The sequence below is a fragment of the Oreochromis aureus genome, linkage group 6 (assembly GCF_013358895.1).
Source record: "Oreochromis aureus strain Israel breed Guangdong linkage group 6, ZZ_aureus, whole genome shotgun sequence".
NCBI classification, from domain to species: Eukaryota; Metazoa; Chordata; class Actinopteri; order Cichliformes; family Cichlidae; genus Oreochromis; species Oreochromis aureus.
The window spans coordinates 26,258,232-26,330,169 of record NC_052947.1 but is presented as its reverse complement, the minus strand read 5'-3'; the positions used below and the strand labels follow the sequence as shown (position 1 = coordinate 26,330,169).

Below are 71,938 nucleotides of genomic sequence, written 5' to 3'. Positions count from 1 at the left end.
TCTTATGGACTCAAACAAGTTTTGCTGAAAAACTGAATATGGAACAAGCAAAGCTTAATACTAAACGATATATATATTAGCTGTATAATACCAGTAGGCCAGCTCTAATAGTAATTTGGCATGGCTTCGCGGGCCAAATGTAATTAGGCTTCTGGCATAATTTTGGCTGGATATTTGACCGCTCGTTTTGGCTCATAGAGCTTTTACATTGGTGTGTTTCCTGGCACAGACTCGGCTTTTAGGCATAATTCACAAATCGTCAATAGAGTTAAAAAGGGTTGGTCGGGGCTTTGGGTAGGCCATTCTAAATGGATTAGAGAAAGTCCAAAACAAATGAAAACTTGTGCACCCAATTCTTGTATTTTTTTTAATCATTAAAGATGTATGCTGTACAATCATTCCATCCTGAAAAACAGAAGTTCAAAGAATTGATAGAAAAACCAAACTTACCATGACATTCATGCACATGACAATGGTATGTAGACTTTTGCCCTTAAGTGTACTTTCCTAAATGTGGATTGATGCACAACAACAACAAAAAAAAAAAACAGGAAAAAGGAAATGAAACTAGACATGAGGTAAATATGATGCTAGGTATTGCAATTTTTATTTACTTCTCTTGTTCCAGAGCATTTTCCCCAAGTGTGCACCAGACACACCTAAAAAGAAAATAAATTATTTAAACATCAACATAATTTTAAAAGTACATCTTAGAAAAGAGGTCTATTACGCATAGAGCTAGCACAAGCATTTCTCATGCTTTCTGACCTTTGGAAAAAATCAAAATAAAACTGTAAGTCCAAGTTTATTGTGACAGAACATTCTTGACTGGCCTCTGAATGTTTCCAGGTTATATTTTAAACATTATTGTCTTTGCTACAAAAATGGCTCTTCAATACTGAATGTCTACTGTAAATTTGAAGATCTCAGGGTCTCTAGTGAAACAGTTTTTAATGTATGATATTAGAAATATATTATAAATTGTCATTAGTAAATTTATCCTTGTATTGTTTGGGGAAATGGGCTCTGGATACCTTTTTGCAACAGAAGCTAGACACTGTTTTGATAGGCCTGTAAAAGGAGTGGTAGGAAGTATTACATACAATGGTGTGTCGGTGGAAAGTCCAGAGACGTGAATAACCATGTGATGACATCAGTGTAAAATACACTTCACCAAGAAAGTTGCTGACCATCAGGAAGCCTACATCAGGAAATGTTCAAGGTTCTATTAATATATGGGGGAATTTAATTAACCATAAAGAGTAGTTTAGTATTAACAGTCTTTTCATCTTCTGAGCCACACAATAAAGATTTGAGTAATACTATAGTACCTACAGGATCTTTTAAAGTCCGGTATAATTTCATACCAAATGCAAGAAAAGCTTCCACACAGTTCCTTCCTCCTTTTTTACTTCTCATATTGAGTGGTTAAAAGTAATAGTCCTCTCTTTGTTCTGAAAGTTTAAGCTGGATATAATTCACTCAAGCCCCATCTTTCATTTCCTCCTTTTACTTCTCTGTGTTTTGGTGTTTTGAGAAGTGAGACACTTGTCCTGAGATGTTTTGAACTTTGATTAAGCAGAGTAAGGTCTTCTTCGAATTAGCAGGCTCAAGTATATTTCCTTCTCCTTTCAAGAAGTGATTTACTCAGTCACTGAGCAGGTTTCTTTTTTCTGCTTACTTACCTGACCTGACCTGCAACTACCACAGCATGTTTGTCAAAGAGAAGAGAGAGAGTAAGAGATTTATGTGTTTACAGAGACATGTGGAGTGGTATGGTATCACATTACATCTTTGTTTAACACAGTAATGTAACGTTATTTTACTGAATTCAGTAATCAAATTATATTTACAAATCAAAAAAGTAACAAATGAATGCCAAGCATGGTTTCTTCAATTATTTCCACAATGAGTAATTTATAAAGGGGGGGAAAAAAAAGTCAGACATGGAATTTTTTTTTCACATACTTCCGCACAGTCAGCTGATTCCAGTTGGTGTGCTTGGAAAAGGAAAATGGAAGAGTAGTTTACAGCTTTTTAGAAGTGGAGATATCCGCATTACTTATATTTCTCCTTAGCCTTAGTTCGTAACTTTGGCTGTTTCTACAGTCGAGTGGCTGCCGCTGCAAAGTACTCTCTGGGCTGGTGTTTAACTTTGCTGTTGTCTTTGTGTTAAATCTTAAAGAAACAGCTTGTGTATCTCTTCATTAGAGTAGTAATTTGTGCCCTTGTTTGGGCTTGTAGCCTAAGGTTTAGATTACGTACAGGCAATTGTGTGAAAGTGCAACTCAGAAAATATTGTGGAGTAACACAAAAGTGATACAGTGAGTAGTGTAACAAATTACCTAACAAATTTTTATTTTAGGTAACAAGTAATGTTACTACTATGATAAAACAACTCCGTGAAATACCAAGACTGAGGTAATAGAATGATTAGAAATAAAATTATCTGTTTATTTTTCATTGACCAAATGTCAAATTTTTTTGTTTCACTTCACGGTTCTCCACTGTATGCTTTTATAAGCTCAAAGTACACATTCACATAAACTAATTATCATAAAAGCTTCCTTGTTCTTTCTCAGAAGTGGATTTATTGTAATCCTGTGATGTCATCAATGCTGTAAAGTCTAGACTATCGGGAAATAAAGCAACTGGCATTCTATCTGAAAAAAACACATTTTTGTGCTCACTATGTTCAGAACTCATGGTCACTTTATTAGGTACACCTGTTGGACTGTGCATTAGGATAAATACTAAATAAATACTGACTTGTATCAGTGGTTTAACCTGGTGGTGGAATGTACACTTTGGGTGTCTTAGTACCAGTTGAGTAGGGCAGTAAACTACTCTGCCAATGATTTTTTTTTTGATTAGTCAATTAATTCAATGCAATTCAATTTTATTTATACAGCGACAAATCACAAAAACAGTTGCCTCATATATTGTAAGGTAGAACCTACAATAATACATACAGAGAAAAACCCAACAATCATATGAACAAGCACTTTGGCGACAGTGGGAAGGAAAAACTCCCATTTTACAGATAGAATCTCCAGTTGAACCAGGCTCAGGGAGGGGCAGCCATCTGCCGTGACCAGTTGGGGTGAGAGATGAAAGACAGGATAATAGACATGAGCCAGAGATTAATAATAAGTGTGATTTGGTGCAGAGAGGTCTATTAACACATACAGTGGCTTGCAAAAGTATTTGGCCCCCTTGAACTTTTCCACATTTTGTCACATTACAGCCACAAACATGAATCAATTTTATTGGAATTCCACGTGAAAGACCAATACAAAGTGGTGTACACGTGAGAAGTGGAACGAAAATCATACATGATTCCAAACATTTTTTACAAATAAATAACTGCAAAGTGGGGTGTGCGTAATTATTCAGCCCCCTGAGTCAATACTTTGTAGAACCACCTTTTGCTGCAATTACAGCTGCCAGTCTTTTAGGGTATGTCTCTACCAGCTTTGCACATCTAGAGACTGAAATCCTTGCCCATTCTTCTTTGCAAAACAGCTCCAGCTCAGTCAGATTAGATGGACAGCGTTTGTGAACAGCAGTTTTCAGATCTTGCCACAGATTCTGGATTGGATTTAGACACCAGACAGATCAGGGATAAAGTTGTTGAGAAATTTAAAGCAGGCTTAGGCTACAAAAAGATTTCCCAAGCCTTGAACATCCCACGGAGCACTGTTCAAGCGATCATTCAGAAATGGAAGGAGTATGGCACAACTGTAAACCTACCAAGACAAGGCCGTCCACCTAAACTCACAGGCCGAACAAGGAGAGCGCTGATCAGAAATGCAGCCAAGAGGCCCATGGTGACTCTGGACGAGCTGCAGAGATCTACAGCTCAGGTGGGGGAATCTGTCCATAGGACAACTATTAGTCGTGCACTGCACAAAGTTGGCCTTTATGGAAGAGTGGCAAGAAGAAAGCCATTGTTAACAGAAAACCATAAGAAGTCCCGTTTGCAGTTTGCCACAAGCCATGTGGGGGACACAGCAAACATGTGGAAGAAGGTGCTCTGGTCAGATGAGACCTAAATGGAACTTTTTGGCCAAAATGCAAAACGCTATGTGTGGTGGAAAACTAACACTGCACATCACTCTGAACACACCATCCCCACTGTCAAATATGGTGGTGGCAGCATCATGCTCTGGGGGTGCTTCTCTTCAGCAGGGACAGGGAAGCTGGTCAGAGTTGATGGGAAGATGGATGGAGCCAAATACAGGGCAATCTTGGAAGAAAACCTCTTGGAGTCTGCAAAAGACTTGAGACTGGGGCGGAGGTTCACCTTCCAGCAGGACAACGACCCTAAACATAAAGCCAGGGCAACAATGGAATGGTTTCAAACAAAACATATCCATGTGTTAGAATGGCCCAGTCAAAGTCCGGATCTAAATCCAATCGAGAATCTGTGGCAAGATCTGAAAACTGCTGTTCACAAACACTGTCCATCTAATCTGACTGAGCTGGAGCTGTTTTGCAAAGCAGAATGGGCAAGAATTTCAGTCTCTAGATGTGCAAAGCTGGTAGAGACATACCCTAAAAGACTGGCAGCTGTAATTGCAGCAAAAGGTGGTTCTACATAGTATTGACTCAGGGGGCTGAATAATTACGCACACCCCACTTTTTCAGTTATTTATTTGTAAAAGATATTTGGAATCATGTATGATTTTCGTTTCACTTCTCACATGTACACCACTTTGTATTGGTCTTTCACGTGGAATTCCAATAAAATTGATTCATGTTTGTGGCTGTAATGTGACAAAATGTGGAAAAGTTCAAGGGGGCCAAATACTTTTGCAAGCCACTGTAGTGAGTGAGAAAAGTGACTGAAGAAGAAATAGTCAATGCATCATGGGAATCCTCCAGCAGCTTACGCCTGTTGCAGCATAACTAAGGGAGGATTCAGGGTCACCTGATCCAGCCCTAACTTTATGCTTTAGCCAAAAGAAAAGTTTTAAGCCTAATCTTAAAAGTAGAGATAGCATGTGCCTCCCAAATCCAAACTGGAAGCTGGTTCCACAGAAGAGGGGCCTGAAAACTGAAGGCTCTGCCTCCCATTTTACTTTTAAATACTCTAGGAAAAACAAGTAAGCCTGCAGTGTTGTGCTCTAGTGGGGTGATATGGTACTTTAAGGTCATTAAGATAAGATGTGGCCTGATTATTTAAGACCTTGTATGTTAGGAGCAGGATTTTGAATTCAATTCTGGATTTAACAAGGAGCCAACGAAGGGAAGCCAATATAGGAGAAATATGCTCTCTCTGTCCCTGTCAGTACTCTTGCTGCAGCATTTTGGATTAACTGAAGGCTTTTCACGAAGCTTTTAGGACATCCTGATAATAAAGAATTACAGTAGTCCAGCCTAGAAGTAATAAATACATGAACTAGTTTTTCAGAGTCCCTCTGAGACAAGATATTTCTAATTTTAGAGATATTGTGCAAATGGAAGAAAGCAGTCTTACGTATTTGTTTAATATTTGCTTTGAATGACATATCCTGGGGAAAAATGACTGACATTGTGAAAATGACAGTGTTACTGGAGGCCAAGGTAATGCCATCCAGACTAAGTATCTGGTTAGATACCATATTTCTAGGAATTTTAGGGCCGAGTACAATAACATAAGTTTTATCTGAAGTTAGAAGCAGAAGGTTAGCGGCCATCCAGGTCTTTATGTCTTTAAGACATTCTTGCAATTTAATTGGTGTCTAATTTGTGTGTGTTATCTGGCTTCATGGATAGATAAAGTTGGGTGTCATCTGTATAGCAGTGAAAATGTATACTATGTCTTCTGATGATACTGCCTAAGCGAAGCATGTATAATATAAACAGAATTGGTCCTAGCACTGAACCCTGTGGATCTCCATAATTAACCTAAGTTTGTGAAGACTACTCTCCATTTACATGAACAAATTTGAGTCTTTTAGATAGATATGATACAAACCACTGCAGCGCAGTACCTGTAATACCTACAGCGTGCTCTAATCGCTCTAATGGAATATTATGATCAACAGTATCGAACGCTGCACTGAGGTCTAGCGGGACAAGAGATGATACCACCGTCAGAGGCCACACAAAGATCATTTGTAACCTTCACTAAAGCTGTTTCTGTGCTGTGATGAGCTCTGAAACCTGACTGAAACTCTTCAAATGAGCCATTCCTCTGCAGATGATCTGTTAGCTGTTTGACAACCACTCATTCAAGGACTTTTGATATGAAAGGAAGGTGTTGGAGACTGGCCTATAATTAGCTAAGACTGCTGGGTCTAGAGACGGTTTAACTACTGCCAGCTTGAAGGCCTGTGGTAGCCCATTATTAGAGATACATTGATCATATTTAGGATTGAAGCATTAATTGATGACAGGACGTCTTTGAGCTGTCCTGTAGGAATGGGGTCTAAAAGACACGTTGATGGTTTGGAGGAAGTAATTACTGAAGTTAACTCAGAAAGATCAATTGGAGAAAAAGACTCTAAATAAATATCAGTGGCACTGAAAGTAGCTGTAGATAATATTACATATGTGAGTTGATTATGAGTCATTTTTTCTATAATGGTTAAAAAATTTTTGTGAAGAAGTTCATGAAGTCATTACTAGTTAACGTTAAAGGGATGGTTGGCTCAACAGAGCTCTGACTTTTTGTCAGCCTGACTACGGTGCAGGGGAGAAACCTAGGGTTGTTCTTATTTTCTTCAATCAGTGAAGATGTTCTAGCTTTACAGAGGGCTTTTTCATGAAGCAGCAAATTATTCTTCCAAGCTAAATGATGATCTTCTAAATTTGTATAACGCCATTTCCTCTCCAGCTTACGAGTTATCTGCATTAAGGTGCGCGTTTTAGAGTTACACCAGGGAGTCAAGTACTTCTGATTTGAGGCCTTAGTATTTACAGTATCTAGAGTTATATGTAGTGAGTAGGCAAAGTTATTAACAAGATAATCAACCTTTGTTGGAGTAGCGTTCAGGTAGCTGCTGTGCTCTTCAGGGCATTGAAGATGACAACAGTGGGTGGATTATATTCTTAAACTTAGTTACAGCACTTTCAGAAATACATCTACTGTGAAATCTTCTCCCCACTACGGTGTAATCCATTATTGTAAATTTAAATGTTATTAGGAAATGATCAGACAGGCGAGGGTTTTTTAGAAGGCACTATTAAATGTCAGTTTATATGCCACATGTTAAAACAAGATCTAGAGTGTGATTAAAGTGGTGGGTGGGTGCTTTTACATTTTGAGAGACGTCAGTTGAGTCTAATAACAGATTAAATGCCGTGTTGTGACTCCAGGGTGCAAACATTTTAAATGGCCATGCATTGCAGTGGTGCTACTGTGGAAGGAAAGTTGTTTTCTGTAAAATTTCTCCCACACTTTTGGAAGTCTCTGTCTCGATCTTCTTCCATTATCCCCACTTGTCTCTCATTGAAAACTCTCTCATTAGATCCAGGTAAACAGAATCAACTATTTGGGATTTCCTCTCTTTGGTTCACCATTGTTTGTGCTGCATTTTTCTTTGTTAGTATTAAGTCCACTCTTCGCAGCCAATGAGAGAGAGAGAGAGTACACCCATATCTCCCTGTAGAGTATTGCAGATATAAAAACATATTTATGTGGTTTTAGAATATGATGCATCAACATCAAAATTGCATGCTGACAATTTTTCAAGTCAGCATCATCAACTGTGTCGATGAATCACTACAGCCCTACAGTTGAGCATTGTCTGAATGCAACGGCCTACCTGAATAGTTTTGCAGACAATGCTCCATGTCTTCACGACCACAATGTACTAATCTTCTTATAGCTGCTTCCTGTAGGATAGTATGCCATGCCACAAAGCTCAAACCATCTCATATTTGTTTCTTGAACAATGTGCTCACTGTACTCAAATTGCCTGATCATTCACCTGAGCATCTTTGCAATGTGCTGAACCGGAAGATTTCCATTATGGATGTCTGTCAAATCTGCAGCAATTGCATATCATCAGTATGGATCAACGTCTCTGAGTTTCCAGCACCTTGTTGACTCTCTGACAGAAAGAATTAAGAAAGTTCTGAAAGCAAAATATGGGACCTAAACAATACCAGCAAAGTGTAGCTAAAAATAAAAAGTGAGCAGTAAATGTAATTTTGACACAGAAGTTACTCTTCAAACTATGGAAATTACAGGTGGAAGAGTAATTTGAAATAAAATGTGTAGTATTACCCTGTGGGTTATGCGTAGGATACAGTACAAATACTTAAAAATGAAAATGCTTAAAATTATTTTTTTAATAGCAGTGCTTGCGTAAGTGTAATGTGTGTACAAGCCAGATGTTCTTATTGGCACAGACCTAAACCCCCAAACTCTAGAGTACTCACTCATGACTTCATGATTTACAAAGACAAACAGTTCCTGCGTTTCAAATATTTTATCCATTATATCCATACATATTTGGGGAAAGTAAAAACAAATGGCAGTAAAATGTTTAAGTGCAGATGACTCTGCTAGACAAATGTAGCATGTTAGAAAGAGTTATTTAATGAGGTACAAGAACATTTTTGTATCTGTCCTTGTGGCAACGGAGCTCAGTCAGTCTGTTAGAGAAAGTGCTCTGCTGACTATCCAGTTAAGTGGTGCACAGGGTGATTTAGTTTACAGGGTTCGTACGGGTGCTTGAAATCCTTGAAAATGCTTGAATTTTAATGTTGTCTTTTCAAGGTTGGGAAAGTGCTTGAATTTCAGATGTGGTGCTTGAAAGTGCTTGAAAATGTAACTGTATTTCATTCACCACAAATAGCTATCTGATTAAATAGTTTTCTTATCAGATAGAAAAATAAAATGAGTCGCAAAATGTAAAAGCAAAATTTCCCTGCCTGGGATGCCTTGCGTCTGTTTCAACGTAGTCCCCGCCCCTCCCTCGGACAGTCGGGGATGAGTGCGCTAACATACCTGTGTAGGTTGCTGTTTAAATGAGTGTATGATGGAAAACGACAGTGGCGGAGTTTGCGCCTCCAGTCGCATGATAGGTGAGTGCTAGTAAATAATTTTCCAGTACCTGTACGTTACGCATGCAATTTTTAAAATTATGATTATTATTTTGCTAGCTATCAAACTCGCTGGAGAAATGATTGAAATGCACTGAGAGTGATGCAGTATGGCAGCGCTATTATGGAATATGCTGTGAACTTAGCTAACATTACTTAGCAGTGATATGAGTTAATTTACTCAAGTGAAAGCTTTAAACATTAGCCCGATACATAACTAGCTAACTTAAGGCTTTCTGATTAACCCTCTGTCGACCCAGAGTCTCCATTTCAACTTGGGTCGAACGTGCAGACTTCAAGCTATATACCAGTGTTTAAACTGTGTTGATAGGCCACGTAAAACTGGTGTTTTTGTTTTTAATAAAACAGTGGCGCGACTCCGGGAAGAAACGGTAAAAAAAAAGCGCTTTCGATGGAGAGCGCTAGCAAACACGCTTTGCTTGTGAGTGAAAAAGAAAAGAAAAACACTCCTTCCCTATTGGTGGAAAATGTACCATGTCGACCAATCAAAAATGATATGGCAACATGTGCAATTTGGTCGTTTGGGAAGAGGGGAAGTTTTAGGAGTGACCGCGAAAAGAGAGAGAGCGAGTGAGCGAAAGACAGAGAGAGAGTTTTGATACGTGAGAGATTTGTGACGTTTGCTGTGTTTGGAGTCTCAAGTTAGTGTGTTGTCTTGTGTAGTTAGTGTGTAGTTTTTTTTGTTTTGTGTGTCAGTTCTACTAGTGAACGTCACAGTTGCTGCAAAAAAAGCCACCAAAGGCAGATTGCAGTGTAAACGCTGAGTGACACACCTGCCGTCAAACCTGCAGAGTTTATCCCTGTGCTGTTCTCATCTGTCTTATAGTGGACACAAACTATTTTTGGAGTTGCATAAATAATTTGTGTGCCTTCTTATTTGATGAGCAGCACCTGATTGTTCTGTAAATAGTTTTAAATGGTTATATAAAAACGTCTGAGCCTTGGCTGCATTTGTTTTAAGGTAAATAGTACCATATAACTTTGTTGTTTGCAAAACTTGTGCATATTTTTTAAAAAATGTACAATTTGCATTTCAAGTTATGAAAATGATTCCTTAAACATGCTTGTGGTTTTACAGTCAAAAATATCACTTTTACTTGTATTTTAAATTATGTCTGAATTTAGATAAATTGTGCTGAAATAAAGGTGAAAGGTAAAGGTGAAATATAGAGGCCAAATCAAAAGTAGTCAAAAACGACCAATTATACCCTGGACCCCAGAGGGTTAAAGGCTAAAAGCAAAGTTGTCACCAAGTACTGTTTATATTTGTGTGTATTGCTGCAGCTTTTTAAGTATTAACTTGGTGCCTTTGGGTGAAACAATGGTAATATGAGGGACCGATCCATATGGTCACAAAGAATAACCACTTGTTTCTGTGCTACCAAAGTTCCCCGGCTTTCATTCAAAATGTGTTTATCGTCAGCACCTACACATTAAACTCCTTAAACATTATAAATGTCTTCAAGTTCACACTGAGGCCTGTGGGACACTATCAGCCACTCAGACAGTACACACATTTATGTGTATTTGTATATGAATATTTCATACTTTAAGGCTGCCTGTTTATTTAAGGGAGATGAACAAAATACATTGAATTGTACATAATAATATCACGGATGATAAATTAGATTTTAAGTAGATGCTTGTGCATTCTTAAAGTCTTATATGTTGAATTGAACTATGTGATCTGTTCAAAGCCTCTCAGTCAGTGCTGTTCTCCATGCCTGTCTGACATGATGTTATTAGCACAAACACTTTAAAGGTGATCATTTAGGACTTCAGCAATAATACAGACAGCAATGTAGTTAGCAATAAAACAGTTTTATTGGGAATTAACTTAAAAACAAACAAACAAACATCTATTTTTTGTCACACAGGAAAGAAGCATCAATATCTGATGAGAAGACTTATTTCTGTTTTGTTTTGTTGTTGTTGTTTTTTCAACAGGAGAAGAATATCTAACAAGTTGATTTGTTCACATTTTCACATCTTAATTTTTAAGTGAAATGTGCATTTTGAGTTTATACACTATGTATATAAGGCGACGCTTCCTTTTGCAGTATTTTTATGTGGGTATTTTTCTATGTCTTAACAAAAGGGGAGCAAAGGTGTCTTTTCACATGGTCTTACTGAGGTGATGCAATTGAAACATGCATTCTTTTCTTTTCTTTTGGGGGCGGGCGGGGGTGCTGGAAAAGCTTGAAAAGGGACCTTGAAAGTGCTTAAAAGTGCTTGAATTTGACCCTGAAAAAGGCGGCGCACGAACCCTGAGTTTATCATCACCTCATAACGTCACGTTTTCTGAAAATCCTGTGAATGCAATAACTTGGGAACAAGGAGAATTTATACCATAGGTGTATCTACTAGGTGGCTGCAGAGTAGCACTGATGGCCATCTCACCAGCATCGGTGCCGGTGACACCAAGAGATGTGACGTTAGCAGGATTTGCAAGCATTCATTCAGCCAAAAATTCAGTTGGTCCTTTAGAATGTGTTATAAAATGTGATGACGGTAAGCTGGTACCTTTTATCTGATATAATAAATGTGCAAAAAATAATAATACTGAAAAGTTTAAGAAGTTCATATTACGTAGTTGAAATGTCACATTCGATATTAAGCTGTTGTCGATTTGGAGAATAGGACCTCTTTTGTTCCGTGAGAACAAATGATAAAAATGTAAATTTGCTCTGTCTTTTTGGCCTTTTTCTCTACCCCCAATCATGTGCTGATAGACAGTATTTCTGAATAGCCGTTATTTATTCCGAAACTGACAGACACATGTGTTGCTGTTAGGCTTGTGAATAAGGGTACTGAGAATGAATCAGAAACCCCCTGGAGGCGAAAAGGAAATGGCCTACACAGTAAAAGTGGCCTACGCAGGAGAACATGACTGCGCATCTAAATTAACCTCAGTGTGAAAATGGTTGTTATAAGATGGACATTTCGTGCGAAAGTGTAACTAAAAAAAAAAAGGTCAAATTTCCCCAGAGCACAATAGAAAAGTGGAAAGTCATATGTAGGAGTCCAGTCAGTGCGCAGCTGTTTGAGTAGCTTCTATCATGAGATTGTTATTTCCTGTCCTCACAAATGTCATTTGTTACTTGAAAAATATTTCAGGGGAAACTGAAAATGTATAATTTATCTGCTTGTATTTAGGCCATTTATTACATATTTGCATTTGGCTGCATTTGGATGTGTCGATCAATGCTCTCTAATTTGGGTGTCGTTGTTTTTTTGTTTTGTTTTTTTCAATTAGATTTTGTAGAAAATCTGTGAATAATGAAGTGTGGAGGATTGTGTCAGTCAGGCGTGTCTGACAGTTGGCTCGGTTTGGGTTTTTTTTTAATCTCCTGGGTCTCATTGCCTCAGAGAAGTTTTAATGCCTCAATTCTCAGATGTTGTTATTCAGTGATGTTTTTTGAGATGCCTTTTTATTTGCCTCTGGTCGATCATTAAAACACAATGCTTGAGACAGTGATAAGGGATAGTCCCATTTGTCTGTCTGCCTCTCTGTCCAGCTCTGCAGTCCAGACTGAAACAGCTCAACACACACGCACACATAATGCGTGTTTATTTAAACTGGGATTGTCTTTCTCATTATTCCCAATATTTCATTCCTCTTTTAGGCGGGAAACCAACAGGTGTGCTGTGTGGAGAACCATCGGCCCCCCTGAGGAGAGGAGGAAATCATACCACCAGTCACTTGGGGGACACCCCCACCACAGTAAGACAAAGGCTCAGATCATGAGTTGCGCATAGAAAGGAAGTGAAACTTGAGGCCAAACAAACAGCAAGAAACAGCTAAAGTCCAAACTATTTAAAGTATCAATGTTTTCCTCTTCTTCTTCCTTTTGAGAAATTACCAAATGACACTTGGATTGTAACTAGTGCTAGTGAACTGCGCTGTGAATGTGCGTTTGTCCATCAAAACAGATTCAAGTTGTACAAAATTCCTTTATGAAGGTGTCAAACATTTATCCTTTCTTTTCTGCTTATCTTGATTAGGATGGAGATATCTCTGTACGTGAAAATGGTAAGAGCCTGTTTCTTGATCACATCGTCGTTATTTTAGTTCAAAACCTCCCTGCACCCCAACTGTTGGCACATTTATCCAAGTCAGTTTTAATATAATGCATACAACACATACACAGAAAGGAGAGGGAAAGAAACACTGACATGGTAATATTATTATTCCCCCAGACTCCCCCAGTCCTCCCCTGAATTCACTATACATAAAGTTTAATGGTCTGCTTGAACTTTGAGTTGTAGAACCAGTTTACCATGGGAAACTAAATGAGGCTAAAAGTATGTGCAAAGCAAAAAAAAAAACCTTAAAGCTTAGTGTTCATTTGAAAACAGGGCAGGAGAAGCAAATTATTGTTATCTGCAGTTGATTTGAATTGGAGAGTAAACTGAAAACAACAGGAAACACCCACATCGAATGGCATTCATAGTTTGTTTAGAGAGTGAACACGATAAACTTGACACACAGACTGCTTTCAAGAAGAAGTCATAAGGGAGCATTTCCTCATTTATTTTATAAACTGTCTTTTGATGCTCAGAAAACAGTGCTGCTGAGCCTGAAGCAGTTCCAGAGCAGCAAGATGAGGCCCCCCAGGCTGAGGAACCCACTGCAGGACTACCATCTGGCCGCCGAAACCCCCCGGGGGGCAAGTCCAGCCTGATCCTTGGTTGAAAGCCACTCGACTACCCCTCCTTACCTCCATTCATCTTCGAACATCTTTTTTATTTAAAGCAAGAATCCCCAGCTCATTTGTCTGTCCTGCAGGAATCCTCTGATGTCCAGCAGTAACCAGTCTCCTCCACACCCCCAAGTGCATTGTTTTGATACCTCTTTTTTGAAAACCGTTTTGTACTGTTTTTATTGTTTGTTTATTTTGACAGAAGCACTTTATGTATTTCTATGTATACGGTTCAAAGTCTGCCTTTACCTCTGAAATGCATTTGACCTGTTAGGTAGGGTACAAGGCTCACATTTCTCACATCAGCCAAATGGTAAATCTCCCCTAACTTTAATGCAACAGCACAAGCTGTGAATGAATAGAGAAGCATTTTGTCGAACACAAGCAAAGGAAAAAAGCTTTTGCTCCGTGTTGATCTTTGACCCCATCTTGCATGCATGTCCAGTCTTTAACGTATGAATGTGAGAAGAAACATAACTGTGAATTTTCTTCCGTTTAATCTGTTTAATACTTTGTTTTCTTTTTTTGTGAAACAATTCTTGTTCTTGTTGTTGCATGAAGTTGGACTCTTTCTAATGATTATAGTATTATCCACAGGATTCTCATAAATTACTGTCATTAATGATCTGGAAAATGCAGACATTTGTCTTCAGTTGAGTACTGTAGGGTCACATGCCAGGTAAAATAAAAAAACAAAACAAAAAAACAAAAGAAAGTTGGAACAAGCCGTTTTTGCTACTGTCTCGAGCATTAGATTATTGTAACCCCAGTGCCGGTTTTAAGTGCCCCGTGTTTTTATAGGTAAAATTTACTCCAAATTTTACTCTAAAGTGCGCCTGTTTGTGTGTTAGGCTACAGCATCAAACAAGGTTGGGTTTCTTAATTGCATCCTACCAGTATCACAGATGGGTGTTTTTTCCATTGCATTTGCATTGAAAATCCATGGACTGTTTATAGTCCCGACAACTGTGTTCCTGGTAAACCCATCCTAGATTTGACAAGTGACCTTATGACAACCCAGCCTTCTTTTCACTGCTCTCCCCCTTTTATACATTAGTTGGTATTCTTGCTCACTGGAAATCTAAAAACAATCTTTCTGTAACTTTCACGTGGCATTATTCCAACCAAAATTCTTCTTGCTTCTGTCCTCTCGAGTCACCTGCATGGCAGCAAGCTGTCATGCAAGAAAATCTGCATTTTAAGTTTGCATTGTTTAGTGTGGTGTCTTTCTCTTATGTTTATTATGATGCAGCGCTTGCATCATACCATTTCCTGTTGCTGGATGTAAGTCACTGCTGAAATTTAAAATCAATAAATGGCACAAGTGGACATTGACATTAAATCAGTTTTGACCATCGGGTGTGTTTGTATATTTGTAGTGGCTGTTAGTTCATTTCACTTGGGGGAAAAAAAACTTTACATGGCAGCCACTAATTTGCCTCATTAATAAAATAAAATATCATTTGAACAGTTACACCTTGAGCTATGAGTTTAACAGTATTTGGGTTTTACCCCTCAGCTATAAAAGGTTGGTGGGGTATGGTCGCCCAAAGTTTGTGAATGTGAGAACGAGGAGATGTAGGATTGGTGTTTCTACTAAAAATCGTGGTGGAGTTGGAAGCTGTGACCTTGACCTCAAGGTCAGAGGTCAAGTTTTCTGAAAATGTTGTCAATGAGACAACTCAAGAAGAAAATCGCTTGGATTTTGGAATTGATACCATAGCTGCATCTTCTTAATAACTTGGATTAGGTTGAATCTCAGTGATCTTGACCTTAAGGTCTGCGATCAACTTTTCTGATAATCTTATGAATGCACAAGGACTTTCAAACTGATACTATAGGTGTGTAGCTGAGGTTATGGGTAATTTTCATCACTTATACAGAATTTAAAGTACCACCGGAGTGACAGTCCCAGAGTCAAGTACAGAAGTCAAGCGGTATGTTTTGAGGGCAAAAATATGTTTGTTTACCATTAAAAATGGAACAGTGATAATAAACATGACACAAAATGTAAACTAAGTATTATAAAAGTATATAAAGTATTGGTCAAACATTTTAATGGTTGTAGCAATTAGTGGTTACACAAATATAAAACAATCACACTTAACAAAACCTGATTGAAAGAAGTAAAAGACAATCTGATGTGTTGCATTCTTATTTTTATGTGACTCTGACCACGTGCTGAACAGACTGCGTTGCATAAAAGCCTTTAGAAATACCAAAAAAGTACCAGGCAGCACACGTGGTCTTTAAGTTACAAGAAACTTAACGAACGCTCTGATAACACATCAGATTTCAGCGTAATGTTATCGACTGGGTAGTGTGTTAGGAACGAAAGGATGCCACATCATGGAAACGGAAATTATCAGCCTACAGAGGGCTGTATTTAAAGACACCCCGAAAAACAAAGTGGAAAAAATGATGCGGCTGAGTTGGGCCTTGTCAGATTGTTGCCCCTCTAGTGCACCTGTTGATATAATATCTCACAAAAGTGAGTACACCCCTTACATTTTTTGTAAATATTTTATATCTTTTCATGGGATAACATTGAAGATATGACACTTTGATACAATGTAAAGTAGTCAGTTTATAGCTTGTATAACACTGTAAATTTGATGTCACCTTAAAATAACTCAACATACAGCCATTATTGCCTAAAACCCTGGTAACAAAAGTGTGTACACCCCTAAATGAAAATGTCCAAATTGTGCCCAATTAGCCATTTTCCCTCCCTGGTGTCATGTGGCTCATTAGTGTTACAGGGTCTCAGGTGCAAATGGGGAACAGGTGTGTTAAATCTGGTGTTATTGTTCTCACACTCTCTCATACTGGTTACTGGAAGTTTAACATGGCACATCATGGCAAAGAATTCTCTGAGGATCTGAAAGACAGATTACTTCACATAAAGATGACCTAAGCTATAAGAATATACCCAATACGCTGAATAGCCATCACATGGCTGTCATCCCAGAAGGAAGCCTCTTCTAAAGATAATGCACAAGACAGCCCACAGTTTGCTGAAGACAAGTAGATTAAGGACATAGATTACCTATGGTCTGATGAGACCAAGATAAACTTATTTGGTTCAGATGGTATCAGGGGTGTGTGGCTGCAAACAGGTGAGGAGTACAGAGTCTGATGAGTCTTCCCTACAGTCAAGCATGGTGGTGTGACGTTATTGTTTGAGGCTGCATGAGTGCTGTTGGCACTGGAGATCTACAGTTAACTGAGGGAACCATGAATGCCAACATGTACTGTGACATAGTGAAGCAGAGGATGATTCCCTCCCCTCAGAAACTGGGCCAGGACAGTATTCCAACATGACATAACAACCCCAAACACACTTCCAAAAAGATCAGTGCCTTGCTAAATACTGAGGGTAAAAGTACTTGACTGGCCAAGCATGTCTCCAGACTTAAACCCTATTGAGCATCTGTGGGGCATCCTCAAATGGAAGGTGGAGGAGCCCAAGGTCTCTAACATCCACCTGCACGATGATGCCATCATGAAAGAGTGGAAGAGGATTCCAGTGGCACCTTGTGAAGCTCTAGTGAACTCCATGCCCAACAAAGTTAAGGCAGTGTTGGAAAATAATGGTGGCCTCACAAAATATTGACATTTTAACTTAAGGGTGTACTCACTTTTATTGCCAGCAGTTTAGACATTAATGGCTGTATGTTGAGGTATTTTAAGGTGACATCAAAGTCACTCAAAAAATGTAAGGGGTGTACTCACTTCTGTGAGATAATGTAATTTCATTAACTGACCAGAACAATATCTCAGATGTTTAACTAACTTGATGCTATACTCTAAATAAAACGTGTTTTGTAATTATCCTTTTCATCTAGACCTATAGAAAAAAGATTACTAAAAAAGCTTTCATTTTCATTTTCATTCAAATTCGAACATTTTTCTATGGATTGAAGCTAATCCAGTGCTAATGCCTCCTGTTAACGTTGCTGACACTACATTAGAATTCGTCATATATATATATATATATATATATATATATATATATATATATATATATATATATATATATATATATATATATATATATATATATATATATATAATATATATATATATATATATATATATATATATATATATATATATATATATATATATATATATATATATAACAAAATAAATGTCTGCTCCTTGTAAAACAACAGGCGACGGAAAGCGCGTTTTACAGTGGGTTGTCCTTCTTTTTCTGATTCAGAATGAAAGTGAAAGTTAGCCTCCTTGGTCATTTACAGATGCACGACCCATTTCAGGGATCACATCTCCGCGGTGAAGAGGAGCGTGTAATGTAAGTTGAACATGATCGATCATTTGTGGTCATTTATATTCGTGCCGTATAAATAGGCCTTTGCGACTTATATGTATCCTCGGTGTATAACAGATGCAGGCAACCGAAACCTACGGGTTTGTGTATTACGCTCAGTCGACGTGGAGAAACGCGGCCGACCGAGTGATCCGCGTTCAAAAGTCATTCAAGAGCTGAGGATTGTAGGCTGCTTGTCTCTGACTTGGAGGTCTTGTGATAAACTCTTGTGTGAAAAATCTCCTTAAAATTGTGTACATATAAATTATGAAGCAGTTTTGTTGGTTTCGTATATGGTGTGTGGTGTGTGTGCGCGTGACCTGTTCTTTCTGAGAACAGCGACACCAGGAACTGTTTGTTGACCGTGACTTATGTCCGTGACCCTGTCCTGTGAATGTGGACACATATACATATATAAGTGTGTGTGTGTGTGTGTGTGTGTGAGAGAGAGCGAGAGAGAGAGAGGGAGAGTGTGTACAGGTAACGTCTTCAAAGTTCAAAGTGCCAGTTTGGAAGGATTAGCCGCTGGTTCATTGTCGCTGTTCTCAGGTTACATTCAAATTCTCTATGCAAACAAACTGGCATCTGTCCCACGATAGTGCTTCTGTCTGTGCATTAGGAGTTTTTGTTGTGGATCAAGCTTAGTTAGTACCCCTGTGAACAGCCAGAGAACAGTGTGGTCTGTTTCTGACTGTGTGTGTGTTCAAAAAAAGTGCAGTGCGGTTTTGAGCCAGAAGCTGCAGTCTACTTTAATCACTGCTTATAAACCACTAAATGCGCCTCTCTTTATTCATGTAAGCGAAATGCTTCTTTTTGTGCTGTGATCATGAATCATGAAACTGTGACGGCAGTAAATACACACAGTGAGACAGATTCATATTGTGCTGACCTTAAGTGTTTAGAGTTAGACTATACCTATGCTCTAAATATAAGTCTATGTACACATATGTCTGTGAGAGAGAAGCTGCCCGCCAGCTGCAGAATGAGGTTGTGGGTTGACAGTTGACACAAACATTGTGCTAACATTAGTGTGTGGACGTCTTGTCTCGGTCACAGGTCCAAGGAAAAAATAGTTGAATGAAATCCAAAAACTTTGTGTTGATCATTTGTTGTTGCCTGTTGCCTTTCTTCATGTCATCTCCCTGCTCTCACCCCCCACAATTTCTCTTGGTCTTTTCTGTAACTTATCTAGCTACAAGAGGCAAAACAAGCCAAAAAGAACAGAAACAACAGGCAACGTGAGGGGCCTGAATAACAGACTGACACAGCAGTGTCAATACAGATATCGTACAAACGGGCCAGACTCTCAAGGCCGTATTGTCTTAAGGAAAGGAAAGAAAATAAGCGCAAATATCAGGAGGTCGATGGGTAAAAACAATATTTCTGTATCTTGCGTTCTGTGACCTCGGGCTTCGTGACATTTTGCAGACTTCATTTTGACCTGTTGTCTCAGTTGCATGAACAGGATGTGGAGAAGTTAATTAATGCTCATCTGGAGCCTGCAGATGTCTCCCAGCTGCACTCAAGAAGATCTTACTCTACCGCACAGCCATAACTGCTTTTAGAATTAAAAAAGCATTTCTGTACAAAACTGTAATGCATTGCACTTGAACTTTGTGAAGTGTATAGATGAAGTAGATTAATCTAGGATGCATACAGGAAAAAAAACACAAACAAAAAAACAGAGACAGCAGCTGAGCTGACCCCTCTTTAACTTGCAATCCATGACACTAACACTTTGGAGGGAAGAAAACCAGAGAAAATGACACATCGATTTATATTCTTTTGCTCTTTTTGTTGCAGTGGTCATAATATGTGGCAACGTTTCAGCTGAAATAAAAAGAAAAACTAAGTGGACACTTTCTCTTTCAGTATGACTCCTCATTTATAGACCCATTAAAAAATGCAACCCACTGAACAGGCCACAGAAAATAAATGAATGGGCATTATATCAGAATTAAATTCGCAAACCACTGAAATGCCACATTTGAAAGAGGGCGATGAAATGGTACAATAGTTGGCACAAGGGTTACAAGTTTGAATCCATCATATGACTGGATCCTTTCTCTGTGGATTTGCATATGTTTTCTATGCTTTAGCCCTACAATAGTTTGGTGACATGTCCAGGGTGTGCCCATCTCTCATCCAGTGTCAGAAATGGATGTTAAATCTAAGATCATCAGCATCCTATTTTTTTATAAAACGGGTCAACTGGAGAAGTTTTTGATGCTAAAAGTTTGCCTGGTAAAAGTCATGCAAAGTAAATATCAGGAGTGTGGTCCACCACACTGAAAGTCTTTAGAAAAACAACAAGTTGTTTTTGTTTATGAAATTGCAAAAAACTCTCAGATTTTGTTAACTGCTGTCACAATATTGTTAAAACATTGATAAATCTCAGTGAACTGGGGACAAGGCTGAAAACCAGTGCAGAAATCTGAAACTGCATTTACAACAGAGGAAATTCTGTAGTCACTCTATGTTTAGCTACAAAAACATGGGGCACTGAGCCTATTTTTCAATAAATTCCCAGTTCCCATGGAGCCATTTATATAAAAATACATGAATTAATGGGTGCTTTATAATATCCTATGCAGGAAGGAAAGTTTAGTTTTCAGTTTTTAAATTGAGATGACATACCAGTCTAGCTTTCTTTTCAACAACACACAAATGTCTATGTATTTTTATCATTTTTGTTTTGTTTGTTTTAATCAGGGTAGCTTAAAGTTTTAAGAAGCTAGGAGTGTTTAATATAAAAATAAAACTGACAAATGAGCTCATTTCACTGAAAATTCTTTTTACAAAGTGTCAGATTTTTAGGATCGATGAGTAACAGCTTGGTAATAAAATGAATTTAACTACTTTACACCAATGTAAACACTAAGCTAGGCCCGTCTTCCCAGTCATGATAAAACTGTGGACACGTCCACCTCCTGTCGCTGCGTTTGCATAACCTCTGGTGACCTTTTTTTTTTTCATTCTCACAGCCAGCGTAGAGCATGGCTCCTGTGAGCAAAAGTGAAAACACATGTGATACATGTGGCATAAAGACAGAAACCAAGCATGAGTAACCACACTGAGTGGGCACACAAGCTTTAGATGGTTTGAAAGACTGTTTTTCCTTTTGGAAGGAAGCTGGATAATTGTTTAGAAATTGTTTGTTCAGTCAGTGATTCGTCCTTCTGTCCTTCTGCCCACTAACAAAACCTACTTAGTAGCATGCCAGTGAAAATGAATGCCTTCAAACAAGCAGACTCTGTACTCTACAGACTGTTTTTACCTTGTTCAGTGCTATGAATTTCTCTAGCGTTGAGTTCAGTCATCATTCTCTAAGTGAACAATGATATTACGTGGGCAGGAGAGAAACATTTTTAATATTTTTTTCGCTCGTAAAACTAGCATACTCCTGTTTTTGAGCAGGAATTTCTCCCAGAAATACTTTTGCTGAATGTGTTCTCCTGTTCCTTTTCCTTCAGATCAATGTTTTGCTATTTTAGTGCAGATGGTGTTTGTTTCAGTCAGGGTAGTGTTAGTAGTTATCTCACCACCCCCCCACACATGCACCACCCCAAACTGATTGGCTACATCTTCTCAGGACTTTGTTACACTTAAATGTGCTTTGCATCTCACCGTTTGATTCATAGAAGTAGGTCCCTGTGACAAAAAACAGGTATAAACTGACCACCACATAATAACTGTCAATTTTAACTGTCATTTCAGGTAAAGAAACATGGCCTCCAGTGGAATCATTGCATTCATTTTCACTGTCCTCTGCATCTGTGCAGTTAAGAGTGGTGGTAAGTTTATTCATAATCTGAGAACTTTAAGCATGGAATGGTGTTTGGTACTCATGTGACCTCATATCTAATTTTGCTTTTTTTCTACAGGATTTATAAAAGTGGAATGCAAAGCTGAAAATGTGGGACAATATGGCCAACAATCAGTGCTGGAGTGTGTCATAAAAACATCAACAGATGTAAATGATCCAACTATCCGTACGGTTGCTTGGAAAAAACTGACCTCTCCAGAAGACGAAGGTGATCTCGTGTTGGGTTTTAATAGAGGTAAATTGGACCAGCCAAAGCGAGGCTACAGGTTTGCTGAACCATTATGGAACGAGAAGAACATGAATGTATCTCTGCTCATCACCAACACGGCAGTGAAAGATGATGGATATTACAAGTGCATAGTGATTACAGACAGTGGTGATAACAGCATGGTCACTACCCTTAAAGTCCAAGGTAAAACTGAAACATTTTTATATTTTTAAATCAAGAATGTTTTTTTTAATCTTTTTAGACAACTTGTAAGCACTGAAGATTGTCTAGAGATGTGGGGACTTTCCAGGGCAATCAGATTGGTATTCCCCTTGAGCAACTTTAGGCCTGTCTGCTTACTTTCAGTTTCATTGTGACAGTAGAAATATCTAGAAATACTAGTTGTACAAGTACTTGCAGCCATTTACTTAAGCAACTTGCACTGTTTGACTAGTAACTTCCTAATGCATGTGAACTATTATGACTATCACATCTTAAGATACTTAATTGAAGTAATTTTATTTGACATCAAGGTGCAATGTTCAGCTCAGTGATTGTGCTTTCCATTTTGTCTCTGCAGCCAGATACAGTGTCCCAACTGTACACTCCATCCCTGAGATAATTGTCCCAAATACAGACAGTACCCTGATCTGTGAGTCTCGTGGAGGCTACCCAAATGGAACACTTCGCTGGTTTGATGAAGAGAAGCATGAGTGGACAAAAAGCTCTGAAATGGAGGCAACACAGTCAGACGATGGTTTGTTTCAACTCACAAGCAGACTGTCTTTGTTGGGAGGATCCACTTTCCCAAAGTATACCTGCGCTGTGTTCAATGCCAGTGGAGGCAAAGAGGATGAGAAAACATTTGAAACCAACATACCACCATCATCATCGCGCGGATCTGAAGGTATAGTTTATGACACACCACACATGATAGTTGTTATGCCTGCTGGCACCATCCTACTGCTCACAATACTGTTTTGTAATTTCAGCCAAAGTGGAATCAGAGAGAATTTAAATCTGAACCACCCCCCGCCCCCAAGATGTCAGAATTACATAAATATGCAATTTATGTAACCATTAAACAGTTTATTGTTTGTGCATATGGGAGATTTAATGGGGGCTGAATTAAACATCTAAGCACTAAAGTGTGTAGGTAATATTTACATATTTAAAAAAAAACATCCTGTAAATGTCAAACCATAAGAAAATAGAAGCTCCACAGAGTAATTAGCAAAAATAGAGTTTTATTTTACATTTAGATGATTTCATGGATATTTTAAGTTTTTAATTTTATGTATAACAAAAATGAAAAACTGTCTGTGCTGTAGGTCTTTTACACTCTTCAGTAATAAACAGTTTGCAACATGTTTCTTACCAAAACATTCAAAACTTAAAACAGTCTGGTGAGTGCAGATTAGACTGGTGATCCTTCGTTTGTCATGGAAAATGTAACTTAAAGATGAAATTTGAAAATGCAAACTTATTATCAGGTTTTCTTGGCAACTATCGCAGCCACTCAGATCATTATCTGAGTGGCAGATGGCCGCCCCTCCCTGAGCCTGGTTCTGCTGGAGGTTTCTTCCTGTTAAAAGGGAGATTTTCCTTCCCACTGTCGCCAAAGTGCTTGCTCATAGGGGGTCATATGATTGTTGGGTTTTTCTCTGTATGTATTATTGTGCGATCTACTGTACAATATAAAGCACCTTGAGGCGACTTCTGTTGTGATTTGGCGCTATATAAATAAAATTGAATTGAATTGAATTGAATTGAATTATCTGTACTTCTGTCATCTGTCACACTGTTACAGCAATAATGCAAATATTACCCTCCATTTTGGTCTTGTTTACTCTCTGCTTCTGCAAGTTTAGTGTTTTAACACGAAGCAAATGTTCAATTTGTACTGAATCCTGTGTCTGTTAATGAGAAAGTGAATGTAAGAATAAATGAATGTAACGTGTACTCCGTGCACTTTTAAAGATGAGCTCACTTCATTTTTTTTTCAAACTTCTCATTTATTTAGAATTGCCTCACAGCGGGTCAGGTTATCCCTCCAAAGTAGTTGCTCCTTTGGTGGTTATCGGCTCGCTGATCGTAGGGTTGCTGTTGCTGTTGTTGTACAGAAAGCGATCTCAAAGTGAGTAATTGTTTGTTTGGTTTTTTTATTAAAATGACTTGATGAACTGTATGTGATTAAATAATAAAATATTTGTGAGTAAAGACAAATGAGACATAGAGAAATACATTTAAATATCTAAAGTCATTCATATTTGAATATTTTTAATAAGGCTACATAATTAATCAAATTTCTGCATGTGGAACTCAGAGTTATGAATAACTGTAAATATTCTTGGTATTGAACAAAAAAAAAAAGATCATAATCATGCAGCCTTACTGGTGAGCAGTGACTGTATTATCAATGTACAATTACAGCAGTGGTGCCATTAGTTTGACTAGATACAGAAAGCGATTTAAGTTTTTAATACGATATTTGAGCTCCAGCATTCTTCAATGCCATGTGAGAGTTCATCACCTGCTTCCTGGAAGCAATACAAGCTGAAAGGAAAAACCATGCAGGTTCATGCTAACGTGAAGTAGAAAAACCTGTAATGCTCAAGGCCATGTAATTCAGGATGGAAAAATACACTCCCATCATTGTTGTGCTGGTTTAAATGCGCTTTTGAAAACTGAACAAGTTCAAACAGCAGTCTAAAATACTTTCCATTATTAGACATCACATAGATGATGAAATACAGTGAAAGATATCTGCAGTGAGAACTCACTGCTGTGACATTTTTTTGACAGCGGCTCGGAGGAACTCTACAGCACCCCTTATGGGTACGTCCATTTTTGGACATATTATTACTGCTCTTTTGTTTCTCCTTTCTAACTTGCTATAAAGGATGAACACTTGCTGTGTCTGTAGAGATTTGGAGAGGTTCTATTTATCCTTCTATTGGCTTTTTAATCAACCTGAATGCTGAAATATTAAAAAGCGCTGTTTGCTGTTTTTTTTTTTTAAGTTTATTTGTCTATAGAACTAAGTTTTCTAAATCTTTTGGTCAATTTGATACTTTGGATATTATTATTAGACATTATTATTGCACATTGCTATTTCAGCTGTAAATATTTGAAGGAATATTTTTGAGATAAAAATGGCTACATTCTCCACAGAAGGTTCCAACAAAACATTTAACAAAAACTTTTGGATTAAGGTTCACAAATCCACTTGAATCATGTGCTGATCATTAAACAAGGATTGTTACTGGACTGAATAGCCATCAGTTTCCTCTCACTTGTCCCAACTACATTATTACACTGAGCATCCATTCCCTTCCTTTGGGAATTTTTTTATTTATTAATTATTTTTGCTTTGGTCACATTACTTCTGTGTCAGATACTTACTGCTGGGTTTCCCTCTATGCTTGCATTGCATGAACTTATTTAACATGGTTATGGTTTTATATCTATCATTAGCTGTCAAATCATTCATTGTAAAACACAGTCAAATCTTATACAGTGTTATCATTTTTTCTAGGTGGTCATGGTCCGGTTTCTACAGATGTTGAGGAAGGTACGTAAATCACATCAATCTGACACTTTGTGTTATTACAGCTTTAATTATCACTCTGTAAGATTTCATTCAGATTTTGATGTTAAATCTTTTGGCAGGTTATAACTCTCCTGATGATGCATCAATCAATCAAGACCAATCATGAGGTAAAAGAAACTCAAAATCTCTTTATCACTTTATAGATAAGGGGCAAGAACATAAAGTATCAAAAGTCTAAACACTCAATCTCTAATGCTCTCTCTCTCTCTCTCTCTGCAGGAGGCACCATGTACCAGATGAATATACTGTAATAATTTACTGCCAACACTCCCTTGTTTGCTAACTGCAGTCTTCTCTGTACTTTCGTTTTGCAAACATTTTGTATAACCAGGAAAAACCTATATTACTGTGATTTAGCAGACAAGCTGTAAGATCTTTATTCACACTCTGTACTTAAACAAGCAGGTCTTGAGCTTAAGCCAACATCCTCGCTGAATCAAGCCAAGATCAACTATAAGAGAGGGGGATGTTACAGGCCAAGGGACTTTAAAACAAGGCTCAAAATGGAACATCACCAAGATTTTTCATAAGAGTTGTTTGGTTGAGGAAATTTTTATACATAAATAATACAACTTTATTGAGTCCATGTAGAAACTGTAGCCTTTGGTAGCCAATCAGGAGCAGCATTTCTTCTCACTTCCTCTTCACGTGTTCTGTCAGGGTTGTAAGGAAAATACTAAATCATGTTTTTGGGATAGTGGCAAGTTTTTATATCTTTCTGTATGAACAGTATATATATACATGTGTGTGTCTGTGTGTGTTAAGTGGCTCTAACTGAGGTTAGCTGACCTGATCTTTTCCACTGATCCATGTAACTCAGTAATTTGTCTGAGAATTGTAAATGTGCCAAAAGTTAGCAACAATTACTCTTACTGTTAGCAAATCCCATCAAAAAAACACCAGTGTGCTCATACAGTTCCAAAGTTTTCCAAGTGTAAGCTATAAAAATATTATGTTTTATGAAATATATTAATGCCACTTAGACAATGAGATGAGATATGCAGGACTGTTTGCCACTGAACTACTGAATACACTGGATGTTTGTCAGAGCAACATTTCACTGCCTGGAATGTTGCTCTGACAAACTCTTCACTGTTATTATATCACAAGGAACAACTGATTTTTTCCCCATAGGATTTGTTGCTATTTTTTAAGTGTTTTTGTTCAGGAGTTTTTTTTTTTTTTTTTTTTAAATCGTCGTATCTCTTTAAGTCTCATACTCCTCTTAACCCACTGGGAACAGTTTGATGTAGGAAATTTCATATCCTTTTTCTCACCACTGGTAATTTCATGTCACATGAGTAGCACCTGTCACTTGTGAAATACATGGTATGTGGTCTCTAAAAGCCAAATGCACTATATTGTTTCTATTTTTGTTTGAGCCGTGACTCTGCTTATGCAATTTTTGTCAAGTTCACTGTGAAATCAATCCATACAAACTCTGGTGATAAAAATTTAATTTCATTCTGTTCATCAGATAAGAGCTTGTACAAAAAGTCTTATCAGGAAGCCTCTGGTACAGTACTGAGATTAATCATTCACCAAAAAGTCAATAATTTGCCATTGATTTTTTATGATGAAAAAAAAACCCATCAGCTTAATAATAAAGCAATTCTAATTTAAGCTCTACTTTCAACTTTGAATCAGAAGAAACACTCATTACCAAAAATGTTAAACGATCACCTGTAAAGTTTTGTATATACTGTTTTTAAATCTGTGAATTTATGGTCCAGTTTAGGTGTAGATAAACCAGTTTAGGTTTAGTTAACCTTTCTGTGATCTGTTAACTAGAGAAAGTTTAAGTTTCTTCACAGTTTGCTTTATTTGAACGACATCTATTCATTATTGTTTTGTAATATGATTAAAAGTTCTAAAATGATTCTGTGTGATGACTGATATTTGGGATGGCTTTTTTGCTGACTCTTAGACTGTATTTACTAGTTCCTGTTCATGTTGCACACATTTCTGGATAAAATAATGTCACTTTCTTAGCCATTCCTTAAATTTCACAAGAACATAGATACAGACAAGTGATTTAGCATGAACTGTCAATTGTTGCCCCAGCAACAAAAACATTACCATTAACAATAACGTCTCTGGTCTCTGTTTTAAAGTTCAAAGCTTCTTTCTGCTGCTCCTTGAACCACCACAGTTGGTGGTTTTGCATGTTTGACTTGGCACCGATTTTTTACAGATGCTTGTCTGTAACCCTTCCATTATCTGGGAACCCTTATCAGCACCAGGCGTACAGCGATAGTCTGTGCGGGTTTGTGTGGGTGTTATAAAGATGCATTCAAAATTATCTTGTTTGCAATCTGTCTCTGTTCAGATAAGATCGTGTTGATTGCTTGAGTCTTGATTAAATGAGCATCTGGCTGACGAATAAAAAAATGCGCTTAAATGTGTTAAATGTCCACAATGCAAAGTAAAAGCTGACGGCTTACTAAACAAGGTGGTTTTTTATTTCACTTCCCCTGCCTTGCTATAGTGTTATGTTGCATTTATAAATACTGGAAACACAAAGAGCTGCAGATAACAGGGAAATCACTCACAGATGTACCATTGATATACAAACACTTTTCTGATTACGTTTTGATAAAGCCCTGAACTCCACATGGTAGCCATTTTCAGCAGTGGCATTGACAAAGACAAAGCTTCTTTTCATATAAACTAGTCTTTCCTTTCTAAATGATCTTAGAATCACAACATACATGTTTGACCATGTAGAAGTCAACTTTAAAAGTCTGATATTAATTAAAAAATGTAAAAACACCCCCTCCCCCTGCCAATTTTAAATTATTTTTTATTTTTTTATTTTTTTTTAAACAATGCTGGGTGTGTGGGATGTAGCACTGCAAGTAATGTAAAAACAGTACTACGTTGTTTCAGTCACATCTCCTGGATGGACTTTTTGCAGTCCTCACTGGTTACTCAATTCTGTGGCACCCCAAAATCTTGCTGCTCATGGTGGCTCAACATTCAGACGACTCACCTTCTACTGTTCAGAAAGTGGGTCGTTTTAATCCCCCAGCTTCTGCAACTGTATGTTGACACGTCCTTGGGACAAATGTTAAATAACTCCAGATGCATTCATATGGAGTTATGCATTAAAATCAAAATTTGTCTGCAGTGTAAAAAGTGCTATATAAATTGTATTTTGTTGCTTTATTTTGGACAAGTTAAAATAATACAACAACAGAGAAAAAGAAAGGAAGAAAGAAAGAAAGAAAGCATAATCATTAAAAAAAATAAGGTAAACAGCAGAAAAATCTCTAAAATGGAGTAATCAAAAGCATAGAAGCATAAACTTGCTTTAATCCCACCCCTTCCTACTATTTGTACTAATAATCATCATTTTTTCTTCCTGCATCTTATCATAAATACAAATACATGTATATGCACATGGTGTGTAGTGGGTGAGAGCACCTGGTCAACGCCCTACATCCTCACCTGTACTTTGCAAAAACCATATTTTCTTTCCTGCTTTTTAAACAGACATGCTGGAACAAGTAGTCAGTTTATTCTTTTATAATAATAATAATGCATACTTTATTAATCCAGTAAGAAATTGCTTAGTCCTCTGCATTTAACCCATTCACTCAGTGAAGCAGTGGGCAGCTATCAATCCAGCACCGGGGGAGCAGAGTGTAGAGACGGTACACACCTCAGGGTAGTTTCATTTTGTTTGGAACTTTTCTGATCTGAAATGATAAGATGCAGATGTTTGTTAGTGAGTCTTCTGACCTTGTTGACAATTTTTATATGAATGTCATTACAATCAGTGGATGTTTTGTATTTACACTTTTTTATGATGTCAGTTATTTCTTTTCCCTCCACTGCTGTTAGAAACACTGAGTTAGGATTCCTATCAGTACAAAATAATTGTTAAAGTCTGTCAGCGATATTGTCCCTAATGATGGCATTATCAATAAAATATTCAGGACAAGTTTGTATATTTTGGTGTGACCTTGACCTGATTTTCATCACAATTAAATCAGGTGCTATTTAATCTATAATCACACAAAATGTGAAAACGATATATTGAAAACTGTGGACATTAGACCGCTAACAAGCAAACAAACAGACAGACAATCAGACAAAGAAACAAACAGAACCAATGACTGTCTCCGTCCCTTTGAGGGGAAAAAAAGCTTAAATTTTGACATAGACTTAAACCTCTGAAATTTATCCAGTAGCTGAAATTTTCAAGTTGAAAATCCGTTTCCTGTGATGGAAATGAAAGCCAATTTGGGCATTTTTCAAAACAACAACATTTGGACATCATATTTATATCAAAACAAAATTATATATAAAAAAAATCAATATTTTACCTGCCACTTTCTCCCTAAACTGCTGTCTGTCACAGCACCAGCACATAGAAACAAACAACCATTCACACCTGTGGTCATTTTAGAATCACCAGTTAATCTTATCTTTGAACTCTGGGAAAACACCTATAGGCAGAGCGAAGACGTGCAGTCTTTACACAGAAATCCCAGATGGCTGGTTTATTCAAACCCAGGAAGTTCTTGCTGTAAGGCCACAGTAAAAGACACCTGACCAACTTGTCACTCTTTTTGTCAAAGAAAAAAGAACGTTTATCTTTTTCTAAGCAAACAAAAAGTTTTCCCTGAGGAGAACTCTCAGTCCTACTCTAACATTCATCCGAAGGTGGAACCGTTGTACTGCCAAAAAGCTCTGAAACGAGGAAATGACGGAGGAGCTAAGCAGGAACATTGGCAGAGAAAACAAGAAGGAGAGGAAGGAGATGACAATAGACCTGTTGTGCATGGAAAAACCACACTTACATTAAATGTGGTTATAAAAATATCTTACCATTATAACATGAAAAGCTCTGGCTGTTTAATTTTCCATTTAACTGAAAGTACTTTTGGGTATTTAGTGAAGCAAGTTGGGTCATCCAACTTCTGTGGGGTTTGTAACTAATTATCCCAGCACAAATGTAGGGGCGATCGTGGCTCAAGAGTTGGCAGTTCGTCTTGTAATTGGAAGGTTGCCCATTCGAGCCCCGGCTCCGACAGTCTCGGTCGTTGTGTGCTTGGGCAAGACACTTCACCCATTGCCTACTGGTTGTGGTCAGAGGACCCGGTGGCGCCAGTGTCCCGCAGCCTCGCCTCTGTCAGTGCGCCCCAGAGCAGCTGTGGCTACAATGTAGCTTACCATCACCAGTGTGTGAATGGGTGGATGACTGTAGTGTAAAGCGCTTTGGGGTCCATAGGGACTAAGTAAAGCGCTAATCAAATACAGGGCCATTTACCATTTTACCAAATGTCCTTAACAGAGTGGGGCAGAGGCTAGTGAGCTGATAAACTACTTTGTAACATGGTTTTATTTGTTCGGCTGCTATTGCTACACTTTTAAGCTAAATCATTAATGTTCCCAGTGTGTTTGTTCACCAGCATGTGGGTGTGACAATGGTTTCCTTTCTCAAACTTCTCTAAGCAAACAATCCGCAATATAATAAGTAGCAATAATAACAGCAGAGTTGAAGCAACACAAACAGCACTGACAGAAGTGTGTTGCCAACAGATTTTTGGACTTTTGCACACAGCACATGTTCATACAGCCTGCTGTATTCTTTAATACTTTAATATATACTTTGAGAAGTAGAGCTCACCGGTGCAGAGGTAACCATGTGTAAGCCAAGACCATTAGTTTAAAGACTGATTAGTGTCACAGGTAAACCATGTACTGTCTGGTTTAAAAAACTCCCATGAGGTCTTTCAGACTTTGCAAAGTCTCACGTCTCTAAATCTGTTTTCTTATGGCAGGTACCTGAAAAAACGTCCAAACATTCTTACATTCCTACTTCATGTCTTATCGTTGGGACCTGTCTAAGAAAGCTATCTGAAGTGTGATAAGGCCTTGTTTTTCTGAAGTCACATGACAAGGAAGATTTGAAAAGACAAGCAAAAATAAGATAAGCTTGCCTGTATTTTTAAACAAACATGCATAGCAAGTTCAAAAGCTTGAGATCTAGTAAGTCTGAAAGACCCTTTATGAACGCTCCAAGCAAAGCCTGAGCATTGCTCAAGTTTCCACGATAAGACGTTTACCATGAAATGTGTCGTCATATGTATTTCAGAGTAACTGATGTAACACTTTATGTTGTAAGGCAAGCGATTAGTGTACTTATGAAGAAATATACAAGAGTCCTCAACTTAAACTCAGCTGTTTTTTTGGTCACTCTGTGTGGTAGCAGTATCAGTTACTTGTTAAAAGATCCACCAGAGGGTTGTCCTTTTTTCTCCCTTATACATGAAACAAGTCAAGCTGTGGCAAGGAGCCTGAATTTATTATCAGTCAAGAGGTTATCAGGTTGGTCGATGTATTGTGGGGTTATCTGGGGAAAAGGTAGCAAATTTAAAATAGATGCAATAACCTACAAGCAGCCATCTGGAAACTTGCCATGGCAACTTGACCTGATATGACTTCAGGGAAGTCTATTGTTAAGCTATGACATTGTTTCCTGTTCCATCAGCTGTAACTCACTGTAGTGCATTTGTTATGGTGAAGACTAGAAGAAAATATGAGACCTGTGACAAAAATGTTAAACCTTTCAACAAAGTTTGTAGGTATTCTTTAACCAGACATGACGTTACACACTGTCGAATTATGACCTCTCACAGTTTTACATAGATAGTATCAGAGACAGTACAATAGTTACAAGCCAAAACATGTTTGTCAGAACAGCACCTCTTAGAGGTAAAACTTCAAAGGCAAGATTTCTTCAGCTTCCTCAAAGTCTCCAGTCCTCAGGCTGATTTCATTTTTGGACTTTTTGCCCTATCTAAACCTTTCTCCTTCACCCTCCTGTTTCTAAACTGAAAAACTATGATGATTAACTTATGTATGTTGGCTAATAAATTATACATTATTATTACAGCTTATTTGTGCAACATAATAACAGTAGGTTAGCAGGAATGGATAAAACAGACATGATTGATACTTCTCATTCAAATCTTGTTCTAAAATAAGACTAGAAGTTAGACAAGAAGGTAACAGGAGCATAACTGAGAAAAACTGAGCCATGTTAGCTTAGTATAGTTAGCATATTTCAATTCAAATAAATTTTATTTTTATTATTAACGTCAAATTACAATAGTTGCCTCAAGGTGTTTTATATTGTAAGGTAAAAGCAATATTACAAAAAAACCAACCAACAATCAGATGACCCTCTATGAGCAAGCACTTTGGCGACAGTGGGAAGGAAAAACTCCCTTTCAACAGGAAGAAACCTCAACTTTAACAGGCAGAATGAAGCTCAAGGAGGGGTGGCCATCTGCCACGACCAGTTGGGTGTGATGGGATGAAAACAAGACAAAGGCACACTGTAGAAGAGAACCAGAGATTAATAATAACTAATTATTAAATAAAGAGTTGTTTATAAATACATTATAAACTCAGTGCATCATGGGAAGCCCTCAGCAGTCTAGACACTGGGCTGAAGACTGTGTTGTGACTCTCTCCCCCCTCATTCAAGGCCACCCATGTCGACCCAAGATTGTTGACTTTTGGTGAAGGGACACTTTCTCTCGGCTGAACTTGGAACACACACACACGCACACATATGCATTTACACTGACACATACCTACACTCACCCCCCCACCCCCCTCCTTTCGAAGCTTATGTCTTCTATGTTGTGAGATGTGATGATTCATGTGATATGTGCAGAGGTGGTTTTTTTTTTTCTGTTCTCAAACTGATCTCCCTGTTGGAGCTCAGTCTGGTGGGAGTTCTTTTTTTCTCCGCATCTTTCCTCATGTTGTGCATTTTCTATGGTTTGGTTTCGGGTCGCTGCTCGTGTGGTTGACCGGCCAGTGCTACCTAGCCTGACCTGTCTCCCCAATGTGATGTTTGTGTATTGTATGTATGGTCGACAAGGTATCATCTATCTTAATTGCCCCTTGGGGACAAATAAAGTCCTTTTGTCTTTGGCTTGACTTTGACTTGATCCAGAGATCTCCTTTTTGCTAACTCTTCCTATCAGAGGTTAATCCTTTTACTTCCTGGTGGTTTGTGCCATCTTGAGTTTGCTTCTAATAGATCAAAAAGACCCACGGTTATGTCTGCAGGAATGTGCCCAGCCTTTATAATGCAGCATGAAGCAACTGTCCACCTGACTTCAAGGAAAACCAATCAACCAAACAAAAAACCCCCCAAAATACTCAGTCATTGGAAAATGTCCTCGTGCTCCCATCTGCCACTTTAATTTATAGCTTACAAAATGAAAATAAAAATTACAGTGATTCAGACCTTAGTGACCTTAAAGCTGATTATATGCATGGTGGATTATCCAGTAGTGATTCTGGAGACATGCTTAGCAGCACAGGTACAGTTGGTGGCCCATCCAGTTAACTTTTTACAGCAGTGTAAATGAAGTAGCCAGGATGCCCTCACCAGTGGAGTACCCGCTTCACCATGTAATTGAAGAAACAAGTATCCAGGGAATATTTATGTTTTACCAGCATTATTATTAATGTTTAGGGGAAAAAAGTTTATTACTTTTTCCAAGTGGACAAATGCCAGAAATGCTTTTCGTGGGGGAAACTCTCTGTGCTTCTCCTCATTACTGTTTCAACACTCCTCCGGAAGCAGGACTGTGGTACTTATAAAAGATGGTGAAAGGAGGAAATGAGGCAGGAGGTCATTATGTTAACAGACAGAGAAAATGAGAAGTAGAGCAGTTAGAAGTAGAAATCAAGTAGAAATCACAGTTCCATTAAACATAGTATTATCATTATAACAAAACAAAACATTAAAATACCAGGCTGCTTAATTTTCCATATAAATATATGATATAATAAAACTTTTAGATAAGTTGTGTTGTGATGGTTACTTTCCATCTTCAGTGAGGTACAGTGCTCTCTATTTCAAACTATTACGTGTTTAAGTGTGACCATATCACATATGCATAAAATAGTGGCTCACATAGCTGACATAGCTGATGTATTGCAGGTCATTGACTGTAAGTATAAATAAAATTGCCACATAACCACCGGTGCATTATCGCACAGAAGCAGCACTTTACATTCTCTTGTGTTTTAATGGAACTTTTTGTGTGTTGAAAGATGCTTTGTCCTTATAAGACACTAAAACATCCGCACCCTAATATCACAAAAAATGTTTTCATTGTAAAGTGTTGTTGTAGCTCAGCTGCAGACAGAGAGGTGGGGCAAGGCCCAGTGCCAGCTGGAGTGGCACAATTCCTCATCTTCTCATGACCTACAGCCTTTCATGTGGTAGCAGGCTGGGCCCTTATCATAGATCACCCACATCAATGACAGGCTCCACACATAGCCAAAGAAGGAACCAATCTGAGCTGTTGGTTAGAGTGCACTCGTAAATGTCAGGCTCAGTGGCGTTTATCTGTGTAAAGTGTCTGTATGCACAGTGACAAGATAATTACGATTATTTATCTTCTCTGAATTCTCTGACTCTGTACTTAGGATGACCTGTGGAAAGCAGGATGCTGTCTATACTTGTCTATATAATTAATTCTTTTGATGGGTATGGGATTGATGGCTTAATAAGTATTGAAAAGGAAGATCAGTATTCATATGTCTGTATTCCGTCCACTCCCACAGAGCTTTCTAGATTTCTTCACATGGAAAAACAGTGGAAACTTAAACTGTCACACAAGGTTTTGCAATCATTGTTGTTGCACAAAAGATCTCATCAAGTTGAGACTTGATTGTATCACAGCTGCCCCAACAAGTTTATTATTTTTTTTCAAGTGTGTGTTTACAACAGCAGGTATTGCATCATTACTGTGGGTATTTAGGATTCTCATAATGCATCACAGAGACACAGGCATTCTTCTACCTGTGGGTTATCATAAACTGACAACCAGGCAGATTACTCGCAGCACTGCACAACAGTATGTGAAAATTTACTCAGTTGTTTGCTGAGTGTATGTAAACAGAGAAACTAACCATTTGTGTTTCTGAGATCAAAAGTAAACTTTTCACCCCGCAAATAGGCTGCTCTCCCCAAGTTTTTCAGTCTGCAATCTCTTACAAATACATATGCAATAAACGTTTGCGATCGCATGTTGTTACATAACAGCAAGAAGATAGAGATAAGGGAAGATGCCTATGGCTATTATCATTGTCCCACAAGTATGGCTTAGTTCCATTAATCTTCAGAGTAAACAATGAGAGCATTAAAAGGCAGTTACTTTTTTATTAATATCAGTTTCACCTTGTTCTGCTGTGGCACGCCAACTGAACAGGTGTGTCAACAATTGGAGGGATAGGTGGAAAGTCTACAAGATTGCAGTTGTTGCAAAAGTTTCTTTTACATCTAGATTTATGCAGGAAAACAGGCATTTGTTTTTGCTCATAAATTAAGCTGGAGGATGTACGATGATGCCATTTTTTAAAATTGTATTGTACTCGTTTTTCTTTTTTTGTTTTTGCTTTTAAATGTTTGACACATCTGAGTCATTTCATTTCAGCTTTACAAGCTAAAGGTTTCACTATCTAAACAAGTAAATGATGAAATTCAATGATTTTATCTCACAGAACGCAAACATCATCTGTGCACCTCAAATATGCAGGAAGCGCTGCTTGCGGCCTCCGATCTGTTTGGATATACAGACTGAGAGATGCAAAGTTTATGATGTCGCTGCTGCAGAGAGGATGCCACTGTGCTTATTCCAGTTCGGGGAAGTCCATTTATTTATTTTGATTTTGCTTAAGTATGCTGGTAGTACGACCAGTTAATAAATGGTACTACATTGTTACTACAGATGTCTATGATGGGTTTCCAATCAGATATTTTGTGTTTTGTATTACAGAAAGCTCTATAATTGTCAAAGAGCCTGGTGAGAGCATCGCTTTAAGGTGCTCCTGAAGCAAAGCAATGATGAATATGTTGACTTACATCTGTAGCCGAAGAGTAAAACAAGAGTCATTGCTATGAAGAATTTCCCAAATAATTATGTTTTCAAAGTTATTAAAAGCACAGCAGCTTCACAGCAGTCATCTCAAACCACCTGGAGTTTGCTTAGCAGTATAAATAAATATTATTGGTTTCCTGCTGTTTTCCCCCTATTTAATCAAACATCTCATTACATGAGACAAAATGTTAAATATGAACATGTTTAAGCACTGAACACTGGGTAAATGAATCTGCTAATAGTGTCAAATCTTTCTTGTTATCAATTTCTAGCTGTATTTGTACTTCAGGTAAGTCATTGTATGGTATTTGAATGTTGAAGCACAATGACTGCGTGCTTTGTTTTGAAAAAGTCTTTAATATAGTGTGTTTTATGATCTCCACACTCCATCGAAAGTTATTTCTTAGATTACCTATCTATAGTTTAGGTATTACTGATAACATCTGCGTGAACTTGGAGGAAGCTCATGCTCCATAAATGTCTGTCGGCCGCTCCTTTATTTGCAAGGGGCGCACACAGACTTTTATACTGGATGCCATTTCTGTAACAACCCTCACAGAAGTGTGTGCCTTCTCCTGGTGTTGAACTGGGAGTCTTTCGTGTGTTACGCAAATGTGTTAAAGACTGACAACTAAAATGTTAAACTTAAAGTTATGAAACTAGTTGGAATATGAAAATCAAATGAATGCATGAACACTTCTACAGAGCACACTGTGACTATCACACTGGAAGTGTACAAACTGAGCAGAAAATCCATTTATTACAATAACACACAATGGGGCGGATGGGTGGTTTTATATGTCTGAGCATTTTCATCTGTCATGGATAGCAGAAGGTCCACAGTGAAAAAAATCACAGAATCTAAGAATATACAGTAGCAACAGGAAAGGAGGAATTCAGGGAAAGCTGAAGGTTTACAAGAAGTGAATGAGGAAGACAGGAAGTCAAACAAAAGAGATAGATCAGAAAGACAAAACTCACACAGACAAAACACAGGAACATCAAAGAGGCTATAACCAATGACCCAAACATCAGGAACCGGATCAAAGCCCTGAGTGGAAACAATCACTCAGATATTCACAAGAATGCAAAAACACATACAATCAAACTCACATGCTATATCATTACAGATCTGACACAGTTCAAGAATAAATAAATGCATTAATTAGATATTGAAAAAAAATACCAAAAAGAAATCGCAAGAAGAAAGTAATGGTGATGACTGTTTTGTTGACCCTATTAAAAAGCAATGAATGATTGTTTACAAACATTATTGTTTGTAATGAGATGCACACAAAATCAAATTAAAGACAAACTGTTTTTTTTTTACTGAAATGTTTAATAAATGCCTCTCTTTTCTTTTATTCTTTTTACTGTAGATGACTTTAGTTTAAAGCACGTTTCTAACTGCTATAAACTATAAAAGGAAAAAATGTTTTATATTCGATTCAATTTTTATTTCAATTCAATTTTATTTATACAGCGCCAAATCACAGCAACAGTCATCTCAAGGCGCATTATACTGTAAGGTAGACCCAACTCATTTTCCAGTAAAGGGCGGGAGGTCTATGGGAGGTATATGCGACACCAATGGCATTAGAAAAACTTCCACACAATAATAAGAAAAACAAACACTGCGGTGCCCTCCCACAGTCTAGCCTTAAAAGACAATGAGTTCATATGGGAGTGCTGTGAGTTGACATAGTTCACCTGTAAGGTCATAAAAGCTGGCCCAGGTACTTACGCTTACTTTCCAACAGCTGCTCTCTAACCTGTTTATGTTTTTTTAAGCTTACACCCACCAAACCTGTTACACCCACATCCAAATTCACTAATTTCAACACTTGTTTTTATCTTTTAATTAACTGCTTATTTATGCTGTGGATTTGCTGTAAGTTAATGCCAGACTCTTACATTTGTATCAGCATATAGAAATGTATTAATATCAATAAGGTTTTATTACTTAAAATAAAACCTTTACTGGTCAGAAAAAAAAAATATTATGGATTTACTTACCTGGATGATTGAGCCTACATCAAGACTTAATTATGGAGTATTTACACTTTAATAGAGTGAGACATAAATGTAGGTCTTTAGAGTGATTCTAAATGAAAGAGGTTGCTAGTAAATGTCAGTAATGTCAAATTCATCAGAAATTGTTGTGTAGTATCTGATACTGCCTGGACTCGCAGTTCAGGGAGTTAACAAAAGTTGTTGTTGTTTTCTGTTCATCTGGATGTTGCGTCCAGAGGGGGAAAAGTTTCATCACTCATGGTGACTTCCCCAGTCTGGTTTCCAGTCCAGGTTTCTACTGAAACTAGCACCACTAACAAATAATGGGTCACTGCCAGTCTTCTGTTACAGAAGATTTGAAACTGAAATGTTTCATCTCTTCTATTCAAACCGTCTGGCCGACTCTTTGTAAAATTAACAAATACAGCTGGTGTTGAGAAACCTCACTCCAGTATTTTTAGTAGAAACGTAACGTAGAATAAAGCATTGTTCTCCATACAGATTACAAACAATACACTTGTGTGATGTTTCCTGTGTGGTCATCAGTGTTGTGTTGACAATTGATCATTAAAACCTTTAGAAGCTGTGGTATAAACGTGAATAAACATTTAGCTCCAGCATTACTAGTATTACTCATAGGTCTGCGTCATGATAACATCAGACATCATGACATGTGAAAACAACAAGAAGATGATGGGTGTGTGTACTATTCTGTATAACTTATCTTATCTATATAATGGCATAATGGTTTTGTAGCTGTGTTTTTTTTAATTATAGCCCTGCACTGCAAGTCTTACAGTCATGTCAGCAATTTTTAAATATTTTGCTAATGTATCTGTAAAACTGTAAAACTGAGGAGTAATGTAGACACTTTAATACAATTTTAATAGTGTCCCAGAATGAAAAAGGTATGACTAAACAGGGCTTCAATCTTTGTTTTGTTTTTTTCTCCTGCAGAGTGAAAGCCAGTGAAGTGGCTCATGGCAATTTTAGTTTTAACCAGAAGAGAGCAGGATTTGACAGTATTTCTACTGCAACACAATTTGTATGCAGTGAGAAACAAACACGCCAAACTTACGGCGGGATCACTAAAATAGTTTATAAAAAGCTGGAAAGAAAGCTAGAAAGGAATATTTGGAAGAACATGATGAAGACACGAAGACATATAAGAAAATAGTGCTGTAGAGCTTTCCCACATAGCAAAATTGGTATGGCCCGGATCTGGCCCATACAATGTGCTTAAACAAGGCCCACATACCGCAAAGAATGACGGCCCTTTGGTGGCCTAGATCTGGTTTGCCAGATGTGGCTCACACATGAGCCAGTACAAGGCCAGTTGCAGACACACTGATGGTCCTGTGCTGGGTCAGATCAGGTTTACCTCTGGCAAAACTGATCTGGGCCACCAAAGGGCCGCCATTCTTTGTGGTATGTGGGCCATGTGTAAGATGTGCGCAGCCATGGGCCAGTTGCAGACACACTGCTGGCCCAGAACTGTTTCAGCTCTGGCCCCAGATGTCAGCCTAATGTGTACCTTAACCCTTTCAAGCCATGTAATAACAACATGTGCCAGAACATGCAAAACAGTGCAAAAGTAACATGATGAAACTCCGTTCAGTGAGTGAATTGTCTAACTCTTATATAGCACTTTTCTAGTTTCCCAGATTGCTCAAAGTGCTCTATACAACATGCCACATTCACACACTTGCTCTAAACTGAGTGCTTTGTAACTACATTCATGTACATTCACACTCTTGACATGCAGACTGGAGGAGCCAGGGATCAAACCACTAACCTTCTGATCAGTAGGTGACCCGCTCTACCTCCCGAGCTACAGCCACCCAGTGGTAAACATGAGTAAACCCTCACTAGGTTTTGGATAAAGTGTACACTCACAAACCTGTCAAACCTGCATTTGAAACGTTGGCTACCACAGCAGTATAGTATTGCAACATGGCATTTGGGTCTTCTAACTAAAATAGGAAAATAGAAACATAAACCGTGGCATCATTGCCAGACATGGCGCACATCTGCTTGACATACACCCTGCCATGACACCGGTCAGTCAGAAAATGCCAGCTTGATGCCAGGCCCGTTTTCTATGAGCCTGGGCCACATAACCCAAACCACAATCGGGCCAGATATGGCATGCCATCAAATAGACAGTGCCATCTATGCCAGGCCTGCCCCATATCTAGATGGCATACGTCTTATCATGCCAGAAGTCAGCCAGCAGTGCCAGCATGATACCAGATCCGGGCCAGACCTGCTTGCTATGTTGATTGCTATTGTTGTTGAGCCACAATACTTCTCCAAGTAAATGAGAGCTCACCTGTATGTATATTTCAAAGATGAGGTAATGAACATTTGTGTGAGGACACAGATGGCATACAACATGGACATAGGCTAATTAAACTCTGGGGTAATACTTATATAATGAATAAAGATCCAAATAAAGATCTTCTGTGTACATAATGCTTTAGCATTATGCCAAATAAGCAGATAGTAGTACAATAGTTTACAGTTTATAGTTACAATAGTTTTGTACAAATTTAGAGAAATTGAAAAGCTGTCATTCCACATGAATAATGCTTGTAAAGAAGCCAGAAATGTGTGAATGTTTGGGAATACAAAAGCAACCAAGCGTAAAGACTAAAAACCCAAACAAACAAACTTTACAAAACCTTAAAACCCCACAGTGAAAAACAGGCCATGCTGGATTTACTTCATTCAATAGTGGATAGAAACTTAATCAACTGAGTTAAATCAACACAACTTATTCATATTCAATAACCCTGTGCATTTTGTGTTGATAAAACACAATTGAAACATGTTTAGATGAAGTAAGGTGAGCTTTTGGAATATTTTAATCCTTCGCAATTTTGTCATTTTATTTCAACACTATTCAATAACTTTTACCCCAATACTACTTGGTCACTTAAATACTACAGGTTGTCTTCATATACATAATGTTCAACAAAGTCTGTTTGTCTCTATCACATAGAGACAAACAACCATTTGTACTCACATCCACAGGTAATTTGGCCAAGAGATGGCCAATCCCTTTTTTTCAGTGCAGATCAGAGGCCCAGGACCATGACAAGTATCTTTTTATTCATTGAAACCTTTTTTTGCACGTCCAGTCAGATTTCCGATTTTTATCTTTTCATGCATGTGAGTGATATCACTTTAAACAGTTGTTTAGATTTTGTTTTTAAAGAGGTTGAAGTATTATTACTTAAGCAATGCATTTCGGTCTGTGGCCTTCATCAGGCACATGCTTTAAGATATAATCTATAATCTATATAACGTAATGTTAACGACTGAATGCAATTATTTGTTTTAGAAGAAACAATTTTCAAAGCAGGTATGTTCATTTGTCTTTGTTGGTAAAGTGCAGGAGTTGATACTTTTTATATTGGATTTCCACTGTCAGAACAACTCGAACTGTGCACGAGACATTCAATAGTCACAGGAATTTACCTTTTTTTATTTATTGCAGTAATTTTAACTTATTCATGTGTTAAGTTCCATGAATTTTCTTTGTGCATAGTAATAATGCCAATTAAAAGTACTGCTAAAGATCTGACCGGTGGGTCTCTTTTTGATGTCTGACACGTGTGGGTCATTTCATTTAAAGAAGTTATTCACACTTTCATACAATCTTTTTTTTTCTCATGTATACGTTTTTATTTTTTTATTGATCTTTAAAAGCTAGCGGTAATTTCACTATCCAAGTCAGTATTATCATTGTATCAGTATCATCATAATAGTAAATGAAGAGTTTCTTTTGTCACAGGATGTCGCACATTGTCACTCCACATCAAACAGGCAGGAAACCCTTGGTGTGTGACCTCTTTCTGTGTCTACAAAGAGTATGAGAAAAAAAGCCAGTTTACGCTGTCACCTCTGCAAAGATGACACGGCTCTATTGGGCCATGTTATTGATCGGGTTTTGTTCCAGTTCAGGTATGTCCACTTCATTTTCTTAAAATATTTTATGATTTTAATACAGCTGAAATCTGCTTGCAACAATATTTACATGACCAACTTAGAAGGATAGCTTTAATGAGTGTTTTATGTCACGTTGATGTTTGCTGTGCGTCTCTAGTGCAGATGTTTCTGTCTTATCCTATATTTGTACATCATCTAATCAGACATTTTGTTTCTTCTGTAACAGAGAGCACTATAATTGTCAAAGAACCTGGTGAGATAATCACCTTGAAGTGTTCCTCAGAAGGATGCCCCCAAAACATTGATGGTTTTGTTGGGATGTATCTGTATCATAACTTTACTAAACAGAATGAGGTGTATTTTTATAGCAATCATATCAATAGCAAAGCTACAGTGCGAGCGCGATATGAAGGGAAGATTGAGACTGAAGGAAGTTTTATGAACCATACCATCACCATGACCAATCTGACTGTGGATGATTCTGGTGTCTACTCTTGTGTCTACAAAAAATTCAACCATAGAGTCGAGTGCAACGTCTACACCGTTTTCATACGAGGTGTGTATTCTGCCCCTGGGTTGTTGCTTTATTGGGTTTCTTTGGCTGGGGCATTTCTCAGTTTTCCCACCAGTGGGCAGTATTACCCCTTGAGTTTTGTAGCTTCTTCTTTGGTTGTTTGGTGTGCGCTACACTGCCCCCTTTGGTGATGTGTTGTAAGCAGCAGAAAAAGTTCGCACAGGCAGTGGGAGAAAACGCATGGAGCAGAAAACAAGCGGCACAACTTTAAGCCCAGTTTACATCGTTGGGGAGCTTGTTGAACCATAATCTGTAAGTAAGCACTGTCTAGCTTTATTTTCTGTAAGATTTGTTACTTTCATGTTACTTAAAAGGGTATTTGAACGTGTAAAGTAAGATGTATATGGTGAATGCAAAGCATAAGAAAAGCTATGTTGCTAACTTCTGTTTTTGGTTGCTAATATGTCGATACTGATGCTTACATATTATTTTACTGTATGTTCACAGTCTTACAAATTAAAAGAGGAAAAAACGGTCTTCAGTTAAAGACAAAAGACAAAGCGATGTGTCCTGTCGTTCCTGGAACCATCTCCTCTTATGTTAAGCTCGCTGCATAGGGTGAATAGCCATACATTCACCTGAGGGCAGCAGAGTAAGAAGATTATCTACCTATCAAGCACCCAAGATGTCTCAGCCTGAAGCTTCACCGCCTCTCTCCCAGATGGTGGTCCGGTCAGAGTGCCACTCACGCTCCTCACGTTCTTCACGTCGTTCATCCACCAGTCAAGCTGCAGCCCGAGCCAGAGCAGAAGCAGAAGCCGCCCGCACCAGAGCACAGTACGCCAAACGCCAGATCAACATGGAGGTTGAGAAGGCACGCATCGAGGCAACACTAAACGCTCTGAAGAAGGAGGGTGAGGCTGAAGCAGCGCTCGCCGCAGCTCATGTCCTGGAAGCGGCAGCCGATGAGGAGCATGATGCCGTTGACCTCACAGAACAAGGAGTCTCCTCTAAGACACCTCCTTCCATCAGACGCGCTCAAGATTATGTGAACGCTCACTTCGCTAACTGCAGCTTGGTAGTTAATGAAGACGGAAAGCCTGATACAGGACAACCGGTCGGTAATAACGACGCTCAGCATCTACGACAGAGTCAACCACCAGTTGCCTCCTCTCCAGGTGGACATCTCACTGATTTTGTAGATCAGGAGCAACCTCCTATACACAGACAAACTGACATTTCAACCCTGCCTCAACCTTCATTGCCTCCAAAGACTGAACTCTCAGATTTCACAGCCTATCTAGCACGCCGTGATCTGCTGACAGCAGGATTCAAGGTTTTCGACAACCGTCCTGAGTCCTACTTGTCCTGGAAGTCCATCTTCCACAACGCCATAGAGGGCCTCAACCTCAAGTCCAGCGAAGAGCTTGACCTCCTCACCAAGTGGCTCAGCGGGGAGTCACTACAACATGCTCTGAGGATCAGGGCGGTCCATGTGAACAACCCACACGCAGGTCTTCAACGTTTGTGGCAACGTCTAGACAAAAGTTTTGGTTCTCCAGAGGTAGTCGAAGCGTCACTTTTCCAACGCTTACACTCTTTTCCAAAAATATCTAATAAGGACACTCACTTATTGCAGGAGCTTGCAGATCTCCTGTTGGAATTAGAGTATGCACAAAGTGAAAATTATCTACCCGGCCTTAGCTTTCTGGACACCCCAAGGGGGATAAACCCGATAGTGGAAAAGCTCCCCTACGGACTCCAGGAGTCCTGGGTGAAACAGGGGACAAAATACAAAAAGGACAATGGTGCAGTTTACCCACCTTTCTCATATTTTGTTCAGTTCATAAATGACTATGCAGAAATGAAAACAGATCCTAGCTTTATGTTACAAAGTTCAAACATAGTGGCTCCAAAACCTGATAAGCCATTGTTGAAACCAACTAAATACAGAGGTCCAGTTGCAGTGAACAGAACAGATATTAGTCAAACAAATGTCACGGCTCAAACATCAGTTCTCAACCCAGACAGACAATGTCCTATTCACCACAAGCCCCATTCACTTGCCAAATGCAGGGGTTTTAGGTCAAAAACACTAGATGAAAGGAAAATCATCCTCAAAGAACATGCTATTTGTTATAAGTGTTGTTCTTCCACAGGTCACCGAGCTAAGGATTGCAAAGCCATTATCCAGTGCTTGGAATGTAATAGCGATGCTCACGTGTCTGCCATGCATGCTGGTCCACCTCCGTGGGCAACCAAGGACTCTAACCTCCTGCCTCAAAGCCACGGCGGGGAGTCTGATCCTTCAAGCCCTGTAACCACAACTGCTTGCACAGAGGTGTGTGGCCCAGGTCTAAATGGCAAATCCTGCTCTAAGATTTGTTTAGTCGACGTGTATCCCCGCACAAACCCTGAAGAGAAAAGGAGGATGTACGCCATGTTGGATGATCAAAGCAACTCATCCTTAGCCAGGTCTGCTTTCTTCGACATGTTTAATGTGAAAGGCACTATGCTCCCATACACCATGAAAACATGTGCAGGTTTGTCAGAGGCTGGAGGACGCAGAGCAACTAATTTCGTTATTCAGGATGTAAATGGAGAAGTGTCCATGTTGCTGCCCACACTGACAGAATGTGATCACATTCCAGACAATAGAGATGAGATACCCACCAAGGAGGCTGTGTCGGCTCACCCTCATCTACACGCACTCGCTTCACAGATCCCTCCTCTGGACCCAGCCGCGGACATTCTCCTCCTCTTGGGCCGGGACATCATCCAAGCTCACAAGGTTCGCAGTCAGGTAAATGGTCCAAACAGTGCACCTTATGCCCAACGCCTTGATCTGGGATGGGTGGTTGTAGGTGATGTCTGCCTCTCGGGGGCCCACAAGCCCACAGTAAACTCTTTTAAGACAGACATTCTGAATAACGGGCGTCCCTACCTTCTTTAGCCCCTGTGAAAACAAACTCTATATCAAAGACAAATACACAGAAAGCTGTCCTACATTCGAGAAGACACAAGCGGAATTAGGCAGACACATTTTCCAGCAAACAGTAGATGATGACAAAACGGCTCTTTCAGTAGAAGATGCCTTGTTCCTGGAAATTATGCACAGAGACTTTACTAAAGATGAGGCGAACAATTGGGTAGCTCCACTCCCATTCCGCTCCCCCAGACAGCGTTTACCCAACAATAGGGACCAAGCCCTCAGTCGCTTAATGTCGCTCCGCAAAACGCTGAAAAAGAAACCTGAAATGAAGGAACATTACATTGAGTTTTTGGACAAAACTTTCAGTAAGGGCCACGCTGAACCAGCTCCAGCTCTAGCTCCAGAACAAGAATGCTGGTATCTCCCTAGTTTTGGCATTTACCACCCTCAGAAGCCAGGAAAAATTAGGGTGGTTTTTGATTCAAGTGCGCAATACAACAATGTTTCTCTCAATGATGTGCTACTAAAAGGCCCAGATCTCAATAATACTCTTGTGGGAGTGCTGATGCGTTTCAGGTCCAACCCATACGCAGTCATGGCCGATGTGGAGCAAATGTTTTACAATTTTGTTGTCAGAGAAGACCACCGCAACTACCTCCGCTTCTTGTGGTTTAAAAACCATGATCTGGATGGAGAAGTACAGGAATTCAGGATGAGAGTCCACGTGTTCGGGAACTGCCCCTCCCCATCAGTGGCCATTTATGGACTGAAACGAACAGCGATGGAGGGAGAAAAAGAACACGGCAATGATGTAAGAGAGTTCATTGAACGCCACTTTTATGTGGATGATGGACTAAAATCATTTCCTTCCGCTGATGAGGCCATCAACATTCTCTGTGGGGCTCAGAAGATGCTGGCTCAGTGTAACATACGCCTGCATAAAATCTCATCCAACTGTCCTACCATCACAAACGCTTTTCCAAGTGAGGACCTTGCAGCTGACATGCAGGGCCTTGACCTTGGGCAGACACCCATGCAGCGAAGCTTGGGCTTGGGCTGGGACCTGTCTACAGACTTGTTCAAGTTCCAGATAACCATCAATGAGAAGCCCTTCACTAAGCGTGGAGTATTGTCAGTCGTTAATAGTGTGTATGACCCACTTGGCTTTGCTGTCCCTGTCATCGTAGAGGGCAGGGTCATACTCAGAGACATTTCCACTGACATTAGTGAATGGGACACTGAACTCCCTAAAGACAAATTACAACAGTGGCAACAGTGGAAACACTCCCTCAAACATCTACAACAGCTTGAGATTCCCAGAATGTTCACCTCAATACCACTCTCTGCAGCAGTAACCAAGGAAATCCATGTTTTCTGTGATGCCTCTACCAAGGCAGTGGCTGCTGTTGCCTACCTTAAACTCACAGACAGAGATGGTCATAATGAAGTGGGCTTCCTTCTTGGCAAGGCACGGCTTGCCCCAAAACCAGACATCACCATACCCAGACTTGAGCTCTGTGCAGCGGTCCTGGCTGTCGAGGTGGCAGAGTTAGTCGTGGACGAGCTGGACATCGCAGTTGATCAGGTGAGCTTCTATTCAGACTCCAAAGTAGTCCTTGGTTACATCTTCAACACAACAAGGCGTTTTTATGTCTTTGTGCACAACAGAGTGGAACGCATTCGGCGATCTACACAAGCTCACCAGTGGCATTATGTGCCCACTCACTTAAATCCTGCTGATCATGCCACGCGCGCATTACCGGCAGAGCAGCTTTCTACCTCCACATGGCTCAGTGGACCCGCATTCCTTACCAAGTCAGAAGCAGGTCAATCTCAGGCAGAGTCATTTGATCTTGTAGACCCAGAGACTGACAACGAACTGCGTCATGAGGTAACTTCTTGTGTTACCACTCTTGCAAAGGATGTTCTCAGTAGTGCCAGATTCGAAAGGTTTTCAAGTTGGAATGTACTACTGAAAGCTATATCTAAACTCCGACACATTGTTCAGTCCTTTAAGCAGAACATAGAAGGCTCCTGCCAGGGCTGGCACAGCTGTAGTGAGCATTTAACTGAAAAGCAGCTTGATCAAGCTAAGATCATTATCATTCGCACCGTCCAAAGAGAAGTCTATGCAGATGACATAAGACAGCTTGAGAAGAGTATGCCCCTCAAAAGGTCAAGCCCACTTAGCAAACTGAACCCATTTCTCGACACAAATGGAATGCTCAGAGTGGGTGGGAGACTAAGACGAGCACAGTTGACTTCGGATGAAACAAATCCTATCCTCATCCCATCCAAACATCACCTTTCCCAGCTCATTATAAGACACTTCCATGTGAAAGTATGCCATCAGGGCAGACATTTTACTGAAGGGGCAGTCAGAGCTGCAGACTTTTGGATTGTGGGAGGAAAAAGAGCAATAAGCAAAATGATATTCAGCTGCGTGACATGTCGAAAACTAAAAGGCAGACAGCAGGAACAGATTATGGCTGAGCTACCAGAGGATAGGCTGTCCACTGGCCCTCCTTTCACACATGTAGGGCTTGATGTGTTTGGGCCCTGGCCTGTCACTGTCAGAAAAACGCGTGGTGGGCAAGCGGACGCAAAGCGATGGGCAGTCATATTTACGTGCATGAGCACACGGGCCATTCACATTGAAGTTATAGAATCAATGGACACGTCGTCATTCATCAATGCCCTGCGTCGTTTTTTTGCCATCAGAGGTGCAGTCAAACTTCTTAGGTCCGATTGTGGGACAAATTTTGTGAGCGCCTGCAAAGAGCTGCAAATAGACAAACAGGGCTGCTACAACAGCAAACTAAACAGCTTTCTGGAAGACTCTGGCTGCAAATGGCTTTTCAACCCCCCACATGCGTCGCACATGGCTGGCTCCTGGGAGCGCATGATTGGGGTCACGCGGAAAATCCTTGATGCAATGCTCCTAGAACACAGGAATGCAAAGCTTACCCATGAAATACTGGTGACCTTAATGGCTGAAGTCACTGCAATAGTGAATGCTCGTCCGTTAACAGCAGTTTCTGCAGATCCAGATAACCCAGTCATCCTTACCCCTGCCATGCTGCTCACGCAAAAGGTTACGACCCCACCAATCCCACCAGGTCAGTTTGGAAACAGTGATCTGTTCAAAGCTCAATGGAGGCGCGTACAATACCTCGCTGATGTCTTCTGGAGACGATGGAAAAAGGAATACATCTCAGGACTTCAGGACCGCCGCAAATGGAAAACAGTAAAGCCTAACCTACAAACAGGAGATGTTGTTCTTTTAAGAGAGACACTTGAACATAGGAACAACTGGCCACTTGGACTCATCACCAAAACCTTTCCCAGTGAGGATGGACTTGTAAGGAAAATAGAGGTGAAGATTTTCCGCAAGGGTGAACACAGGTGCTACATAAGGCCTATAAGTGAGGTTGTGCTATTGGTGTCTAAGGATTGTACTTAAAAGCAGAAACTTTGTTTCATTGTATGTCACTTGCTTTTTACATGTTAGTTGAGAATGACATTCCACGGATGTCAGGCGGGGAGTATTCTGCCCCTGGGTTGTTGCTTTATTGGGTTTCTTTGGCTGGGGCATTTCTCAGTTTTCCCACCAGTGGGCAGTATTACCCCTTGAGTTTTGTAGCTTCTTCTTTGGTTGTTTGGTGTGCGCTACACTGCCCCCTTTGGTGATGTGTTGTAAGCAGCAGAAAAAGTTCGCACAGGCAGTGGGAGAAAACGCATGGAGCAGAAAACAAGCGGCACAACTTTAAGCCCAGTTTACATCGTTGGGGAGCTTGTTGAACCATAATCTGTAAGTAAGCACTGTCTAGCTTTATTTTCTGTAAGATTTGTTACTTTCATGTTACTTAAAAGGGTATTTGAACGTGTAAAGTAAGATGTATATGGTGAATGCAAAGCATAAGAAAAGCTATGTTGCTAACTTCTGTTTTTGGTTGCTAATATGTCGATACTGATGCTTACATATTATTTTACTGTATGTTCACAGTCTTACAAATTAAAAGAGGAAAAAACGGTCTTCAGTTAAAGACAAAAGACAAAGCGATGTGTCCTGTCGTTCCTGGAACCATCTCCTCTTATGTTAAGCTCGCTGCATAGGGTGAATAGCCATACATTCACCTGAGGGCAGCAGAGTGTGTGTGTTTTCTTCTTGTTAAAAATGCCACAATCTTGTCCAGTAACTCACAAAAGAGTCGGCCGAGTGCAGTGCAGTGCAGTGCATACCCTGTACCCATTTACATATTTAATAGATAACCCTTACCTTTTGACTTTTTGAGAAAATTCAAAAATATGTATGAAAAAGCAACAATTTAATTGATCTACTTAATTTTTTACCTATACAGTCATGATGTTACAGCTAAATGTGTTTTTTTTTTGTTTTTGGCAAGGGCTAGCACTCTATACAAACACTACTTATTAAAAAGCCTTGAAAAATCACTATATTAACACAACAGCAACTAGACTTAGCACTTTGACCTCTGTAAAATACAGTTTTTTGCTTTTAATATAGTTTTTCATATTGTTTCAATATTTCTAATATTTTTTTTAAATGAGCTGAAACATCATACGCGACGTGTTACGTAAGTACATTTACATCTCTGCTTGTCTATGTAATACGTTTAAGTTTGCTCTCTCCTTTAGGTTTAGGATTTGCTAATTTACTCTTAGTGAGTGGTCTGCAAGCTAAAGAAATTCCATGAATGTAATAATTATAGCAAATCTTTTGTGCAGCTGCAAGAAGACAACACATTTGTTTCCCTTTATTCTCACAGAGGTGGCACCATGTCCGGGACAAGATGACCTTCGCACCTTGGTGTTAGTTGTCATTACCTGCACGTTCCTTAGCGTGCTGTTAAACATAATCTTTATCCTACTGATAGTCCACAAGGTGAGTTGACTTGATTACATAGCTGTCCTATATCGTATTTAAAAAAACAAAAAAACATCCTCATATGGGGACAGACTGCATCAGAAAAGAGTTTAAGGTGCAAAAAAGTCACAAAAGTAATGTCCCCATAAGAGAACACAGAGTCTCAGGGAGTTAAAAATGTTTTTACAGTATGCAAGATAATCTATTCCAGTTCTGCAAGCTATGACACACTGCCTGTCTGTCTGTAGAGTTTCACAACACTTTGGTGTAACTGCTGTGACCATGATAGATGTTGTTGTGCTGAGAGACTGATAACATCTAAAACCACTGCTGTATTTATACTTCTTGTTCTGCTGCTTCTTGGAAGACTATAAACTATTCACATTTTAGCACAGGTTATATAACAGATGAATTATTAATAACATTATGACTCACTTTCCCCTTTGACATACATACTACCGACAGGTGAAACAAGGGAAGAGCTGCAGAAGATTATCCAGGAGTTCCCAGCAAGAACCAGATGATTATGTGTATGAAGTTATGACCAAGAACAACCTCTACTCTTTGTCAACTTCACCGCAGCAATCTCAAAGCCCTTATGAGTTTTCTTAGAAGTACAGTATCATTATTTAGCTTCCTGAATTTATCAATCATGCTCCATAATGTGTCATTAAAAATAAAAGTTTAAAAGTTATTAAACTCTCAGAAATGAATGAAAGCTATGCAGGAGGTACAGTGACTGTCCAACAGGAAGTATGCAAAATAATCACCAAAGCTATTTATTACTTTATCTATAGAATTAATATTACCGTGGAGCACAACATTTGCACAGTAAAGCTTACTGATTTGTTCATTTCCAACATGAATACAATTGGTGAGTGTTTCTGGCTTCTTTACTGCAATATAGGGCAACCATTTTTGAGGTTTGTGGGGGAGGGATGGATGGAGATGTGAGCAGAAACCAACTAAGAAGAGGGGCAGGAGCAGATCGGTAAATGGTTTACATGACAAACTGCAGATTTCGCACGATATATTATTACAGACAATTATTCTTTGCCATAATAAGGTGTATAAAACAAATAAATGTACAATAAAAAACATGCTTTTTTCCAAGTAAATATATATTTCTAAAGGTGCTATTGATGTGAAAGTCTCACTAGATTTCAGTAACAACCCATCCAATCCACAAATGCAAAGAAATCAAACCACTGATGTTATGTGCAATAATGAGAAATCCATCCATCCATCCATTCGCTTCCACTAATCCTTTTCAGGGTCGCAGGGGGCGCTGGAGCCTATCCCAGCTGTCATAGGGCGATAATGAGAAATCACACAGGGAAAAAGTTTTGAAAATGCTTATTGAAATTTATTTAATATTTCATACAAAAACCTTGTTGGCCGATGGAGAACCTAGTCACATGCATTGCTCAGGTTTGATTTTGGTTCATTTGTCCACACAAAAGTCTTAAAACCCTGAAGTTTTGTGGGCCCTTCTATAAACTCTGAGCTTTGGTTCTTTACATTTTCAGCTGGATTCAGGTCAGGTTCGGCTATTCTTGCAAACTTTATTTTCTTTTTCTGAACCCAACTGAGAGTTTCCTTGGCTGTGTGCTTCTCATCATTGTTTTGCTGAAACATCCACCCTCATTTCATCTTCGTCATCCTGGTAGATGGCAGCAGATTTTTATCAAGAATGTCTCGGTACATTTTTCCATTCATTCTTCCTTCAATTATATGAAGTGTGCCAGTGTCATAAAGCTGGAAAACAGCCCCACACTGTGATAATCCCACCTCACTCTTGGTGTAGTATTTTTGGGGTGATATGCAGTGCCTATTGACCTACAAACATGGTGTGTATTATGGCATTCAAAGAGTTCAATTTTGGTCTGATCTGACTTTCAGCTTGTGTAAATGTTGTTCAGTTGTTGCTTCATGTATTCGTATTTATGTTTTTGTGTTACAAATGCTTATAAATTCTCCTATTTTCTCCCCCTTTCTTTTTAAAAAATTGTCATACTACAACTATAATGTCATAACTGAAATAACAGTAATAAAAATTCATAAATAAACAGATAAAAGAAACACATTAACAAGAGGAGCCTGTAGAAAACTTATAGAGCTCCTCTTGGAAAAGCAAAATGTGATGGCACAACAGTGCATTTAGAACATAATTCTGATTGCAAAAGCTGCCAGACAAAACAAGCAAACAAACAACAAAAAACCAGATGATTCTGTGATGGAAATCATGGCTCAGGATGCTGTTTGAGGAAATGGCTGAGTGTCAGTCTTCACTGGATCGTTGCACTAGTGTTTCCCAGCTCTTCGACACTGTGAATGTTGTTCACTTGCCTGTGAAAGAGTTTCTTACCTGCTTTTCCAGTGCAGAGGTTTGCTTGAAACCTTGAAACCCATGGACACGCAATTGTGAGCAGCCTCTTGTCTTGAAGTGAGCATTTGGATTTGAAATTCTTTGGATTCTGTGGAGAGCCTAAAAGGAGACTGGGACTGTCACTGTTTTTCATTTGGATGTTATAGAAAATTCACTGTAAATGCATTGAACTCTGACCCGGAGTCCACATTTGAGTCCTGCATTTGAGTTCTGCCTGCTCCTAGAACCTTGGCAGAGATTCTGTGGTATAAACTTCACAACTTCATGTGTTTGTTAAAGCAACTGCACACATTCAGAGAGTACAGGCAGAGAATAATTTAAGCCCCAGTAACCTTTTTCTCTGAGGTCTGTGTGTGCGTAATAACATCAAGCAGCAGGGCATATGCAAACCACAGGAAGACGTGGGAGTGGTTTGCATATACCCTGCTGCTTGATGTTATTACGCACACACAGACCTCAGAACTTTGTTTGTCTTGATGCCCTTTGCTGAAGCAGCATCTGATGTGTAGATGTATCTTCTTACTTCTACTTTTATGTTGTCTGTCAAGGTTTTAAGGACAAATTAAATCCCTTGAACTTCTGGGATGGTGGCAAGTTGTTGTGTCTTTGTGTATGTGTGTGTAAGACTTTGTGTGTTGTTATTAAATGCTACTAATTAAGGTCACACACAACAGCGTTGTGTGTGACGTCTTCTTTTGCGCATGCAGGCCGCTTTGAGCGTTCACACTAGAGCGCGTTTGCTGTCACATATTATTTGTAGTGTGAACAAGCAGACAAAAAAATCGGATTTGATCAAAAAATCGGAATTGAGCATTAAGACCTGCAGTGTGAACGTAGCCTAAAATGTCCCAAGAAAGGTTAATGTATTATGCTTTTATGAAATATATTAATTTCAATTACAAAACAATATATGGGACAGCTTTACTTAAAAAGAAAATATATGATTAGTAACTTATATGCATGTGGTGTACAAAATATTAGCTTGTGAACAAAATGTATTATTGTTTGTACATATATGTTTTTTCACTCTACTTTAATAAAAATGGATTAAAAACAAGAATAACCAGGACAGACAGGATTTGTTGTGTAAAAAATAAAATGCACTGTAATGTGAACAGCTATTGGTTCCATTTGTGACTGTATCCAGAAAAAAGCCCCTTAATATGAAACAGACCTTTACGGATCTGTTTCCCTTTCACACACTGACATGACTGAAGCTCCATCTACCACATGTAAACTCAGTTAACTCAGTATAGATGTTATTACCTCCTGATCTCTTCCCACAGATATATTTGCTTCCATTAGACCTTGTTTTCACCTCCTGATAGTTGCTGTCATGTCCAATTTTCTTGTGAATGGTCAAAAACAGTCAGTATTTTTGCTCGTTTTCTTAATAAACAGACGTGAATCAAATGTCAACTTAAACTAAACTAGACTAAAACATGTAAACATTCTTTCTTCTGATAATCCTTAATACCTTACGACATCAGAAATTTGCAAACGGACGCAAGATCTCTGTGAGTGCAATAAAAATGTCACAGCTGCTCAGATTTATAACCATGGAACAAACTGTCCCACAAAGTTGTGTATTTACAGCCGTTTGTTGCACAACAGCTTTCATCAAGTTGAGATTTGAACAGCTGTCAGGACAAGTTTATTTTTTTTCTGCTGAATTTCAAGTGAAGGTTTGTAATATCGTGCCATTATTATGGATGTTTCCTATATCAAACAGATGACCTGTAAGGTAACTTCAATAGGATAACATATAGATGTTCCGGGTGTTTCTCTCATCATAAATAAACCAAAAAAAGAGGTTTGCGAGCAAAAAAAAGAAAAAGAAAAAGAAAAAGAAAAAGAAAAAGAAAAAAGAAAAGAAAAGAAAGAAAGTTGGATTCCTGCTTATTATTCAATTATGGGAATATTATTTGTCTTCTTCTTGTTAAGTATATCCTTTATTCTTTGAGCTTGTTGTTCAGACTGCAGCTTGCATTTTGTTGCAAAAAGTAAATTCAGGATGAAGATAAAGGAACAAACATTTCAGGTACCTGCGCCTTTTCAGACTGGCCAACAAATATGGCTTAGATCCATTCATCATCATAGTAAACAATGAGAGCATTCAGTGGAGGGCAACTGTTCTTTCTGATGTCAGTTCCACCTTGGTCCGTTGTGACAGGCCACCTGAACAGGTGTGTCAACAAAGTACGGGACATCAATTAAGCTTTTCCTTAACTACATGAATCTTACTTTTCTGTGTGTGTAGGTCTATGGAATACATTTATTTATTTATTTTAATGTTTGACAAATTTGAGTTATTTTATTTTGAAGGTGTTATTCACATTTTTTTTTTACCCACTTGTTCTTCATGCATTTTCATTGAGTCATATCAGTCTTTACGTGTTGTAATCTAAATCAGTAACTGACTGAATGTAATGGCTTTATCTGATAGGATGCACACATCATCAGTCTACATCAAACATACAGGAAACACTGCTTGCTCTCACTTCTGTGTGTGTATATACAGAGTGTGAGAAACTAATTTAGCATTATATGCCGTCACTGCTGCAAAGATGATGCTGTGTTTGACCTTATTATTGATTTGTTATGACCCACATTCAGGTATGTCCATTTATTTTCCTTATATCTTCAAATATTTGAAGGTTTTGATTTTAACTCTGCTTGGAACAAGACTAGAGGATTTTCTTTTTAAATTTTGCCTTGTTACTATATTACTATATGTATCCCTGACAGATTCTAAAAAGAAATAAAGATGTTTAGTCACTGCTAGTGCAAATAGCTCTGTTTTATGTCATATTTTACACCCTGTAATTTTGCCTCTTCTATAACATTATTGTCAAAGAGCCTGTTGAGAGCATCACTTTGAAGTGTTCCTCAGAAGAATGCCCCCAAAACAATGGTCAATATGCTGGGATGTAGCTGTATCATAGGTTTACTGAACAGAATGAGGTGTATTTCTGTACCAACCATGTTAACAGCAAAGTCACTGTGCAATCGAGATACAAAGACAGGATTAAGTCAAATGGAGCCGTCATGAACCACAGCATCACCATCAGCAGCTCGAACGAGTAGTTGAGAGATAAGTGTTATCTTTACAACAAACTGAGTTTTCACATTTAATTAACGCAAGAAAATACAGAAAAATCTAAGAAAGAACAACAAAGTAACTCATCTCATGTTGACAGACGAAGCTACAGAAGAAGAGCTGTTGTCTGCAAACAGTTAAAGAAATGTCTCCCTTATGGCTGGAATGAGCTGGACATATAATATATTACTGCTAAATTAAGAGCTACTGCTGAATTAATGATCAGTAGGAAAAAGCTGAAAAGGTTAGTGGCTTGGCTACTAATGAGGTTCCCAAATATCTGTGTATTCCTGCATCATCACTGCCATAAAACAGGAGATTTTCTAAAGCTGGTGAACCAGAGGAGGAGTGAACTGATGACGTGATCATCATTTGTAAAGCTGCAGCAAGAACTTTTTTCTTGTGTTTAGTCGAGTGTTTTAAATATTTTCTACATTCTGGAAATTTGAAATGAACCTGCACAGAGATTTTACTCTTTGTGTTCTGACATATTTATGTTAATTTTAGTCAGGAATGCATTAAAAGTGTTCTTGGTGAGTCAGTCTGCATATTTATTGATGCCTTTTTATAATTTTATTACCATCAGTTTAATTCAGAGACATTTGATGATGTATTCATTAGTTAGTTAGTATAAATGAGCAACAACACTAGTAAAATGAAATGAACACGGTCTTTTTAGAAATTAAATCTAGAGTTGGATGTCTCACTTTTACGTGGTCTTGGGCTCGTCTTGGTCTCGGACGGACTTTTGTCTTGTCTTGGTCTCGACTGACTTTGGTCTCAGTCTTGGTCTCGGTCTTGCGTTCTCAAATCGACATAGTGTTCGGGAGATTTGGAGTCAACCATCAGCGGAGTGAGGGGTGGCTTACTGGGCTTAAGCCCGGGTCATTTTTTCAGAAGCATGGGGTCTTTTGGAGTGTAATTTGTTAGTTAGATGCCTGACTGACAACTGTATAAAACAAAAACAACACACAAAGCACAGAGCGCACCGTTGTAAATTCCCCCTAATTTTGGTATGATCCGAGCTCAGGCACTAGGCGACTGAGCGCAGCACCCATGTGAGCGAGGGGGGAGAAGCTGCTGCCTGCGAGTTTGCTGCAGACAGAGGAGAGCTTAAGTTTGACCAGGTACCAAAACAAATCATTCGTACTGTACAAATAATGTAAATATGACGGTGTATCACAAAAGATTGATATCAAACTGATCACTTGGTTGCGTTACTTGCTCTTCGAGTGAATCAACAAATGGATAAATAAAAAGCCGAACGACAATGCTGATTTTTTAGAAAGTCTTAGCTTACATTTCATATTTTCAGTTCTTACCCTCCACGGCTAAACAAACTCTCTAAATCGGTTTCAATTGTGTACTGATGAACACAACAATGGACATAAGGAGCTTCTTTTAAAGAAAAAACTCAGGTAGATGTTATTTTATATATTATGCTTTGTATGTTGTTCAGTATATTTCTATGCAAAACAAGAGGAATTTCAATACACAGCAGTATATTCACAGCTGAAACCAGATGTTTACATACACTTTAGGGAGAAAACATAAACTTTTCTTTTACTGTTAAACATCAATTTAGAGTAAACTTGTTTTGTTTTAGATAAATAAATGTTGAAATATCTTTTGAATTAGTTAAATGTCAGAATAAAAAGAGGGAGCTGTCTATTTTAATCACTTTCATCAAATTTAGGAGTACATATACACTAAGTTTATTGTTAATTAATAAGAAAACTGCAGACGATTCCATTCTGAGCTGAAGAAGCTTCTGATAGGTTAGTAGAGTCCATGTGAGTAAATTGGTGACACACCTGTGGATGCATATAAGGCAAAACACAGAGCCTGTTTCTTTGACATGGGAAAAATCAAGAGATATCAACCAAAACACCAGGAAAAGAATCGTGGAGCTCCATAAGTGTGGCTCAATTTTGAATACAAAATACAAAAGTTAACAAATATGTTCTTTATATTTATCAATCTAAAAAAAATAAACATTTAGTCTGATTTGATGTTACAATTAAAAAAGTGTTTGTGTTTTTATCTGAAGAGTATGTAAATATCTGGTTTCCACTGTATATTTGATGATGTTGGTGTTTGGTTTGATTGTCAGCACAAAGAAGGAGAAAGAGGAACAGAGAGGGAGAGAGAGAGAGGAACAGAGAGGGAGAGAGAGAGGAACAGAGAGGGAGAGAGAGGAACATAGAGGGAGAGAGAGGAACATAGAGGGAGAGAGAGAATGAGGACAGAACAGAGATGGAACAAGAGCAGGTGAGACACACATGTTAGTCAAATGGTTGTTTACCAAAACTCATCAGAACATGTATCTAGTGGCTAGTGTAACTTTTTAGATACCATTTGTTACTTTTCAAATTCTATATTTATTAAGTTATGCAGGCTTATGAAGGCTAAATAATTATATAAACTTTTCTGAATCTAAATAGTGTACTTTGGTAGAATTAAAAAATAAGTGTAGTGCAGGTCTATGATGATTTTCAGTGCTACTATCATCTAGTTTTGATTCTGGTTCTGTCTTGGTTAAGTCCTAAGTAGTCCTGATTTTGAACTGTTGTAGTCCTGTTTTAATTCTGGATCAGTTCTGGGTCTGGTTGAATTGGGGTTTAGTCCCCGTGTCTTGATACAGCCCCGACTTTGTTCTGCCTTGCTGCTTAATTAAAAACTAGTTTAAGGTGTCCTGCATATGTGATATTTATTTTTTTCCTATATGAAGTCATTCTTTATTGAACAAAACTCAAAACAGAGCCTATTAATCTTACAGTCATTTCTACCCTCACTTAATTTCCTTTTGCTGCTCAGCTCTCACACAGTGGCTCAGCTATGCTCCAATCCCTCCATATTGTGGCCAATCACATGCGAGGATATAGGATAATATCATTATGTGAAAAACAGAGAGGGTGAGAGACGCGACAGTCAAGTGGAGCATGCGTCTGTCCTCTCAGTAAGTGAGTGAGACAGTAGACAGCGGTGAGGAGGGCTGTGCGAAAGCAAAAACACATAAATATGCCTGACACCCGTAAACGAAGCAGCATCTGGCTGCAGTTTAAAGACTTTTTTTGTTTTGGTCTTGGTCTTGGTCTTGGTCTCGTCTCGACTTGGTCTCGGTCTTGGTCTCGTCTCAACTTGGTCTTGGTCTTGGTCTTGTCTTGGTCTCGGATTAGGCGGTCTTGACTACAAGTCTAATTAAATCCTGGTGACATGAGATTGAAACCGTACGTTGTGTCAGTGTTTCAGTTGCCTTGACTTGCCTTGGCCACCAGATGTCACTTTTTTGATAAGACTGAAGTCTCTAAGTCTTGAATCTTTACTTGCATAAGTACAGTATTGAGTTCTTTGAGTTTGTTTTCCAGACTCCAGCTTACATTCGAACATCATATTTTTCCACACATATAACAAAACTGTAATACTGGATGGTAATAAGCAAGAAAAAAAATGTCACAATCCTGTGGCCTTTCTGCTTGGTAGACAAATTAATTGTCACAGTAAGAAATCTAAGCATTAAAGTGAAGACAGTTGATCTTATTGATATAAGTTTCACCTTCTTCTATTAGGATGTGCCACCTGAACAGGTAAACAAGTTATGTATATGTTTGTGGCATCTTCAGCTAACAATTCAAAGGTCATTTCATGATTTCAATCATGCAAAGATTTTATCTCACAGGATGCACACATCATCAGTCAAACCGTACAGGAAAAACTCCCTACTGTCTCTCTTGTCTTTGTTTATGTACTATACAGTGTGTGGCAAACAAAGTCAGTATATGCTGTCACTGCTGCAAAGATGATGCCACTGTGCTGGATCATATTATTGATTTGTTGTTATTCTCATTCAGGTAAGTCCATTTAGTTTTCTTTTCTTTTAAAATATTTAAAAGTTTCAAGTCTACTTGGAACAAGACTAGGTGAAAGATTTTTTTTAAAATAAACCTTTTTTTTTTTTTTTTTTACCTGTATGAGACACTGTGCTTAAAATTTTTGTATCATTAATCCTTGATATGTATCTCTAACCACTTAAATGGTGATGTCTTATGTTATATTTTACACCCTGTAATCAGACATTTTGACTCTTTTATAACAGGGAGCACTATAATCATCAGAGAGCCTGGTGAGAGCATCACTTTGAAGTGTTCATCAGAAGGATGCCCAAAAAATGATGGATATATAGCGATGTATCTCTATCATAACTTTATTGAACAGAAAGAGGTTTATTTCTATAGTAACTATACCAACGGCAAACTCATGGCGCGACAACGATACGAAGGCAGGATCGAGTCAAACGGAGCTCCCATGAACCACGACATCACCATCAGCAACTTGACCGTGGATGATTCTGGTGTCTACACTTGCGTTTACAAAGAATCAGCTAACAAAGGTGTCAATTGCAAAGTCTACACAGTTTTCGTAAGAGGTGAGTTTCTTTTTTTCCTCGTTAAAGATTCCTTGTCCCGCAGCTCACGAGCCTGCAGAATCAGCCTAGCACAGTGGGCTGCATGCAGTGCCCAATTAGAGATTCAAGATCTGACCCTTACTTTTTGGCTTCCATCTGCTTCTATCTTTGATAAATATGTTATAAATTACAGAAATATATGAGAAAAGCAGCATCACTGAAACTTAATTATGTTTACCTATAGAGTAGTGACATTACATCTGAACATAATCATTCAGTCTCTCGAGGGATCTAAACTCAACTTCTTATAACCGTAACCCTAACCGTTAACACTATCCAAAATTATCTACATGGTATTTGGGAGAGACACCTAAACATTGCTGTGAAAAACAGCATATAGAAGATATTGTATTGACAACAACTATTCCCCTAGTCTCTACATTTGAATGACTTTTGCTTTAATTAAAGTCTTTTCTATTGTTTTACTTCTTCCAGTTTGTAAAATGATTTCAAAAGGGAACCTCACGGGTGGCATAGTCCTTCAGTACATTTACAAATGCTTTTGTCTATATCAGACATACAAAAAGTAATTTCTTGTGTCTAGGTGCATGAAGTAGCACACCTGCTGTAACTCTTGTTTTCTGTATTTCTCAAAGGATTTGCACCACGTCCCAGCCAAGAGCCCCAGATCACCACCACTGTGGAGGAGAGATTTCTAGTCATGCTGTTGATCATCTGTATCTGTGTGATCAGCATACTGTTAATCATTATCTTCATTCTGCTGATCATGCAGAAGGTGAGTTCAATTCTCTCTGCTTATGGCTAACTTATCTATGGTGGTTACCTTTACTGTCTGCAGACATTGTGATATAACTGCTCTAAACTTTCTTGCACTGACATGCTGATTAGATCTAAACCACTAAATGATCTGTTTCCATTTTGAAGTGTTGCTATGGTGGGGCTGCTGCTTCTTGGAAACTAATCTTCTGTGCTCACACTTTCACTGTTGGCAATCATCTTCAAATGCTTTAGCCTTTTACACGGTCACTGTGGAAAACATCTGTTACTGTTACAATTTGGCAAACTTTGGTTCTGTATATATACACAATCTTTACACTGTTGTTTTACTATTGACAGGTGAAACAAAGGAGTAGCTGCAGGCGATTATCCAACAGTTCCCCGGAAGAATCAAATGATTGTGTGTATGAAGTTATGATGAAGAATAACTTCTACTCTGTGGCAGCTTTGGAACAATGAACTCAAAGCCCCTGTAACTTTGCTTAGCAATACCATCCAACCTTTTTGGCTCCCTGAGGTTTTTTTTCTCCTTATTCAAAATTCAAGCAAGCAATTCAATACATTAGTAAAAATGTCAAACATTAACAAGTTTAAGGGTATAGTCAGTAATTTATGAAGTTCTTAAATTGAAAAAAGTATACTGTACACATAAATACAATGGTCTAGTGTGCCAAAATACATAGGACTGGATTTGAGGTTTGTGGAAGCTGCCACGTTCCCCGCCATATTTGAATATAGTGGCCGGGAAGGACATTCCAACTCATAGCGTTTTATGTGTTTAACTGGCCTCATACGTAGTACTTTAAAGATGGAGTCAAGGAGAAGTCATCGGCGTTAGTGTGCTATGATATTTAAATGCGTGCCTGCACCTTTAGGCTCAAGATATGAAGCATGAGAGGGTCCCCGTTACCAAAGAAATAAAAAGGTAAAGGAAAGAGACAATGCTCTGAGCATCTAAATAAAATGTCAGGACTGTAACATATGGAAATGTGCATAAACATGTATATTTACTGTCAATACTGTCACAATTACTTATTATGAGCAGATCTGACAGGCCACCCTCCTGTCTCCAGAGAGCTGACAAGAGCTAGCTAAGCAACAACGGCTGGTTAAAAGTTAACATTATGCTAGCTAATGCTACATTCCAGTGTCCTAAAAATCACTTTCCCTGATAAACAGTTTGATTACATTCTGAACTCAAATGAGAGTTTATTCAGAGTCAGAGTCCAGCAATGTTACATTCACTACAAAGAAAGTTTTACTAATATTGGCTAGCAGTAGCTAACAGGGGCTAACAGTAGTGCCTCAATCCTCAAGAACTCATGTTAATATTAAGCTTAATTTCAGTCAAAAGTGAGCTTCTCTGACTCATCAACCAGTGTCAGAGTCCTTTCACAAAGTTTTACAGCCTCTTCTAGAGTAAATACAGGGGGATGCTTCTCACTTTGCATTGACAGCTGAGGTAAACAGTGTCCTGACAGGCTGCCACAGACAGGGAAAAAAAGTAGTAGAAACCCATAAGCTTTAGTCTTGGTTGACTACAATTTGTTTGTAGCAGCCACTGTAGCTAATATTATGCATTTGAATTGGGAAGGATAAGAAAACAAAATTCACTTGACTTATATCGGTAATCTCTGGACATGTAGTCATGGAAAATGTCACACACTGTACCTTTCAGATTTACATCACTACTGTAACTGAAATGATATGCCATACATAGATATTCCTGGAAATTACAGAATATCCTTGGAGAGGACTCATTAGGCATATGCAAAGTGTAAATTATGTATCCTAAAGTGGTCTAATTACTTGTAATAGGAATGCATTGCCAGCTCTGCGAGCACAAATCACCTAAGAATGTAGGGATGAGTGGGTGCAAATGGATTGTTCATATGTCCACAGACAGATCTCACGCTATATTATTAACGAGCTGACAGAATTCATATATGCATTTTTATTTTTATTACATTTTTATGAACTTTTATTTAGGCATTTTGGAAAAAAAAAGATATTTAGTTAATAGAAAGGCAATAAAATGTTTTTATCATTTTGTGAAATTTTGTTATTTTTTTATTTTCTAAGCAATAATCTGTATGAATAAATGTACTATAATAAAATGTATAAACATGCAAACTATGGAACAATCAAACTACTAAGATCAGACTGTTCCCATCTTTAGTTTCTGTCATATCTCATACATGTTTGATATGTCTCTGCTTATTTTAACAGTTTCTTCTTGTGATCTCTAGTTGTTATCATTTGGTTATTTCAATTTTTCTTTTTTATTTGATTTTTTTTTCTGTGAAGCTGTAAAAAGTATGGAAAAAAATAAAGTATTTTTGAGATCCCAACCAACTGACCTATTTGTCAAACTTTCCTTTTCACATGGTACTAAACTAAATTTCCAGTAAAAGACAGGAAGTTTATGCCAGACCACAGGTATTGCAAAAACACAGTCTCACTGAAACAAGAATAATAACTAGACTATGCAGTTCACTCTGCAATTGCAAGGGATTTTTTTTCTTCTTCTCTGGCAGTCGTCTGACCACCAAGCCACATAGAGGCATTTGAGTGAGTGGAGTGCCATTTAGCTACCCAGCTGACTCTCATTATTAATTAATCCATCTTTATTTGTCATTGTAGAAAGATGCCTACACATTTTGGCAGCTTTTCAAAAATACACAAAAATAGTAATAATGAAAAGAACTATAAAAATTGCAATAAAAATATATACCAAAAAAAACAGGAATATACCGTATTAAACCCCTGTGTTAATTGTTATGGCAGCAAGTAAAATGAAGACATGATGATTTTGGTATTTCCATCAGTGCAAATATTGCAATATTGTGCATTTGTGCCAACAGCTATTTGCATGTGTGTTTGTAACAGGATACCACACCACTGGGGAAGAAACTGCCCTTTAGTCTGTTTTTGGTTTGTTATCTCTTCCTTGATCAGAAAGGGTATAAACAGGTGGTGACCTGGTTGTGTTAAGTATCTGCTTCTAGCAGCTGCTTATTAGCTGCTATTATGGTCCACTTCAACCTCCTCTTGTAAAACAGTCTCTCTTGTGCTTTCCTTACAGGTGTGATATATTCAGTAACCATTTAAAATTCTTAGTATTGTGAACAACCAGATAATCTACACAATCTCTGCCTTTTCATTACTTAAGTGGGGATTTTGTGGTGTGTACAGATCTTCTCCAGTCCACAATGATTTCCGTAGTGGCATTCAGCACCAGCCCCTCCTCATCAGTGGTGATCATTTTAAAAGTAAACGATCTTTTGCTAACATCTTGGTGCCAAATACCACATCACACCTTCAGAGGTCTACTGGAGGACCAACACAACATTCGGTGGCCATCATTTTATGCCTGATTGGTGTATTAAGCAGCACAGGACAAAACCAAAGTAGAATTTCACTTAGTATCAACTCCTCTGTTGCCAGTATTGTGGCTGACTAAATCTTTCTGAAATTAACGAACACTGTTGGTGTCATGAAATCTCACTTCGTTCAAATATTGTTGCCATTCTATGAACAGATTACAAACATTCAGGCTGATGAGGGATTTTTCTAGTGCAGCCCTCAGTCCTAGTGGCATTTGGTCATCAAAGCTTTGAGGACCACTGGTATAAACTTTACAGTTTCATGCATCTATAATGACACTTGCACACCATTCACAGACCCAAGACATTAACACCCTAAAGCTAATGGCTTATATACTATAAAAATCTAAATAAAACACGCTAACATTTGAATCATTTGAGCACCAGCGTACTAACCTTTTACTGTCAGGTCTGTGTGTGCCATAATAGTGCCATGATAGCATGTGCAAACCACAGGAAGGCAAGGGAGGGAGGTTTATCTTGTTCATCTTGTATGACCTATAATATTCTTATGTTTCCTATTGTTATGATGCTTGCTATTGGCCTACTTTATGACAACTCCAGTACTTTGTGTTCTGATTTTTGCTACCAGGTGCCTTTCTAGTTTCGGATTGGTTTTGACTGTTTGACTTTCAGTCATGTCAGCGTGTTTTGTGAGTGTAACTCAACAACTTTACATGGAAAACTGGTCAGTAATGTAGAAATTCTAATGGCAGAATCATAACTGTGACTAATAAACGTCTCGATGTATTTGAACGCATTGAATGAGAATTTTTTGTCTCAAGCAGATCGAAAGCCAGTTAAACAACTGCTACCAAGACATTTACACAGAACTATATTTTCAACTATATTTGAACATGCCAACAAATATCAAAAGAAGAGCAAATTGTTAATACCAATAATAATAATAATAATAATAATCACAGTCTTGATGCATGCTTAATCATCCAGGTAAGTAAATCCCCAAAAGTTGATTCATCTGGACGTAACGTTTTCAGTGAGAGAAACAGTTCATCACTCAGTCAAGTGACTTCTTTGGTCTCAGCTGACTGCAGGTTTCCCCAGTCTTATAAACAGTACATTTGCATAATGACTGAAACCAGCCCACTGAAGGAACAATGGGCTGGGAGGTCAGTTCCTTCATCGTGATTATGCAATTCTCATGACCACTGATCAACAACCACTGATCAATGGCCATGAGTACCATTCACAGAGAGTTGGGGAATGGCTGCAATCACAGCATTGTAAGATGGTCCCCTCCTCGATTCAGAGATGGTCTTTCCCTTTTCATGTAAATGGCCTCCTTGACTCTCCGCTCAAACCAGCGTTCCTCCCTGTCCAGGATGTGTACATCCTCATCATTGAAAGAGTGTCCACTGGCCTGTAGGTGTAAATAGACTGCAGAGTCCTGGCCTGACGAGGTAGCTCTTCTGTGTTGTGCCATCCGCTTCGCCAGATGTTGTTTGGTTTCCCCGATGTATAAATCCTGGCAATCCTCCTGGCACTTAACAGCGTACACTATGTTACTCTGTTTGTGTCGGGGGACCCGATCCTTGGGGTGGACCAATTTTTGGCACAGCATGTTTTGGGGTTTAAAAGCCACAGAGACACGGTGTTTAGAAAAAATGCGTCTCAACTGTTCCGATACTGCTGACACGTACGGGATCACTACAGGTTTTCGCCTAGGTGGCAGTTGTCTTTCTCTCCTGGATTGGCTGGAGCTTTCTTTTGGTGCCCCACACATAACATCACACCATCGAGCTTTACAAGCCAAAGGTAAAAATCACTCTTATTTCACAGGATCACACATACCATCACCCCACATTTACCCAAACAGGAAACACTGCTCGTTGTCTTTCCTGTCTGCGTGTAAATATAGTGCTGGCAAACAAAGTCAGTATTTACGGCCACAATTGCAGCGACAGTGGCACTGTGTTGGGCCGTATTATTGATTTGTTGTTATTCTAATTCAGGTATGTCCATGTATTTTGCTTTTATCTTTGTTTTCTGATTCTTTTTAAGTTTCCTTGGAATAAAGATTCTTGTACTTTTTATTACTTACCTGCATAGAAACACTGTGGTTCAAGTTACTGTCACATTAACCTTTATTATGCATGTCTAGAAATGATATCCAGAAAAGGTGACACTTGTCTTTGAGATTTTTTTAATCAGACATTTGATTTCTTTCAGCTAGAATTTACTGACTTTTGTTATAAATATCAACTTTCCTGTTTTATTTCTTCCACTTTGTAAAATTGTTTCAAAACAGAACATAACAGGTGACATACTGTAGTCCTCCAGTATATGTATATGTGAGTCCTCAGTATATCACACATACGGAGAGAATATCAGCCTTCTTTTTATTTTTTCCTGATGTTTCCTTCATGTTTATGGAGAATTCCGTATCATATTTCCAATTTATTGGTACAAAAAAATCTGTTAATGACACGCCACAAATGCTATTGTTAAATGTTGTTCCTTGGATTATGGTAAGTTTACATGAAGACAGCACATTTAGTGGAACAAGTGTTTTTCTATTTTCACAAAGTACTGGTATGACATCCCAGTCAAGAGCCCCAGACCACTGTGGAGAAGAATAGTGTTAAACATCAGTACCTGTTTCCTCAGCATGTTGTTGATCGTGATCTTCATCCTACTGATCATACAGACGGTGAGTTCAATTATTTCTCAAAATAAAGCCTAGCTCTGCAAGCTGTGATATGCATCAGCAGTTTCACCACACATCACCTCATATCTCTTTGTTACATAAACCAAGATTAATGATAATAAAACACTCTTTCTCTTCTTTAACATTGAACTTTATTTAGTATGTGTATGTACCGTTATCTTCAAATCTTGTAGCTTTTTATCAAGTCACTGTGAAAAGCATCTTTTATTATTAATATTTTGGAAAAATACAGAGTTTTGTAACTTTATAGGATGCACTTTAAAATTTGAACAAAGTCAGGCCCTATACATATAGACAACCACTACAGTGATGTTTTACTACTGACAGGTGAAACTGCTCCGCTGTAGGAGTTGCTGCAGCAGAGCCAGTAGTTGCCAGCAAGAATTAAATGTTTTTTCTCTGTTAATACTGTCCATGTGTATATAGTGTTGCAGAACTGATCCACTCTGATCTCACACACTATATAAATACTGAGCTGATAGAATTCATAGTGTTTTCAACTTTTTAACAACAAGCAACAATAATGGATAACTAAGACATAAGATAGGGCAAGTGCATTTTTGTGTATCTGTTATTTACTGGGAAATGGGCACAAGTACATTTTTTTATTTTCAAAGTTTGAAAAAGATATATACATATTCATATAGAGTTATTTTGATATTTGGAAAAAAAATTAACAAAATGCAAGCACAATGAACGCATAATAATAAGTGATTAAGCTGTTTTATTAGAAATGCAATGAAAAACTTTTTTTTATCATGTTTGTCATTGTTGTTTTAATAATGTGTGATCTATGTAATAAATATCGAATTCAGTCGAACGAGATGTTTAATGTGTGATTTTGTCTTTTGTGTGTGTGTACACACACAAACACTGGCTATATAAACAAACAAAAGACAGGGAAGATACTTACACAATAAAAAGTTTAAAAAGTAAAAATGATGCATTTATTTTGAAAATATACCACGAAGTTAAATCCTATTGTTGCTTTAATATTTATAATATTAAAATGTTTATTGGGCATCATTGACATTTTCTAAAATTTAATTTAATCATAAAATCTTTGCTAAATTAATAACTTAATTAATAACTGCACATAATACTATGCATATCACACAGTAAAGTGGTGCACAGTCACTCACCTGCATGTATAACAAAGTAGGATATTTAACTCTTGCGGAGAAACAGTGCAAGTTCTGTCTGAAAAGATCATCATAATTAGCAAGCAACACTTCAGAGACTCTTTACTGGTAAGGAAACGAAAATCAAACCAAAGCAGAACATTATCCACAACAGTTAACATTAAACCAAGAATAGTCATATTCTTAACTTCTATATCTGTTACTGTTTAGTAACACACTTTTTGTCCAGAGCTTCACAGAAGCGTTGCCTGTACACAAATCCTCACGTAATGCTTTGTGGGTAATCCTTCTGATTATTGCCCACAATCCTTATCCATCCCTCAATTTCACACAAGGTGGTGCCATTGTCCCATTTAGCAGTTTTTAACTTCCACCTTTTTAACTAGGTTACACAAGCTTTCTTTACTTTCTTTAGAAAGTGTTGCAGAAAAGTTACTCTGGCTTCTTGAATGACATTCAGAGCTTTTTGTTCCCTTCTTGCTAAGATGCTTCAAGAATGTTTAGGTCCAGGCTTTGGGGAGGTTAATCCATGATTGATAGTGTTCACTGATAATGACAGTGTGTGTTTGTCTAGCCACACAAGCTTTTACTGCTTTGACAGTGTGTTTGGGATCTTTGTCAAGCTGAAAAATGAAGGTGATGTAACTCAGATGGTATTACATGGATAAAAATTTGATACTACCTTCATAATTCAATCAGCCAAAAAAAAACCCAAACCATGACACAGTCACCACAGTGTTACGCAAATCACTGATCTCCTGCATACATATTAATGATGATTTTAATCTTTTTTCCTATTCCTAATTCCAAGAACTAGGAATCTCATCTTGCTCACAAGTTGCCAACAGAAAGCACCATTCTCTGAACAGATAACAAAAGTAACAAAAGTGTCCGGTATGTAATTTTACTAGTGCAGCCCTCAGTCTTATAATGCCCTTCGGTCATCAAAGCTGTGAGAACCCCTGGAACTTTAAAACTTCATGTCTTTAAAGGCAATTGCATTCCTTCCGCATCTTCTAAGCATTCACACGCTGCTGCTGCTGACTCAGATAAAAATGTAACCACATGTTTGAGTCATTTAAGCCCTGACATACATACTTTTAACTTTCAGATCTGTTTGTACCACGATCGTGTCATCGTAGCATGCAGCAGGGGATGTGCAAAGCACAAGCAGAAAACCCTTTTGTTTATCTTATTCATATTTATTACCTTTAATGTTCTAATATTTCGTATTGGAGTGCTACTTCCTATTCTTATGATATACAGTGTGTAAAATTGATTAGGAATGTAGAAAATTCTAATAGAAGTATAACTGTGACTAACAAAGGCCTCAATCAACTTGAACTTACTACATTTTGATTTTCTTTTTTTCTTTTTTCTTTTTGGTCTCCAGCACAGGAAAAGCCAGTGAAGCAGCTACTGCCAGTGTCACTTTTTAACCACAAGAGAGCAGCATTCTGCAATGCACTTCATGCTTCAGTCTTCAATTTATATACTGAATCAGAATCAGAATATTTGATTGTCATTATGCCTGAAGCACAATGAAGTTATATGCTGTCCCTTTCAGTGCAAAGAAAGTGCAACTGTTCAAGCACACCCAAAGGAACTTTGCGTCGGTGTTCCTATTTCAACATCACACATGTACAAACCTGTACAAAGCAAGGTCCATAAAGACATGAATGAGCGAGTTTGGTGTGGAAGAAGTTAACTGGCCTTCACGGAGAACTGACCTCAACCAGACAGAACACGTTCAGGATGATTTATAGCTGAGACTGCAAGCCAGGCTTTCTGTTCCAACATTGGTGTCTGAACTCACAAATGAGCTTCTGAAAGAATGGTACAAAATTCACATAAACATATTTGTAATTCTTGTGGATTCCCTTCCCAGAAGAGTTGAAGCTTTTATAGCTGCAAAGCGAGGATTGATATCATATCAGACCCGACTGATTAAAATGGGATGTCACACTGAGTCTGTATGAGTTCAAACTGGCTAGGCAGTTGGTGTGATGTCAGGTGGCAACACAGCAATTCCTGATTCCTTCCTTTTTTGTTCACAACTAAAAATAGCTGTTCTCTTCTTGACTGTGTTAGGGTTGAAAAAATATTCAATCGTTTATAAAAATAAATTAAATAAAGCTGTTTTATTACTTTAATATAAACACAATTCAAATGGGCTCATAAACGAGTAGGCGCTACAGATTATTAGGGTCAAAATCTTCGTCCGATTTGAAATATTTCAGGATGATGTAGAGTGCAGCACGCTGACACACACATGATAATGGGTAGAATAGTCTCTGGGTCAGGACAAGATGTCTTGAACTTAGCCTTAGAATCAGCAGAAGAGAAGTCACTTGGATTACTCCAAGAAGAGCTACCTCGTCAGGCTAGGACTCTGCAGTCTATTTACACCTACAGGCCAGTGGACACTCTTTCAATGATGAGGATGTACACATCCGCACAGGGAGAAATGCTGGTTTGAGCATGGAGTCGAGGCCATTTACGTGAAAAGGGAAAGACCATCTCTGAATTGAGGAGGGGGCCTAAGGGTACATCTTTCACTGTCATACAATGCTGTGATTGTGGCCATTCCCCAACTCTCTGTGAATGGTACTCATGGGCATTGATCAGTGGTTGTTGATCAATGATCAAGAGAATTTGCATAATCACGATGAAGGAACTGACCTCCCAGGCTATTGTTCATTCAGCGGGCTGGTTTCAGTCTTTATGCAGATGTACTCAGTCTCAGTCAGCAGAGAGTGAAGAAGTCACTTGGATGAGTGACGAACCTTACACCTGTAGACCCTTGAACTTCCTAATTGTCGCTGACTTTCTGGACCTAACTCTAGAACTTTTGCACAGACAAATGTGTTTTTTATAGCTTTCCCAGGTTTAATAAATGTGGAATGCAAAGCTGAAAATGTGGGACACCATGGCCAGCGGTCACTGCTGGGGCATATCGTCCGAATGACAAAAGATGTACAGGATCCAACCATTTGGATGGTCACTTGGAAAAAACTGACCACTTCAGAAGACAGTGATGGCCTTACCGTGTTTATGTAT

The 71,938-nt window shown here is 38.5% G+C and overlaps 5 protein-coding genes across 12 annotated transcripts in view; all 5 read left to right on the top strand.

Moving 5' to 3' along the window:
• Window positions 1-15,120, top strand: part of LOC116320585 (jupiter microtubule associated homolog 1-like) — a 19,257-nt gene extending 4,137 nt beyond the window's left edge. Inside the window, exons 3-5 of the mRNA XM_031740217.2 lie at window positions 12,687-12,784; window positions 13,066-13,093; window positions 13,623-15,120. Coding sequence (XP_031596077.1) covers window positions 12,687-12,784; window positions 13,066-13,093; window positions 13,623-13,756 — 260 coding nt within the window. The 3' untranslated portion in view covers window positions 13,757-15,120. The remainder of the gene's footprint in view (window positions 1-12,686; window positions 12,785-13,065; window positions 13,094-13,622) is intronic.
• A 2,834-nt stretch (window positions 15,121-17,954) lies between these two features.
• zgc:174863 (uncharacterized protein LOC100136852 homolog) lies at window positions 17,955-27,622 on the top strand. Of its 2 annotated transcripts, XM_039613782.1 has the most exons (9): window positions 17,955-18,081; window positions 21,814-21,890; window positions 21,981-22,334; window positions 22,711-23,037; window positions 24,154-24,267; window positions 24,936-24,968; window positions 25,669-25,704; window positions 25,803-25,850; window positions 25,963-27,622. In XM_039613782.1, exons 2-8 carry the CDS (start codon window positions 21,824-21,826, stop codon window positions 25,847-25,849), a joined length of 978 nt encoding a protein of 325 aa, XP_039469716.1. In that variant the 5' UTR covers window positions 17,955-18,081; window positions 21,814-21,823; the 3' UTR covers window position 25,850; window positions 25,963-27,622. The 2 variants fall into 2 exon arrangements, with proteins under 2 accessions (XP_039469716.1, XP_039469717.1); XM_039613783.1 differs by lacking the exon at window positions 24,936-24,968.
• Window positions 27,623-43,236: 15,614 nt separating this feature from the next.
• Window positions 43,237-46,102, top strand: LOC120440641. Its single transcript, XM_039613501.1, has 2 exons — window positions 43,237-43,461; window positions 43,657-46,102. Exon 2 carries the CDS (start codon window positions 43,835-43,837, stop codon window positions 46,100-46,102), a length of 2,268 nt encoding a protein of 755 aa, XP_039469435.1. The 5' UTR covers window positions 43,237-43,461; window positions 43,657-43,834.
• A 157-nt stretch (window positions 46,103-46,259) lies between these two features.
• LOC120440640 lies at window positions 46,260-53,702 on the top strand. Its single transcript, XM_039613500.1, has 3 exons — window positions 46,260-49,892; window positions 50,872-50,987; window positions 51,435-53,702. Exon 1 carries the CDS (start codon window positions 46,260-46,262, stop codon window positions 49,542-49,544), a length of 3,285 nt encoding a protein of 1,094 aa, XP_039469434.1. The 3' UTR covers window positions 49,545-49,892; window positions 50,872-50,987; window positions 51,435-53,702.
• A 2,187-nt stretch (window positions 53,703-55,889) lies between these two features.
• Window positions 55,890-64,004, top strand: LOC116320467 (V-set and immunoglobulin domain-containing protein 1-like). 7 transcript variants are annotated; one of them, XM_039613021.1, is made up of 6 exons: window positions 55,921-55,974; window positions 60,215-60,309; window positions 60,555-60,581; window positions 60,694-60,884; window positions 61,520-61,659; window positions 62,001-64,004. In XM_039613021.1, exons 1-6 carry the CDS (start codon window positions 55,960-55,962, stop codon window positions 62,118-62,120), a joined length of 588 nt encoding a protein of 195 aa, XP_039468955.1. In that variant the 5' UTR covers window positions 55,921-55,959; the 3' UTR covers window positions 62,121-64,004. The 7 variants fall into 7 exon arrangements, with proteins under 7 accessions (XP_031595959.1, XP_039468955.1, XP_039468958.1 ...); XM_039613022.1 differs by lacking the exon at window positions 55,921-55,974 and adding an exon at window positions 58,698-58,729; XM_039613020.1 differs by lacking the exon at window positions 55,921-55,974 and having other exon boundaries at window positions 59,608-60,309.
• The last annotated feature ends 7,934 nt before the right edge of the window (window positions 64,005-71,938 follow it).

Bases quoted from the DNA above. Each gene is read 5' to 3' on its own strand.
- LOC120440641 (XM_039613501.1), top strand. From the start codon at position 43,835: ATGTCTCAGCCTGAAGCTTCACCGCCTCTCTCCCAGATGGTGGTCCGG.
- LOC116320467 (XM_039613020.1), top strand. From the start codon at position 60,104: ATGATTTCAATCATGCAAAGATTTTATCTCACAGGATGCACACATCAT. The intron at 60,582-60,693 runs GTGAGAGCATCA...TTATTTCTATAG, and splicing joins TATAATCATCAGAGAGCCTG to TAACTATACCAACGGCAAAC. The intron at 60,885-61,519 runs GTGAGTTTCTTT...TATTTCTCAAAG, and splicing joins CTACACAGTTTTCGTAAGAG to GATTTGCACCACGTCCCAGC.
- LOC120440640 (XM_039613500.1), top strand. From the start codon at position 46,260: ATGCACAGAGACTTTACTAAAGATGAGGCGAACAATTGGGTAGCTCCA.
- zgc:174863 (XM_039613782.1), top strand. From the start codon at position 21,824: ATGGCCTCCAGTGGAATCATTGCATTCATTTTCACTGTCCTCTGCATC. The intron at 24,268-24,935 runs GTGAGTAATTGT...TTTTTTTGACAG, and splicing joins GTACAGAAAGCGATCTCAAA to CGGCTCGGAGGAACTCTACA. The intron at 24,969-25,668 runs GTACGTCCATTT...CATTTTTTCTAG, and splicing joins CTCTACAGCACCCCTTATGG to GTGGTCATGGTCCGGTTTCT.